At 28.3% G+C, this 72089-nt stretch overlaps 1 protein-coding gene across 1 annotated transcript; it reads left to right on the forward strand.

Annotated features, from left to right (window-relative positions):
* The first annotated feature begins 3060 nt into the window (after window positions 1-3060).
* TwdlE (TweedleE) lies at window positions 3061-41400 on the forward strand. The gene is made up of 3 exons (XM_075354568.1): window positions 3061-3200; window positions 30327-30812; window positions 40832-41400. Exons 1-3 carry the CDS (start codon window positions 3186-3188, stop codon window positions 40991-40993), a joined length of 663 nt encoding a protein of 220 aa, XP_075210683.1. The 5' UTR covers window positions 3061-3185; the 3' UTR covers window positions 40994-41400.
* The last annotated feature ends 30689 nt before the right edge of the window (window positions 41401-72089 follow it).

The raw sequence follows: 72089 nt of genomic DNA on the forward strand, positions 1-72089 counted from the left end.
ACTGAAATGAAACGAATAGCACTAGATAGGGAATCTTGGAGAGCTGCATCAAACCAGTCAAATGACTGAAGACAAAAAAAAAAGAAAAGATTTTCCATAATATGTATTTCTAATTTGGGAACCTAATTTTTATCATAACACTAGAGTAAAACATATATACTGTACGTTATAAGAACATAAGATAAAAAAATTACACACAATATTTTGTAATATATGTACGTTATTCCTTACAGTACTTTATATGTTATTGTAATCTACAAGACACAATGCAGTATACATTACATTTAAAAATAAATATTCAAGATAGCTAAATATTTAATTTAAATAAACTTTAAGAAACTGCCTCAATTATTTTATGTATAGCACTAAAATGTATTGAAATTGCAATCTCTAATATTTATAAATGTGTTATATCAATGGAAATAAACCAGAGCAATGACAACTATACGAAAAAGATCAAGTGATACTCTAAACCGTTTTATCATTCAATGAATCTCACCTTAGTATAGTTGAAATATTCTCAACTAGGAGATTAAAAAGCAGTAGTTGTTTTTCATGTTCTAGTAGAATATGAAATATGAATATGTTACTTCTTTAATTAGTCATTATTTCTATTATTTGCAAAATGTGTTTTACGTTACAAGAACTCTTTCTGATCCCTTCTTTTCTAATTACCGTAATTAAATGAAAGTATTTTTTCCTTTTATAATGAAAATACAGTAACAATTTTATTATTAGTAAGATGTATTTTTTTCACGTTGTAATTTAATTGAATAGGAGAAAAGTAAATGTCGAGTCAAAAGGTTTAATTTTTTCTGAAATAATTATCATGATTTTAATATTTAATAACACAATTAAGCGATTAAGTTTCTCAAATATACTTATTCATATTAAATCGTAATAAAATTTGTCTATTTCTGCGATAATTGTTTGTTTATGTTTAGGGCTTCAAAACTATTATCATAAACCTTCCTCATTGATAACCCAACTCTCAAAAAACAAAATGTTAGCTTTAATTTATTGATATACAACTAGTATATTTTATTATTAAATCCTTGAGGTGATAAAATAAGAATTTCTTTATTTAATATTATTCATCCAGATAGTGGAACAATTTTATTCATACCACTTTTAAAAATTTAAATATTTTTTGAAAATTATTTTATTTATTGTTTTTTTAGGGAGTAGAATATTGACGTAAAATGATTAATACGAGAATTGCCTGACTGTTCTGTGTAACTATTCAAGCTCTTAAAATTTTATTTTTGAAATCGTAGCGGACTAAATGTAAAACTAATTTTCTTTTTGCTGAAGAATAAAGATTTAGAATCGGTTTTTCCAGTCGAAAAAATAGGTAAGTAATATGACAAAGTATCATATGAGAGATGGCCATCCAACGATGACTTCCCACAAAAACAAAGCGTAGAATATTATAATAAGAGAAACGTCATGTTATTAAACATTTTTATAGTAACAACTAAGATTCAATAAACACTCATTCAAGACCGCCACTCAGCCATGATAAGACACCCCAGTCGGTTTTTTGTTGTGCAAAATAGAGAAGTTTATCTTAAGTATAATTATTGCATTGTACTAAAAGTAAGAATTATAGAAGATTGGTATACATATAGTCGAACAAGTAACATCTGCGACGATCTACATATTACTCCAGACAATCTACGAGTCTACCCGACGATCTACGAGTAACATTTAGATAATTGCAGATGCTACATTTTCTTCTATCCGTATTTCAATAATAATGATTGTTACTACATAAAATGGTTCCACTGGAACTGAAATGGCTATATAGTTTTATTAAAATAAAGCACTAATTTAAGGAAAATTTAAAAAGGTGTTTTTATTTTTTCTAATAATTGGCAAATCAAACAGTTTAACAACTAAAAATGTTTGAACAGTAATATTTTGGAGTCATGATAACTCAAAAGTACAGTGTTGTTAATCTGATGAATGGTAGATGACGTATACTTACGAGTCCTATTAAATAACTGCCTATTAATAATAACTAGAAATCGAGTGTAATAAACATATTACATTTACTGATAAGGAAGATTTAAGATGATTACACTTGTTCATGATTTTTTTTGATTTTTTAAAATTTTGTTTTAAAGAACGAACAACCAGAAAAATAATAATACTTCCCCCCAAAAAAAAATCATCTTAAGTTTAAGAAAACTTGAAATTTATTTTGTTATTAACTATGAAAAATAATTAAGTTAAAAGAAAAAAAAATGTTTGTAAACACTTTCCGGTATATAAATAAACAGTGAGCCATGAGAAAAAATGGACGGACCTCCCTGCTAGAAAAAAACAAAAAAAAAAAATGGGGATAAACACGCAAATGTATAACTTTTTGGATGACTGATAGACTCCACAAAAATACAAGGAGTATTTAACTTTCTGTTGTACTTTTTTATTGTAAAGGTATAAAGATTTACAATCTTATACACAACCTTACTATATTATTGTAATCTTTGGAAAATTTTAATTATTTCATAAGATTATAATTGGTAACGTTTTGTGTAATGAAAGATATTGTTTATTTGTTACGCAGTTCAGTGACAGTATACATCCATTGCCCTATCATGCCCCTTATTTGTTTATAGTTAAGAGTGAAAGGAATCTAATTTTACAATTTATGCGTGCCGACATGTGCTCATAAACGTTCACTGAGTCAGTATACGTATGAAGAAAAACAGCACAAAATATTGTAATATATAAGTTAGACTCATTTGTTACACCCAAGAAATAATAATTTTATTATAGTGATGAATAGCGGAGAGGATTTATTTCATAATAATAAATAAAGATGTTCGGAAATAATTTAGGCCTATAAGGAATCTTGGTTACATCACAAGTCGGTCAGTGTTTATGATAAGGAGAGGGTTGGGGGGTTGCAGCGCTAGGTTTGGAATATAGGAGAGGGGTTTACTCTCACTTGCCCCCACGGGGAATAATGCGTGTCTATGAGTTGTGTGTGTCTCTGTCCACGAAAAATTGTTCTAGAGTAAGGTATAAAAGCATGTGAAAGTGTTGAGAGGACTGGCAGTAGCGATCTGGAAACGTGAACGAACAAAGTGATATCGTAACGTGCTTCTAACTCTTTTAGTGTCGCACCTGAATTCTGTGGAGAAACAAAACAATTTAGTACAACATCTTCGATAAAAATGCGATTTGTTATTGTAAGTACAAGCATCATACAAATTAAATTTACAAATTCGTTTTTGAAAAGTTTTTAAAATATTTCGTTCTGTTTTCCTTACTTAAAATAATTTTAATTTCATTAAAAACGGAAATTTTATGTTTTTAAAAAATAAAAAAATATAATTGCAGGTATAAAATAAATCATTTGAATGAATTTTCATAATAAAATAAAAAACTCTCCTACCAACAAAAGGACGAAAATCAATGTAATCATAGGAGGGTACTGCATCCTTTGAAAATCTCGAGTTCCCTTTCTATAATATTTATTTAAAAATGCTAAATGACTTATGTGAATATGCCTGATCCTTAAAATTTATATCTCTTATGTTTTCATTGGTAGATATAATTTAAAAATAGAATTATTAAATCTTTTCTAAAAGAGGTTTTTTTGGTGACATACATTAATTGTTGAGATAATAACTTATAATCTTTACAAGTTACTGAAAACTGTTGTAGCTAATTAATTATTACGTGTAATTTCCTTTTCTTTTTAAAGTACCTATTTGGTTAATATTGACCATAAAGTAATACATTTCAAAAGAAATGTAGTGTTTTCACACATTCTTTTTAACTGTAGTCTATTATGTGTTACATTTGTACTAAAAAAAATCAATTACAACAGTACACGATTGAAATTGATAAATAAGTAAAATTATTTAATTGTAAAATTTGTTTTCCTATGATTTAAAAAAAAAAAGAATGAGTAACAAACTTATTTGTAATTTATAGAAAGACAATTTTTTTACGGTTGACTAGTTTTTAAGTTTTTTTAAAAGCAAACAAGTTTTATAAGTGGTTTCACCAATTTCGTTACTTGTCCACTATTTTATAATTTATAATACGCAGAACACATAAGTTTAAAACAGATAATTAAACATAATCAAAATAAAAAAATAAAAAAATTGAAAACTTATTATTGTACTACCGCCTATTAATTACATTAATATACGTTCATGAAGTAAATTCAAAACTTCTGCATTAAATTAGTTAAACATTTAATAGTCTACTCTATTTGATCCTTATTAATTAAATCTATAAAAAAAAACTACTATAAAAAAATTGTAAAATGCAACTTTATAAGTTGTTTTTTTTGAGATAACTAGTTATTTTTCTTGAATGTATTTACAACTTAAATATTAACAAGTAAAGCTCAAATTAATCTCTGAAATTAACCAATAACTAAAATCTGATTCATGTTTTGATTGTTAAATAGTAATCACTAAAAGATAAGGAATTAAAAATAAATTTAAATATAAAAAAGAAATCATAAAGAAAACAAATAATGCAAAAAATAAAATCAAAGACAAGAAACTGAATAAACGAAGTAAAAATAATCTAAAAATTGGCGAGTCCAGGTAGAGAATTTAAGTTCAATGTAAGTTGGTGTAAATATATTTTTTTTTAGATTGTCTACGCCTAAGTTCTGTTTTTTTATAGTTTTCACTTTTTTTATACAGATGAATTTTACTTTTATTTGTTTTGTGTTAGATTTTACTTTATTAATTTACATTTAACTTATCTGTTCTGCTTTTGAAAAAAATTATCTGTTGATGGTTATTAAACTATCATTAAATTCACTTATAATTAAAATTGCTTATACAAATTTTATATAAATAAATTAAATTGTAAAAGTGTATATAAAAAACCATATTAGTAGTTGATTTTTGCTAGGACACCGGCCTCTGTAGGACTATGTTAATAATTTCACTTACTGGAATATCTTTTCTTTTTTTCTCTCAGTACTTTATCATTATGGATAAATTTTCTTCTCAACTTTGCTGTGTCCAATCAAGTTCTTTTCTTCTGAAATCCCTCACATGTTTTAAGTTTTTATCTGAAATTTCTTGTGTTTCTATCTTAACTTCTTTGTCTTTTACTTGTTTGATCACTTGATAGTTATCTTTCTGTTGTTTTCTTGGTCAAAGATTTCCTTGGTTAATCTGTTATCGTTCATTCTCATCAAGTATCGTTACAAGGCAAGTCTGAGTTTACTAATCTCGTCTGATAGTTTACCTATCTTCTGGTAAAGTTCATCGGTTTTTCGTAGTTTGCAATCATCTTCTGCTTTTCTACGTCCAGGTATTTTCCTCAGTTTATCTCTTTTTATGTTTTCAAGTTTGTTAATTTCTTCCTGGTTTAAGTTTGCGCATTCTGAATGTAAAATACCTCGGGTCTTAATACTGATGTGTAATGCTTCAGTTCCCCCTTCTTGATTCGTTTCTTGTTTTATTATAGATTTATGCATATATCGATATATCATTTTTCGTTCTATAGAATTTTCTGATCCTAGTTTTATTAGATTTTTAATTGGATGCTAGCCTGCTGGGCTGTATTATTTCTTCTAGGTACTTGAAGATGTCATTAAATAATTAAAAATATGAAATAAATTTTGTGTTAATAAAAATGATTATAAATATCTAAACATTCTTCATTTATTAATTATAAATAATAATTTTATCCAATAATAGAAGAATTCAAGAAATGTTTAAATGTAATAGAGTTTTTATGAATAACAAGTGTATAAAAATATGAAGATTATTACCTAAAAAAAGAAGGATATTAATAATATCCATCCATGTGTAAGTAAGGATCAAATGTAAAAGATTATGAAGGATTAATTCAACAACTTATTAGGAAACTGCTAAGAATTTTTTTTTTTATAAATTAAGCTATTAATTTTATTTAGTTATGAATGATTCCTATGTTTAAAAGTAGGGCCACTATAATAAAAACATCTAAAATACTCCGAATAATTGACTGATTCCATTTATTAAAATCTAAAAATTAATTCAAAATATGAACAAGGTGTTGAAGTTAATAATATCGTCTTGCAGTAAAGATTCTAACAAATATAACACTTATTTTCTCAATTATTTTTGTGGATACTCTGTTTATTTTTATAGAGTAGAAATTGAACCGTCTTTTAATTTTTACAAAAATCTTTTTGAAATGCCAATCTTATAAAAATTTCTAAAAAATATTTAAAACACTTTGCTTATAAGTACACTCACTTATACATACGTACGTAAGTACAATAAACCATCGATTTTACGCACATTATAGAATTTCCGAAAAGATTCAGTTACATAAATGAACAAATTTTTGCTACATATTTAGTCATTCTAAAAGTTATATTAAACATTACTAGTGTTATCTTTTCTATAAAAACTTTATTCAAAAAATTATTTCCCGTGTACAAAAGATAGAATAAGCGGTGAATTTTCCTTCAGTATTTATTTAATCCGTTAATCCATTAACCAGAAAAACTCCTATATTTATCTATTTAATCTTAGTAAGATCAATAAAGCAAATGCTTTTAAATCATGGTGATATTATATGGATGGTAAAATAGTATGCCCGTTTGTTAATCCGATCAAGAACCAATTCATGCAAATCAAGCATGTTGAATATTATATCAATTAATCATTAAAATTTGTAGTGCAAATGAATACTCTTTTATTTTATGAAAAATCAATCGTATTCATTTAATTTTTTTGACGCGAAATAATCCTACAAATTTAAAAAAAATAGTCATTTCTCGTGACGAATACTTTAATATTTCTGCTGTAGAATAGAGATTGAAATATTAAGCTCTATTAACAAAACATATCTGTAGGAAAAAAACGGAGAAAGTAATAATTTAAACTTAGGTGTTTAAAGAATTACTGTTGATAGTTGAGCATCGAAAGCTTGCTTTCATTAGGGCCGAAATTTTTCTAAAAAAAAATAGTACTATTAGTAAATAAAAAATATATTTTTTTTTTAGGTTTTTCATGAATATAAACATGAAAAACCTTTCTGATGAAGAAAAAATATTAAAATAAATTGAAAAAATTAAAAGAAATAGGTCTCTTAAAAAAAAAAAAAAACACTAGAATTTTAAGTGTACAGATATAACTGTTTAGTTAGACATTGAATAATACTTTAATCTGCTTGGATAATCGGAGAAAATTTCCTTTTTATAATCGGCAATGAAATCATGATTACAATTTTTTTCTTCGAAAACAATTATTTTAAATACACTTTCTCTCAAATTTGGTGACTATAAGTGAAGGAAAAATTATCGAAAATTAAATTGAATTTTGTAATATTTGTTTGATACTTCTCAATAGAAGATAAATATTTTTTTTTGTACAGCCCACAACTGGACTACAAAATTGTGGGCTGTACATATAAAAATTTAAGTTGGCCCCCACTTTTGAATTTTTGAAGGTGACATTTTCAAAATTTCTTATTTTGTAGAACAAGACACTAGTTTAAGATTTGCCAACAAATTTAATTAAAGTAGGTTTACCCATTTTTGAGAAATATATTTTTTTTGAAAGTCACAAAATAGGATGTATGTCGATATGAACATTTTATCTCATATTTTGGTGTCTTGAATCCGTTCCTGAAGTTCGGCTATTACATACCGAAACACTCTGTGTGTTCGATATTGTCTTGTTGCGATATTGTCTTAACAGGTAACGCAATAAAATATGCGATATATTTTAACTCTGATATTTATCAGTAATTCAGAAATATTTTTTCTACTAAACTTATTTCGAATTGAATTTATTTTCATTTACTCTGTCATCAAAAAGAATATTCTTATTTCATTTAATAGAGTAACTTTCATTATTTATACAGAAACAAAGGCAATTCAAAGAGTAAAGTGAATGTATGGAAAACTGCTGATGTTATCGTACAGGCTGAAGAAATGCAGATCTATGGAAGAATACAATAGCTGAAACGAGAAAGTTAACTTTAAACACTAGCCTTTTTGAGAAGAATAAAACGTATAATTGCTGTTGTGTATATTTTATACTTTTAACAGGAAGTATATAACATGAGATTGATCACTAAGTATCAAGAGAACTGATGAATTAATTTTTTATTGAAGATTTTTTAGAAATACTCCATTAACTCCAAAAAAGTATAAAAATTGTTTAAATAATAAAGAATTTTACGTAAAATATAACCATTTGATAATTTACTGATAATTTTTCTTAATTTACTATTATTATTTATTAATAATCATTTTTAATACGTTTAGTGGAGGAAATAAAACCAGGCAAAAAATATCCGCTTGCATTACGGTGCGCAAAAGTTTTGCCGGTTAATTGTCTGCAATAATTCGATTGTTTGTCTACCGATTTTTGCAAATGATGTGTCATTTTGTTCAAAACAAAATTTTTAGTAACTTTTGTAAGTAAATATTTGATCAAACAAATAATCACAAAGATATTGAAGAATATAAATTTAAGATGGCCGCAATTTTTGAAGGTGATGTCTTCAAACTTTCAAATTTTGTAGAACAAGACACTAGTTTAAGATTTGTCAAATTTAATTAAAGTAAATTTACCCATTTCTAAGAAATATTTTTTTTTGGTTGAAAGTCACAAAATAGTATTTATGTCGATATGAACATTTTATCGCATTTTATCTCTTTGGTGTCTTGAATCAGTTCCTGAATTTCGGCTAATACGTACCGGAACACTCTGTGTGTATACATGTATATATAATAATAATACAGTGAAATATATGTAACACAGTGTAATTGTTTTAGCCCACCGGGTTGGTCTAATGGTGAACGCGCCTTTCCAAATCAGCTGATCTGGAAGTCGAGAGTTCCAGCGTTCAAGTCCTAGTAAAGCCAGTTATTTTTACACAGATTTGAATACTAGATCGTGGATACCGGTGTTCTTTGGTGGTTGGGTTTCAATTAACCACACATCTCAGGAATGGTCGAACTGAGAATGTACATGACTACACTTCATTTACACTCATACATATCATCCTTATTCATCCTCTGAAGAATTATCTAAACGGTAGTTACCGGAGGCTAAACAGGAAAAAGAAAGAAAGAAAGTGTAATTGTTTAATGCAGCAGATAAACTTACTAGCGTTCTTTTAAATATCCTTTAAAATAAAAATATATAATAAATCATAGATGGCAATCATATTTCATTAGCATTGTCTGTGTAACTATGGCGTATGGTAAAGAATGTCATGAATTTATGGAGTAAATATATTACTTATTAAATTTATTTTTAAAATAAAATAAAAATATTGACAGTAAACTCTCAAAAAAATAAAACAATCTAAAATTTGTAATTCCGGGCCCGGGAAACTAATTTAAAACAAGACCTTCCGGAATTTTCCAGACATACGCGTACAAAGTCGCACATTTATTTTATTTCATTTTTTTTTTATCTCCGGGACCACCGTTAGTTAGGTATTGCTTCAGAGGATGAGATGAATGATTTGTAGCGTGTATGAAAATGCCATTCCTGACCGGGATTCGAACCCGGGACCTTCGGATGACAGGCCGAGACGCTACTACTCGCGCCAAGGAGGCTGGTCGGAGTCACACATTTGCGTAAAAAAAAATATGTAACTGAAATTTAACTACCCCGGATGTTATTTATTCTGTTACAGATTACTTTTATTAATGTAAATTATTTTTTATTTCTTTTTTTATTGAATTTTGATTGTAAATATTTTAAGAATTAATTCTTTTAGGTTAATAACATACTTTAAAGATTAAGAATTTACAAAAGAAGTCCTCTAAATTAGTTACCATGGATATCATTTCAAATTATTTTACATGCAAAATATTTTAATACTGATTTAAATACTTTGAAATTTTTGGATCCTTACCAGTTAATTCTATTTCCGTTTCAATAATTAAATCTTGATTTTAATTTTTCTGTTTCATTTTAATATGTTTTTGGATGCCTACTTGCTTCTGAAACAAATCTAAATTAATTAACAACTTAATAAATTTTCACAAAACTTAAAAGAAAAAAGTTCAATTATCATTTTTTTACAAATCTTCCGGTCTCACAATTTTACATCATAATTAAAAGTTCAGTAAAATTTCAACTGCTTTGTGCCCCTAATTAAACCGGAGATATTGAAAGTTCTATGCTGTTTGACTTTTCTGGTAATTTAATTCAAATCCCGAGATTAATGTACTAGGAATGATTGATGTAGAGAGTAAGGCTATAGTGAAAGAAAATCATTTCATTGTTTTCTTTGGTGTAAAAAAAGAATGAAAATGTATTCTTTATTTTTTAATGGTGTTAACTACATTATAGAATTATATATATATATAAACGATTAAGCCGTATTATAACAGTTTTTATGCCTTCAGTGTGGGAATTCCGTGTTTTGCATAGCATTTACTTTAACTTGGCATTCAATCGAATCAAATTACTGACCGGTTCAGTTTCACCGGAAGTGTTCAACACGCAAACTATCTGTCAGTCTAGGTGGTGTCTATTTAAATGGCCTTTTCATTTCATCACGGTCAAGGTCCTGTTATTTAAAATCTAATTATCACATAAAATTATCAACGAATTGAGACAATAACAATTGAATAATAGCTAATTAAATTTAGTCGTAAGGAGGTTTATAAGTTACTTTCGATCTTTATTTAAAGAAGTTTTCTTAAATATTTTGCTAATATTATTTGTAGTTTTTAATAAAAACCCCAGATATCTGGAAGTATTATTTGAGTTAATTTAAAATAATGTAAATCAGAATGTAAAATTTTGAATTAAAATACTCATTTATTAAATTTTACAAACTGTCTGTATCTAATGCCTTTCCATTTAACACATCTGTTTATTCATTTGTAATCGGAATTAGGGTAGGATTTACTCTATATTATCCAATAACGTGATTCCAAATTCTCGCGTAATTAAACAAAATCATTTTTTTCTTAATTTAAGAATATAAAATGTTCATAAAAAAATTATTTTAAGAAAGTGTCCGGGTTTATTTTTTTAAATTTGAAATCGGAGTTAAGATTTTGATAGTTTATACCACTTTGAATGTGATCTATTTTATGTTAAAAATTCCAGATACTGTCTTAATTCTAAAAAAAAATTATTTTAAAATCCTAGCTTAATTTAAAAAGGAGATACTTAAATCCTATATCAACAAGAAATTAACTAACTGGAGATCAGTTGATACGTGGATTAATCTTTTCTTTTTTTTCGAATTGTGTAGTACATGTAATTATATATATAATTTTTGTAGTAAATATAATTACGGTAAATATTTAAGGAAAATAAATTTTACCTTGTTGAAAATTATTGAACAAAAGGAAAATACATTATAAACACAATACATATATAAATACATTATATTATAAACTGTACAAAACATTATAAATTACACATTATTAACAAAACCTTAATATCTTTTTCTGATATCCATGAAAAAAAAAATTAACAATTCGTGTTGTAGTATATTTTCACTTCTGCCACAATTCACGCACGTGGACTCATTTTCGCGGCCACAATGAATTCATCGTTTTATAAAATCAGATAACGAAACAGTCATACGTGACTAAATTTGTTATATAAAAAGCAAAAATATATTCTAGAATTGCTTTTTTGTAAGTTTGTATTATATAATATCATTTTTATTATCTGAATAATTCAATGTTTCTTATTTTAGAATTTGATCTCATGTTGGTTTCTTATTCACGTAGGTTATAAAAGTGATTCTACTTCGTAATATGTTAGAATAAGATAGACTCTTATACTACTTATTAAATTTTTACACTATTTTTTATTTATTAGAGTCAGTGTCTTTCAGGAAAGGTTTTGACATGTTTCAAAACATTTTATTTCTGGCCGTTACCTGTCTGTCATTAAATTTCTTTTTATGAGTCTTATTATTCTAGACATACTTAAACAATTATTACCATATAGGTATCTAAAAATTATACTTGCATACTTTTTTTTTTTAATTCTTGTCAGAAAATTATATGTTTTTGATTTTTAGCAGATGATATTACTCAGGCATATAATAGTTTGGCATTTCCTCATGAAGTAATGAGAAAACATTATAATAACAGTTTGGATTCGCTAGGTTATCAGAAACAGAGTATGGTATGTTATTTACCTGTCTAAAGGAGTTAAAGTATTGGAAAACGATTATAAAATGTTAAATAAAGTAGTAGTAGCTGTTTAAAATTAAATTTAGAATTGATTTTGTAAAAAAAAAATCAATGTATTTATTTTTCGTGTAAAAATGTGAAGGTGAATGTTATGTATTGTGAGAACTGTCTATTTTAGCTGCTGGAAAATTTATTTATATATATATATATATATATATATATATGTAAATAATTTTTTTGATTCTAGAACTTCCCATTTATTTTTTTTTTTTACATAAATATACTTATAAAACCAAGTTTACTGAAGTTTTAAATTTTTAAACACAAAATTTAATGCATGCAGATTTATTACACTTTCGTAAAAATTAACATTTTTGCAAATTTATTTGTTTTTCACAAAACAATACTTAAATAAATGTATAAAAAGACTGAATTTTTTCAGGTACATTTTCAGGACCATCATATATTAAAAAATTCATAAATTTCGACAGTGTTAAAACAAGAATAATTTTACGTATAAATTTATTTCTGATTGATAAATATGTTTACTATTTGAACTAGATGGAAACGTGTTATCCCACTAATCAAGATTCATCATAAATTAGTTTTTTTCTATTTCTAAAATTGTTTCTTCCAATCTTACAACATAATAAACTAAATTTCACAAACTAACATTCTCAGGGTAGTAAAAAATAACAAAAGTTTTAATGACTTAATGAAAATAATTATTTATATTGTTTTAGTTTCTTTTTCCACTTATTTTGGCATTATAAAAATTAACATAATATTCTAAGTTTCACGATTAAAATTATTAATTTAAATTTTATTTTAGAAAAAAGGTTAAGTATTTTTAATTTGAAATTATTTATTTTTAATAAAAGATTTTTACTTCTTAAAAATAAATGTAATAAAGCAGTAAAAATGTTTAAATTAATCACTTATGAAAGTTACAATTATTTTCACAAGTTTAGCAACGTATTACAAAATACCATTAGTATATTTTACTAAGAATAAATTTTGGTTTTACAATCCCTAAGGTTTTTTTTTTACTACGTTACAAATGAACTGAGCAGCAATTTATTGCCACTTGTAGATTTTATTGTATTGCAATTAGCTTGCTTTTTAGATTGCATAACAATTCATTTGATTTAGTCACATCCTGTTTTAAAGAATAGACAAAATTTTTTTTATGAAAAAAACGTTTTTTTTCAGAGCTAACAAAAACATTATATATTTAAAAAATACCTACTGCATTAATATCGTTTACTCACAGTATGTTTATGCGATTAATATAAACTCGTTTGTTTAATTGGGTCAAAAATGAAAAAAACAAGAACATCTTAATAAAAATGTAACTTTATTTTCAAAAATAATTCTGACGAAATAATTTTTAAAAAAAATGTTAAGAACCCTACTTATTTTATTTTTTAATAAAATAACACAAGTTTTATGTTGAGTTTACGAAACCTAAGACGATAATACTAATAAAACTAAGACGTTAGTTTACACTTTTACAATGTCTACGGTTATTATTTTACTTCATTGTAAATTTTTGATAGATTCATGACATACACCTTCTTTTGCCTGTTTACACCACTTTCTACAATAGTTTTCTATATATAACTTAAAAGTTCTTTACTTAACTAATTTTATAAGAAAACCAATTTAATACTTAGCTAATTAAAAAAGTTAATTAGTTTTCTTCATCTTTTTATTATTATTATATTTTTGTAAAATATAGAAGTGTAATTTTATTATTCATAACCAATTATTCAGAATATTTGTTAATTAATTCCTTTACCTCGTTTATAAATGCCACATATAAAAAGACCCACCTGTGCTGATAATATACAATGTGTACTGTATATGTATTTACTCAGAAAGAAGTGCATTATTTTTTTATTTATACTAGTATTTTCTGTTCTATTATGGAAACATTTAGAATCTCTTTCTTTGAGAATAATGTTGATTTAATGCAATCAGTTCTTATGATAAAATAACATATCAGTATCTTTTAAATGGACCACCATTCAGCCATCTTAGATGTTAAATAACACCTGATCTTTGGCTCAAAATGTTTACAAAACATTGATCTTTGGCCCTGTTTTACAAAACAATTTGTTAGGCTAAATGATGAAGAAGGAGTGCGAAAAAATTCAAGCTTTATTTTTGACAATAATCTTAGCTTGATATCTTATATTTTTTAGAGTAAGTACAGCCGATTTAGAGATAACTAGCGTCTGATGTAAGAAAGTCACCTATAATCTCTTTCTTAAAGGATATAACAGAAATTAAAAAATGTAATATGTGATAAAAATTCGGTTTTCCAGCAATATTTGCCTTTAGGAGGCATTGAGTCCAAAATAAATAAATCAATGAATTCTGCCGAAAATGAAATGAGATAAACTATATATATATATATATATATATATATATATATATATAGTTATATATATATATATATATATATATATATATATATATATGTATAAACATTCGTAATTTATGTAAATAATGATCTTGGATAATACCACAGAAATGACACGTTAATGAACTCCCTTCAATACATGATGATTGTTATGACACGATCTAGAAAGTGTTGGTAAGCGTTTACTTCTCCAGCAAGTATCACAATAGCTGCCTTAGCGCCCAGGATCAGCTTTTGTGTTCTCTTTCCGATAAATGAAAATTCCATTTATTTATTTGTAACGCTACTGACATATTGATATTGTACGTCATCTACCATTCTGTAATTACGTTGTTATTAATGTTACATCCTGCTCTAGGTGAATCAGGGATGTAAGTATTTCAAGTAAATTTTCTACCTAAAGAAGGGATACAGTTGCCTACAAGTATGTATTCAATATGATAGCACATATAATATCCTGATAATTAAATAAATACAATTCGAAAAAGTCATACTAATCAATACAGATTTTATATAGTGTAAATATCCGTCAAAAATTTGATTCAATATAAAGTTTAAAATTAAAGAATTCAAATATTAATATCTTCATTTTAAGATTTATTTCTACATCTTTAATTTTGAAAACGGTAGATCTTTTATTAAAAAAAAATACAATGAAATTGTAAACCGTCGTTGTAAAAGTCTCTCAGATACCCTTTCTTTCGCTCAAAAAAAAAAAATTCTCTAATATAAATAAAATTGTTTTTAACAAGTTACAAAATCTTAGTTACAAAACCCTTACCCACCCGAATTAATTTATATGAAATACATATCACATTTACAAAAATAATACAATTCTTTTGATTATTCGTTGTTTAATAAATGAAATCGGGGCGGTAAGAGTTTTGTAACAAATTTGTCTATTTTTTGCTTGTTATATGGAACGCTTAAACATTGTTTATTGTCTATTATTGTAAATCTATTGTCTATTACATATATTTATCATGAATTTTTTAAAAAAAAATTCTAAATTAATAACAGATTTTTATAATAGAAATGTAGTGTCTTACATTTTTTTTATATCAGTAGCATTCTGTTAAAAACTTTATATTACAAAAGGTTTTGTTTTTTGAGCGCGAGAAGTGATATCTGCGAGACTCTTATCGTACAGTTTACAATTTCATTGAAATATGTTTGGATATCACTGCGTTTTATTATTCTTCTATCTTTTTTATCAATTACTTATTTGTATCTTATGAATTTATTATTAAATTTATTCCCTTTCTTGAACAAACAATATACATTTTTTTGAATTTCTCAGCCAGTTTTTTATTTTGTTAAATTTTTTTTTGTCATATCAGTCATATAGTCATTTCATTCCATATTTTTCCTTTTTTAATAAAAGTATCATAATGAACTTCATGAATCGAAGATCCGTTCATGAAGTAACATTGCACTTACTACTTTGTAAGTGTAACCCTTGATCTTTATAGTATCCGTGAACACACTTTTTATATTATTATTAAATGAAGTATTTTTATTTCTATATAAATTTATTTGAATAGTTCGCAATGTAGAATAATAATTTTACCAATCGAATTTATTTCTGTTTTATGTAGCAAATCTTTGTTGCCACATTTGTAACACTTTACTACTGTTCGTGTTTTTTGTGTTTTATTAGCAGCTATAATCTCTTGTAAAGTAATACGTTTTTTTAATGTAGTGATGGGAATTAAAAATATTGTTTCATCTTTATTACTTTCATTAATATAAGAGGATTTACTATTAAAAGAAGCTGTAGTATACTGTCTTTTAAATTTTATTATTCAATTACATTATCAATTTTTTTACGAGGTCATTCGTAAACTCTTAGGCGTCGTTAAGTACTGCTAGTTAGCGGCGCAATTCGTAAACCCACCTTTTGAGGAAAAAGTGACATATTCGAGTCCCGCGGTTCATCAAATGGAAGAAAAATACGTTGTTTAAGGAAATTTGAGGTATTTCTTGAAAGTTTTCTTTACTACAATTGAACTAATTGAAATGAAATATAATGTTTTCATACTTAATTTTTTTCCTCTATTTCATTTTACTATTAGGTTTGGTCATGTTTACAGCTGTAAACGTAGTTCGTTGATTTTGTCGTGCGGTCCAGTTCTGCGGACTCTTACCGGCGAAGTTCTAACAAACTTCTTGAAACTTTTCTTAATTTAGTATTTGCATTTTTTTTTTTCACGGGGCTATCATGTTTAACAAGTTTTTGTATATTTTTGTTGGAAATACATGAAAAGATATTAGTAGAGTTTGAAATATATAATTTTGAAACATATTACATAAATCTTGTAATTTAAGAAATTATTAATAAGTATGCTAAATAAATACGATATAGCTGCAGTTATGTAATACAAAGTTAATGTAAGCTTTATTGGTATAAACCTTTCCAATTAAATTAGTAAGGATATGTACGTGGAATCTTTTTTGATATTTTTTCCTTATACAAAAGGAAAATATTTTGAAAAAATAAAATTATATTTTAAACTTGATTCTTCAAAATTAATACACTATAATAAGCTTTAATATTCTTAATGACATGACATAATTCGCAATAAAATATATTTTTTTATAACTTATGCTTATGCTTAATATTTTCTCATGATGCATTTAATTGACCCTGGTGCATGTAATTGAGTAATATAATTTGGAAAATAGCTGCCAGAGAACATAAAAGAAACACACAAAGAGAGAAAGAGAGAGTGAAAGAATGTAAAATATGAATGACTTAGAATTAATAAATGAAAAAATTCGTAATTAATTTAATTTAGTCTCAAAAAATGCTTAGATAAATATTGCACTCAGACAATTAAACCTAAATTTGAATTGAGTAACAGTATGTTATGCTCTGATAATTTACAAGTTATTTCGATACAACAAATATTTACGAATTAATTAAGGATATAAAAATAAAATGAATGCATTTTAAAATGAATGGGATTAATAATATATATTCATTAATTATACGGATGTTTATATAATTAATTACTAGAATGAAAATATTTTTCATTCCATAGGAGACTGTTGCTTGGCGTGGTTTCCGCGTACAGCACAGTCTCCTATGAGGCGTTATGCGTTTTATCAGGAGTACCTCCGATCGACCTTATGGCTCATTTCAGAGTCGAAAGAGTTCAAGGTGTTGAAGTACATGAAGCGAGGCATAGGCTAATAGAGAGATGGACGGAGAGGTGGAGCACAGTAGGCCCTGGAGACAGGACCAGAAGGCTAATCCCCAATCTAAGGAACTGGATATATAGAAAACACGGTGAAATAAACTTTTACACGTCACAGTATTTTACAGGACACGGTAGTTTAATTACTATCTGCATAGAGTCGGTAGAAGGGAAACTGCAGCCTGTATGTACTGTGACTGTGATGATGATGTCGAACATACTTTCACTGTATGTCATAAATGGAGGGAAGAGACAGACGGTATTGACCTGTCATCTGATGGAACTGGGAGACTAATCAATAACATGTTAAACAGTGAAGAAACTTGGAAAAAAGTTGAGTTGGTCATCAAAAGAATACTTACGCAGAAAAACAATGATGAGAGGAGACTAGGTTTTTTAAACTTTAGCATAGGGCAGGGTGGACAGCCTCAGTGGTGAGGGCTGACATGCCGAGGTGTGTCGGTTCCGATGATCCACTGGGGACTCCTAAGGGTTTTTTCGTTGGGTTAATATCAAGATCTGAGAAGTCCCAATCGCCACGTCGCGACAATGCATGGTATTGTCGTGACGTGGCGATATACGGATGGGGCAAAAGAACTCAAAATAACTGACCGGTGGGCCGACCTGCCATGCCGGACTTATAGCCGGTAGGTGAGAAGGCCCATTAGAGTAGAACAGGCACTTCCCTGGGTGGCGCAATACCAACCAGTCGGACCGGCCCAGGGGAGTAGAGTTCACAAAAAAAAAAAGATGAAAATAAGCCACGGAAATAAGACAACTCAACGTATTAGTAATAAATAAATTTATATACGTTTACACTAATGTTAAATCACCTTATAATGTTAATGATTTCTAGTTTATCAATAAAAACTAGCATTCCATATAACATATAATTAAATAAAACGTTTTGTGTATGTGTGTTTTTTTTTAGAGATGTATTTTTATTAATTCAAGTAGAAGAAAATCTAATCTAATTTTTTTACTTATCAAACATCAATTAAAATAAAGAAGTTTTCACATAAAAAACGTTTTCAATTTAATCATTTTCAGGTTTAATTCAAATTCACTTATGTGTAATAACGTAGATAAGATATACGTATTTAAACAAATCTTTGTTTTTTTTTTTAATATATAATTCGTTTCTTATATTATTAAATTGATGCTATAGTCACGATTTGTCTACCCGTTAGAAAGAATAAAGAATGTGAAAAAAAACAAAATTCATGGAAAATTAATTCATGAACTCTATACATGATAAAACTTAAATATCGATGCAACCGAGAGTGAAATGACTCTTATTCGAGGTAACCAACATTATAAAAAAATATATGTAGAATTTTAAATTAAAAGCAACAGGACTGAAAATTAAATTACTATATTTATTATTTAGCATATGGCACCAAGACATAACACCAATTTTAGTATTGTTATTACAATAAATTACAATAGTTAATACAATACAATAATAGAATATAATATTCCCCTTTAACATTTTTTTAACAGCCTTTAATATTTTTTTATTTTAACGTAACCTTTCATAGTATAAAAATAAAAAAAAAATAAAAAAATAAAAACAATTTTTTACTGTGAATTTCTTTTTCAAGGTCATGTAGAAAATTATTCATGTTCATAAATAACGATATAAGAATGTTTAAAGACGAGTTGGAGAAGAAAATAGCATGATGCAGAATCTTGAAACGAGAAATAGTTTGTTCATATGTTAAAAATTTTAACAGTTTGTTATTGTTGTTTGGAAATAATAGAGCTATATAGCAAAGCATTATCAAAAGATAATATAGAAAGATATATTGTATTGCCAAGATAAACACCATTTCCTAACCGAATTCATTCCCGGGGGGAGTTACTGATATTTTCGTACTTCGGCAAGGTTTTTTTTACAATTAGTATAATAAGATCTTGGATTTTTGTTTCCACCTATGTTTAATATACTTTTTTTTTTGTGTGATAGTATAATAATAAAATTAGTGTATATATATATGTATATATATATATATACATATTTATATGCGTTATTATTAATAATAATAAAATAATAATAATAATTACATGGTGCTTAAACAAACTATAAATGAGACTTCGTAGAAGAAAGAAAGAAAGATATGGTATTGTATTGATAAGTTTAATTTTAATTTTAATTTCATGGTCTTTTGAGAACCTATCTCAAATTTTAATATTGGGGCCCTTTACACCCCGTAAGTGTTTGTGATTGTCCTTGTCTTTTATGTTTTAATGTTTATTGTGAAGTTTGTGTTTTTAAATAAAATGTAAGGGCCCTTTACACCCTTACATATGACGATCCTGATGGAGATAATAATTTCTTTTAAAGAATGTGACGAGGGCTAATGACCTTAGCAGTCGATGCCCGTAAAAATTCAGTTAAAAATAAAAAAAATAATTACATCAATATTATTTTTATTATATAAATTTGTATATACAAGTTACCATAAATCGAATTTACTTCTTTATTATATTTATAAGTAATTTTATTTTAATTCAGTGGTATAATATATATGTTTAGGATTTACTAAGTTGATTATACCAGTTAAAAAGAAAGTTCGATATTACAAAAATAACAATGATCTACAACATGAACACAGAAAAACATGTTAACAAAATTTAAAACGTTGATGTAAGTTATATGACTGGAAACAAAATTAATTTGTAACTATAAAAAAAAAAACATAAAAAATTTGACTCGTGGAAAGAAGAGGAGAGAGAAAGTGAGAGAGAACAGAAGAAAAATTACAAAGAATAACAAATTATATATCCGTATTTCTTTTTTTATCTTTTGTTTTGTATGCTTATTATTATTATTATTATCTTAATATGTTATTAAATTGCTTAAATATTTAATTTATAACAAGCGTTATAATAATTAGTTAATGACCCTTACATATTTTCAACTAAATAAAACAAAGTTAATGTACGTAACATAAAAGAGGAAACTGGATTGACAAGAATTTATACTAGTTACAAAGAATGATAAAAAACAAAAACATTATTAACAATAAATATTGCAAGAAAAACCATTTACAAAATGAGAAAGTCCAAGTTCTTCCGTATAATCAAAGATTTAAACGAGTTATTTTAATGGAGTTATTGATATTGAAATTTATAATAATTATGATGTAATATTCATTTGAATCTACATATATATTATTACGTGAAAATATGTTGTCTATATCAATAAAAGATTATACCTTTTGCAAAAAATTAATAAACTGATAAAAAAGAACCATTTATAAACTGGTTAGTAATAGACTTCACATATTTCCTGTTTTTTAGGATATGAATAATATAGTATTATATATTATTTTCATATTATTTTTATATCTAGTATATAATCGTTTTAGTATATCTGGTATTCAAAAAGAAATTAGTCTTCACCAAAGATTTCATTTTAAAAAAATCTACTTTCATAAATAATTATGTAGGAATATAATTATTATAATTTAATAAAGTAATTCCAGTATTTTATACTAATATAAAGTGTAATTTATTACACATGATAAACACACGCTGTTATTATATATGTACCCTAATGTCTTTTGGAGAGAAATTAATGTCCTCTTCCTTTAGAAATTAAACTATTATAATCGGGAAAGCGTAAAAAGAATATAAAATTAAGAGTCTCTTTACTAAATAGAAAATAATGATAATTAGTAAACAAATATTTTAATAATTATTTATGTAACCTTTAATTAATTTAATTGCACTGAATTCCAAAGATAGCAACAATGATAAAGTAATAACAGTTATTTTTTAATTTATAAAAATAAATATCTTTAAGAAAAACATTTCTATTCAAATTTTTCTTTCTTTTATGCTAACAGATTATAAATCATAATTATGGAGTAAAAGTCAGCATTTGGATTTTACAATGGATTCTGTGTTTAATACCTGAGTTGAAATAAGAATTTTCACCTAAAAAACTGCTCAGAATACACTTGACTTTTCTTTATTACTTATTATTAATTATCAAAACATTATTAGTTTTGATCAGGTTAAATTTTCGTCATTATTGTATGACTCAAAATCGTTAATTTTGAATAAGTAAAATAAATAATATTTATTAATGATTCTTGGTTCACAGAATTTGAAATTATGTATAAATGAATATTAAGGCATTGAAAAAAAGTTAGATTGTTTTAAAAACTATTAGGGTATGAGGTGTTTTCATTATTTTTAGGTAATAAGATTTCTCTAACTATTTTCAAACTAAGTATCCCAAATATATATATATAAATAGAAATATTTATTGATTTAAAATTAGAAAAATATTTTTCTGTATAAAAGTTGTTGTGCCGATGACACAAATTAATTAAGGTGCAACAGACAATAGATTTGTATACTTCCAGAAAAACAACTACTATTATCTTTTTTGGAGTGTCGCTTTATATGGAAGTGAAACTTGGACAATCGAGTATCTGAGAAGAAAAGATTAGAAGCTTTTGAAATGCGGTGCTATAGGAGAATGTTAAAAATCAGATGGGTGGATAAAGTGACAGATGAAGAGGTATTGCGGCAAATAGATGAAGAAAGAAGCGTTTGGAAAAATATAGTTAAAAGAAGAGACAGACTTATAGGCCACATACTAAGGCATCCTGGAATAGTCGCCTTAATATTGGAAGGACAGGTAGAAGGAAAAAATTGTGTAGGCAGGCCACGTTTGGAATATGTAAAACAAATTGTTAGGGATGTAGGATGTAGAGGGTATACTGAAATGAAACGACTAGCACTAGATAGGGAATCTTGGAGAGCTGCATCAAACCAGTCAAATGACTGAAGGCCAAAAAAAAAAAATTATCTTCTTGGTCGCAAAAATAAAATTCTTTTGCTTTTCATTTTTTGACAAAATTTATATCATTTTAAAAAGTGATTTGTTTCTCAGGTGTGATTGATAATTGTAATAAATATTCAATTTTTTATTGTTCAATAATTTTCTTTAAATTTTAAATTACAGCTACGTAATTCATTATACGAAGTTAAGTTCTCAAAAATAAGTAGATAGCATTCTACAGAATGATAAAAAAATTAAAATTTATTAAATACTCATACTTTTGTAAAACTTAGCTTCATAATTTTTGTAAAAATTATGTTTACCTGCACGCCAAATAAACAGTTTTATAATCAACCTTGTTTTGAAATAATCGTATATTAAAAATTATATTTCAAAAAGTGTTTATAGAAATGTAAAATTATAACTAAATTTACAATTTTTAAGTACGTTCTAATAATTAAATTGGTTTAAAAATATATTGCAAACAAAATATAAGAAAAATAAATTATTTTACTTCCTTGTACGAAGTAAAGGAAGTATTGTGATCGCGATTTCAATGAAAATATCTATTCTGACCATCCCTGATTCCATTTTGACTAGTTTCGAAGCAACTTCTGAACGTACGTATATGCGTATGTATCTCGCATAACTCAATAACGATTGGCCGCAGGATGTTTTGAATTCAGGACTGTTGTCACATCTAGTTATGCACCTCCCATTTTGACTGCAATTGGCTGGACCAAAAGTGTCCAGAAAAGCCCAAAATCGAAAAAAAATTAATTTTGTAATTTTTCTTAACTGCAGTAGTAAGATCTCATTGAGAGCTCTGCAACGATGTTTCATAAGTGGTACTTATTTCCATTTGTCCCAGAGTTATTGGCAAATAAAATTTTAATTAATGAAATATTTATATCTTACAAGGAGAAGGCAGGTCTATTCAATCCAACTTCATCTCCTTTTTTCAAGTTTTTATTTTTTTAATTTAAATATATTGATTTATTAATAATTGTTAACCTCTGATTATAGAAAAAGTTTTAAAATAAATAATAATTCAATAATCATAAGAAAAAAAAAAATCAGAAGTTATTAATGAAATAAACTTTTATGTACTTTTAATTTTAAAAAAAAAGTGTATATGTAAATTAATAGGCGTACAATGAAGTCATGTGGTGTCCACATCAGAATTTTTTTTATTTGAAAATAAATAAATAAAAATATGCAAAAGAAAGATTTATTTGTGCGCTTAAGAGGGTGTTGATTCAATGTAGGCGCCAGAGGGACATTTAAATGTACAATTCCTGGTTGTTTATTTATGATGTACAAGAACGCGATGATACATTATGTGACGAGTACGGCACAGTTGGGAATTCTCAATGAATACTTTCGGATTCTCCTAATCCATCCGTCTCGACATTTATTGCACTACAACATCCTATTACTGTTTTCCTTTTGGATTGAATCCAAATCCGTTGAAACTGTGTGGGTGTGTTTGTGTTCATATAAGAGCTGAATGATGCACCATCGCAAATAAATAAAATGAATGTTCATATATAAAAGGATTAATTTTATATTACCCATTTATTTATCATTACATGCAGTCATATTTTACAGAATAAAAAAAAAACAAAAAAAAAAGTTTCACTCTTTTTCCTCTGCATTTTTAACTGTTTATCACTCTAATTATAATTTTGTATTTTAAATAAGAAACCAAATTTAAGATTTCTAAAAAATTATATATTATAGTGATTTCTAGAAATTCTTTAAGTCCTCTAAGAAAATTTCTTAGATCACTTATTTCATTTACGCAGTTTACCCAGTAATTAATACAACATTAAAAATATAAATCCCAATAGATTTTGGAAATTCAGAAATAAAGAATATTAAATTGCATTTTTGGTCATTTCACAATACCGTTTGGTTAGAAGTAATCTGATATGAAGACATCATCAGTTCTATTGAGAATGGTACAAGTCATTACAAGTAATAACAGACATAGCATTCAAGGCTTACTAGAAAAAATGGAGATTTTTGCGTGTCTCATTTCTAAAACAAGATAAACAAAAGTAAACTAAGTACTGCTACGAACATGAGGTTAACACTATAAATATATATATTTTTTTACATCAATATTCTATCAAACTACATAATATACTCAATTTTTAATAATTTATTACAACTTAAATTTTTATTCAACTTTGTTTCTATTTTTAAAGAATTTCGAATGATTAAATTTAAATAAATATAATGAAAATAGTCTACATAAAAATATTTCATCTTTCTAAATATTTTTTGATCTTTTAAAGTAATGTTTTATGTTCTTTAATGAGTTTCAAATAATTATAATTTCTGAGTTGAAACAAAAGTGACTTAAAGCAGGGTTACTTGTGTGGTTACTACAAATTTTAATAATAATAATAATTTATTTTTATTATTTTGCTTTACAATGCGTTATTTACGATTTATAATTAACAGCATATAATAAGTTCATATCCTACAACTTTTCTAAAAATCGCCAGAAGTTGGAATAATAAATAATATAAAATAATAGTATCAGTGAAACGAGAACACTACACTTAGTTAAACTAAACACGTAATTGTCTTAGAAAAGTAATAAATATTATGGTAAAGTAATACTAATACAAAATACCGGTTATAAACTTATTAATGCTAGCATTAGCAGTAATACTGCTCAAAAAAACTTCATAGGAAGAATAGATTTCCTTTAGTGCAAATAAGATCAAATTAATTATAAATACTGCAATACAACTTAAAAAATAACAAAGAGATTAGAATAATTTTATAAAGCAGCATATATGCTGTTTTAACTTCTTCTTCTTTTAACTATATTTTTCCAAATGCTTCTTTCTTCATCTATTTGCCGCAATACCTCTTCATTTGTCACTTTATCCACCCATCTGATTTTTAAATATAATATAATATATTATAAATAATATATATATAATAACATATATAAATATGTTATAATACCTCTAATAATTAGAGGTATTATAAAATATTTTGTTATAGTAAAAATATTCTTCTTCAAAGATACGATGTGCAGTGCAAATATGCTTTATAAAAAATGTTGAAACTTCTCTTGTTTATCATGCCTGAGCAGCCTGGCAGAAAACAGCTAGCTTTACAGCTTGTCTTAATTAGCGCTTTTTCAGCTGCCAGATTTATATTTTTATTTTGTTACGCGCTATATCATCCTTCTTTTAATCCTAGTTAAGAATTTCGCCTTTTTTTTAATACATATCTACATTCATTGTCAGTATTAAAATTATACTTAAATATTTATACTTATTAACGATTCTATTTTTCTAAGCCTAAAAACCCACTTTTCATTCTTCTCCATCTTCCCTCTTTTCGGAAAATCATTACTTTTACTTTTCTACGTTGACATTTCATTGGTTAAAATAATTCACAAAGTTTTTAATCATATACTAAAGCTCTACTGGGGTATCCGATTCAATAAATTTAATCAGTCTCCAGCAAATATACAAATTTACCCCACTATCTTATATTTGCTACTTTCGAATACGTTGCATATTTATCTTAAATTGAAAAAAAAAAATAACTAAAACGGATAATTATTATAATAACATTAGGTTTAGACTTTATAAAAGTAATATGGTTAAAAATGTAAAAAAAATATAAATCACATATTTAGCACACGAATAGTTTAAATATATTACTTATACGTTAAATATTACATTACTTTTCAATTAATTATTACAATTATTTTGACAGGCAAAAAAATTAAATGAAAAAAAACAAAAACGTTATTTGGTAGAAATATTAGTATTAATAGATTTTTTAAATTTTATTTCTAAAAAATATCATTCTTGCTTTGTAGGTAAAATAACATTTACCGCTCTAAACAAAGGAAATAAAATGAGTTTATTAGGCCGGCGGTAATAAAATATATCCGATTTAAAATCCCAATTTTCAAACGTATATAATAAAATAATATATTTATTTGTAATGGTAATTCAATAGTAAAAGAGAAAAGTATCTTTTTTTTTGTGATTTCTCTGCGATTCAGCCGGGAAAATCACGAGTAAATTATACAGTAGTTCGTCCTGCTTGTCAACAAATTGCGGGTGTATCATTTCCTCTCTTTCTTGTACTGTTCTAAGCTGCTCCGTTAGCGAGAAAGTGTCTAATGGAGGCTTAGTATACGGAACCATACACTATATTAAAAAAAATTTATATTCACTCTAGCACTTAAATTCTTGCAGTGTGTTGTGTAGACAAGTGTTTGTTGTACATAAAGGAAATAATACATCATAAATTGCAGAATTTATAACACTAAAACTAGAAATATGGCTTCCATAGCGAAATGAGTGTGTACGATAGTTTTTATATCCATATGTTTTATATTAATACAATCTGTATCACTAATCCCGACCCTTATTACGTTATAAGAAACAACGTTTTCACTTTCTGCAAACAATTATGCTTTCTTTTGTCCCTGTTTTATTTTAACAAACAATAATGTTACTTAATCCTGGTTTCAAAAAGAATAATTTTATTCTTAATTAACTACCTACAGAAGTATACGAATGAATTTTTTGTTTTGTTTATATGAATTTATATATAAAGTTTTAGTTCGATGTATATCAAAAGAAATGTTTTATTATCATCGATATATATCGAATATTATTCTTATATACAGCAGCATTTAATATGATATATTTGGGTATACATTTTTTATCTTTGTATCTTCGAAGAAGAATATTTTTTTCTATAACAAAATATGTTATACGTTAAATATTACTTTAAGGAATTTTAGGCCTCAGATTAATAGTAGAAAGAAGATTAAAGAAAAACAAACCAACATACTTGGCGTTTATAGATCTAGAAAAGGCATTCGATAACGTAGACTGGAATAAAATGTTCAGCATTTTAAAAAAGTTAGGGTTCAAATACAGAGATAGAAGAACAATTGGTAACATGTACAGGAACCAAACAGCAACAGTAATAATCGAAGAACAAAAGAAAGAAGCCGTAATAAGAAAGGGAGTCCGACAAGGATGTTCCCTGTCTCCGTTACTTTTTACTCTTTACATGGAACTAGCAGTTAATGATGTTAAAGAACAATTTAGAGTCGGAGTAACAGTACAAGGTGAAAAGATAAAGATGCTACGATTTGCTGATGATATAGTAATTCTAGTCGAGAGTAAAAAGGATTTAGAAGAAACAATGAACGGTATGGATGAAGACCTACGCAAGAACTCCCTCATGAAAATAAACAAGAACAAAATGAAAGTAATGAAATGTAGTAGAAATAACAAAGATGGACCACTGAATGTGAAAATCGGAGGAGAAAAGATTATGGAGGTAGAAGAATTTTGTTATTTTGAAAGTAGAATTACTAAAGATGGACGAAGCAGGAGCGATATAAAATGCCGAATAGCACAAGCGAAACGAGCCTTCAGTAAGAAATATAATTTGTTTACATCAAAAATTAATTTAAATGCCAGGAAAAGATTTTTGAAAGTGTATGTTTGGAGTGTCGCTTTATATGGAAGTGAAACTTGGACGATCGGAGTATCCGAGAAGAAAAGATTAGAAGCTTTTGAAATGTGGTGCTATAGGAGAATGTTAAAAATCAGATGGGTGGATAAAGTGACAAATGAAGAGGTATTGCGGCAAATAGATGAAGAAAGAAGGATTTGGAAAAATATAGTTAAAAGAAGAGACAGACTTATAGGCCACATACTAAGGCATCCTGGAATAGTCGCTTTAATATTGGGAGGACAGGTAGAAGGGAAAAATTGTGTAGGCAGGCCACGTTTGGAATATGTAAAACAAATTGTTAGGGATGTATGATGTAGAGGGTATACTGAAATGAAACGACTAGCACTAGATAGGGAATCTTGGAGAGCTGCAACAAACCAGTCAAAAGACTGAAGACAAAAAAAAAAAAATATGTAACATAATTATCAAATGAATTATTTTAATTAAAGATTAACAAAAAATAAAAAATTCTTAAAAATTCTCGGAAACATTTAAACATTTTTTTTTATATTTGGGAAAACTATACATACAGATTTACGAGTAGCCTACATGAAAATTTATTTTGTACGTCAAAATAATTAAGTTTTATAACCAGAAGATAATTTTATGATTATTAGTTTGCTATAATAATATTTAATTCTTTAAGAAGAAATAATATTATTTTTTCATTAATTCAATCTTATTGTTATTATTTTACAATAATGAATTAGAATCTGGTATTTAATTTCTGTATCTTTTAATAGATTTTATATGTAGATCATTGTAAATTTTATTTTTTTATAAATTAAGCATTACATGATAAAAAGAAACAAAAAATAAATTTATTAACCTTGTCTTGGCTCTTTGAAATTATTAATAAAATTTATTACGTTATTTACACCCTTATTATTACGATAAAACAGATTGAAATTATTCCTTTTACGTTAACAGGTAGAAAAACGAGTGAGTCTGTTTTTTAAAGAACTGTTATTCCTAAATTCTTTACTCAGTAACACAGAAACTTTGCTTACATCCTTAAATATTATTCATTAATACCTCCTTAGAGGGATAATTATTTATGATGAAAATTGCATGTATTTCATGATCTCAACAATGTTTATTTCGAAAATGATTAACTACTTTAAATATTGAATTTCTAATAATTTTGGAATACTTCTTCTTTATCGAATACTTTATTTTTTAAAATGTTGCTTATTAAAAACACCTACATCATAAAACTAAGTTCAGAAAACATTAAGCTTTTCAGCACGAGTATTATATAAATTTTTTTATGAATTTTCAAAAATGAAAAAAGTTATTTGAAACATAAGCATCTTTCTTAATGTATATAGACTAATTTTTTCCTTTCCATTTAATAAAGATACAAGACAATAATCGATAAAAATAAGTGGAATAATAATGCATTTACTTTAGGTAATACTTACTGTAATAATATTTAATGTAATAATATTATTTCTTTCAAATATTGTGTGATGAGAGGTAGATATTTTACACCAATGTAAAAGTTTCATAACTGAACAATACAATTACAAGAGTAAATTTATTTTATATTAAATCATTTTAGAGATAATCCAAAAATAAAGATTTTATTGAAACAACGATAACAATAATAGTATTTCATTTTACTTTATCAACTTAGAATTGTTTATAAATCATTCTTTACTTCATCAAATAAACTGTTCTTCTAATTATATTTACATATTTTAACAAAATAAAGAAAAACATGAATGTATTACATTCTTTTATTTTAAATTAAAATTAAAAAATTGTGATGAAAAAAAACAAAAATTCGATTATTATAATACGTTCAAAAAATCTGACATTCAGATTCACAAAAAAATGAAAAATAAAACGTAATTCGTTTTAAAATTTTAAACTCGATTCATAAAGTACATTGGAAAGAATATAAAGTATTCCGAGTACTCAAGATCCCCTCAACTACATTTATTCTTAATAGCAGATCCTATATGTTAAAAAATTCAGAACTTACTAATATGTTATTTCATACAAATTAGCTAAAGAATCGAAATCGTCTTTACAAGTACGTGTAAATGAACGCACCGCTATTTGTTTGTAGATGATAATCTAAAACGACTTTAAAAGTTTATTAGTTAATTTACCAAATTATATGGGATTAAAGATGACCGTAAATTATTCTATTTAATTTCATTCTTAGCTTAAGATAAATTTTAAATAATTTAAGGGTAATTAAATTAAAAAAATTAATCGTAATTTTTCCTTTGTGTTTTACAGTTTTTCACATCTCTTGGTGTGGTCCTAGCGCGACCAGATAGCCTCGGTGGACGAGGAGGTTTTGGTGGAGGTGGCATCACATTAGACAGTTATGCAGCACCGATCAGCAGCGGGGGTGGTAGTGGTGGCGGTGGTTACAGCAGCGGACCGGCACCTCAATACGGTCCACCATCTCAAGCACCAGTTGTACACAAACACGTATACGTACACGTGCCGCCACCAGAACCAACATACTACGCACCAAAAAGGCCTATTGCTCCTCCTCCACCACCACAAAAACATTATAAAATAGTTTTCATTAAAGCACCAACACCACCACCACCAACTGTTCCTGATATTCCTGCTATTGCACCACCTGCTGAACAAAAAACATTGATTTACGTTTTGGTAAAGAAACCAGAAGAAGCTCCAGAGATCACAATACCCACTCCAGCTCCAACTCAACCATCAAAACCAGAAGTATACTTTATCCGTTACAAGACGCAGGTAAGAGAAACAAACCTTTATTCATAAAAAAAAAACTTTATTCATAAAGCGATACAGTACAGTGGTCTAATGTTGAAGAGGACCGACTTTTCTAAACCATGTTTATTTTCATTATGAAAAAAAATACCGAAATATATACTAATTTGAAGAAATCTTTTGGTAAATGGTCAAAGCCAACCAATTAAATAAGGAGTAGGTTACACTAACGATGAAATACTTCGTTGTAATAGAATATCTAAGTTCAATTCTGGACACTTTTTAATGAAACTGAGTGTTTATATCTATTCAAATGTTTAAGGAATTATTTGCATGACACTGAAAGACTAGTTACTAGTGCAACTAAGGTTACATACACCTTTACCCCTATTTTTATATTAAAAAATAAAATTGTGAATTTGGCAAATATTTTCACACAAAACGTGCTTAAAAATTAAAGTAACACAGCGATACCCTAAATCAGATGACTGAAGATTTTACGATTTTTATATAATATGATTTATATATTATATAATTTTAATTCAGTTACATTTAAAACAAATAAGTCCAGACGACATGATATCTAATAATCATTCATAGTATATTTTTATCGATGTTTAAAAGAATATTATTATTATTATTATTATCAAAATTGTAGTTAGATATGCGATGTTGATCTTGCTGGTCAGCTGGCTTTTATAGTTAATAAATAATTTGATATCCAAAAGATGACTTGTCTTTTATCTTAAATATAAATATTCTGTTATATGAATTTGCAAATTAAACTATTAAAACTAACCGCTGAAAAATAGTATCATTTCAACATCTTCTCTGAATATTACATAAAAGATAAGATTGATGAGAGGTCAGACCATTAACTGAACAGGATTAATACAGCGTTAAACAAATTTTGGTAGGAATTTAGTCGTTTAAAATAAATCATCTCAGTGTGTTCCGTGTACCATCTCAGTGGGTTTGAAATAATATGGTGATTTATATACTAACTAGAATTTTATATTAAAAAATAAAAATTTAAAAAAGTTTTACACTAATTCATATTTTATGCATACTTCAATAATATTAAAAATGTATAGCTATAAAATTTAATTGTACATTTTTTCTTTATTATAATGCAAAGAAAGTTTAATTGTTATTCATCTTTTCTATCGCTAAAATAGTATTAATATCTGGTGGTATAAAACTTAAGAAGAGAAAATTTTAAGAACGTAAAATTTATTACAAGGATATAAAGATCTTTGATAATTGAATCATTAATTCAACTAATAATTAGTTGTCTTTTTAAATAAAAAGAAAAATCTCGCACTTTTTATTATAATAAAAAAAAGGTCCTCATTCAGGAACTCTTGTTATCTGACAACATTATAAGTACTTTCTAATGACAATATAAGAGCATTGTAAATATTATAAACCTCAATGGGTTCATTCTAATGCAACGAAGCATTGCAGCGAAACGTACGATAACTGCATGCGTTGCTAGTAAACACTTATACTCTTTATGATACAGTAATTCGTCCTCATTTATTTATAAACACTCTTATCTCTTGTATACTATAAAGTTAAATAACAACGAACAATGAACAGAATTTATCACGATTTATAGATGTGACGTTTGAATTGCTTTTTATTCGAATAAAACGTTTCAGGAACAGGAAGAACTATAATAATATTTGAAATAAAATGTAAACCTAAGAAAGAAGATAATTTTATAATGTAAATTATAATTTTTATACTAATATTATTTGCATCTAAATTTTATTTTTTTAACGAAAATCTTGTCAGAAAAATAATTTTAATATTAGAGTAAATAAATTCCATTTATATATTAATTTAATTGTTGATACAAGGAAGAAAAGTAATTATCTCACCGTCATTCAAGTGCATTGCACTATTTTATAAAATCTTTTACTTAGTTTTCTAATATTGCCCTCTAATAATCCTTTATTTTTAAAATTTGAAATCTCCACGTTGTATATAGCATTTAAAAGTATTTTACAAAACGCCCTTAATGAAAAGTGTATTAAAATTATTTATTGAAGAACAAATTTAAAAAAAATTGACTAATATTTTTTTTTTTTTAAATTACTTGAATGATTTAAAACTATTTACTCTAAGAAAGCTTGTCCTGAGGTTATTCTGAATTACAAAGTTTGTTATTGAAACGAAATTGACGCGAAAACAAAACATGCATCATTTTGTTTTGTTTTCAGACAGAAACAAATTTTCGAAGTAAATTTTACTTTGATAGATGACTGAACATTAATAAAATAATTAATAAATAAATTAATTACCACTTTGTAACTTTATTTTATCAGTACCGAAATCAGATTTATCTGTTTTGATACAAGATTTTAATTTAAATAACCTGTTTTAATAACTTTTTGAAATTTTAAATCAGGCTATTACGTTCTAATATTTAATATGTTATTGTTAAAATACGGTCTGTCTGACTCTAAAATAGATTATTAAAAAGTGGCAAATTACTAGACCAGGTTAAGAAGTTCCCCCAAAAAAGGTAGGGTTTTAGAATATGTTACTTAATTCTATATTTTATAAAAAAAAAAAAAAAAAAAAAAAAAAAAAAATTAAGGAATCTTTTTTTTTGGTTTTGGTGAGTCGGAGGAACCCCAATTATGGGCGAAGTGTCGAGCTCGCTAACTGATTCCGCCAGATGTTGTTAAAGTGCGTATGTGTACCTGCGCCCTACCGATTAACCTCTATCTCATTAACTCCCCTCCAGGGGCCGGACCCGCATTTAAGCATAACAGCTTCAGGAGATGCCTTCGAGCTCAGGGGATCAAGAGTGTTCGTGCATCATCACCGTCGTCCATCCACGCAAGCACGGACGAGCGACGGCTCCGCAGGCTGCTGTCCGTCACCCCTTTGCTCTCTATTCGATTTCTTCTCCTTAGCCTTGCAGGTCTTATTCCAGGCATTTATATATATATAATAATCATTGTGAGTAACAATTCTATTATTCGGTTCTGATACCCGGAGAAAGTTTATTCTAGACTCCACTGCCGCCGTCCAAATGAATTCATGAGCAGCCGAGCACTTGTTTGCATTCACGTATAAGCACCTCATTTGTTGCGCTCATACTCCCGGCTACCCACCTGTGACCAGCTTTCTCACACTGAACACACCTTGGTTTCTCCTTACAGTCTGCCTTATGGTGGTCAGGTCCAACACAGTTATAGCAGGCACGGCTCCTTTCTATTCCCTTACATGTGGACTTTTTGTATCCAACATCCCAGCATCTGAAGCAGTTTACCTCCTGATCTCAGCTCGGCACGACTGACAAAACACGAATATTCTCCCACCGGCCGTCAGTCGCCGTGCTTCACCCGGCGACAGACCCATCGTGGCGTTTGGAGTGCAACCAAACGCCGGCCTAAACAACGTAACCTTGGCAGAATTAAAGAATTTGATAAAAAAAATTCCAAAATTCCAAATGATGAACTTCATAAAACTTGTTAGTAACATTAAAAAAAAATGTAATATTAAAAAAATACTATAACAATTATATAACAAATTTTGAGCACCTACAGACTATTCTCACCCAAACTTATTTAAGAAAAAAAATATCTTCCGTCACTTAATAAAAAATTGCAATGAGATGTTACTGAAATAAGATAAAAAAAAAAAAAATAATGGTGTAAACAATTGACCAGTGTATTCGTAAAAAGCAGCTGGTTAATTCGTACAAACTGTCGACAGAGTGTCTAAAGAAGGTTTCCGATGGTAGAAATATACTTTATGTTTTAAAATGACCCAAATTTAATTAACTCAATTGTATTATTTTAAGTTAAGTAATGACCATGTTAATCTAAAAATCATACTTGAGTCTTGCTTATCGAAAAGATTTAATTTTTATCACAGTTCATGCAGAACATAAAAAGAATTTTTTAAGAATTAGAAATTGATAAAATTTTTATCAGTTGTAATGTAATTAGACTTTAATACTAATTTTAATGAAATATTTTCTACACAAAATTACAAGTAATATGATAAAATTTTTTTAAACAGTAAACTAATCGTCAGCCTTCTTGACTTAAATTATTTCTACAATAACAATAACTGATATTACCATTTAAAAAGATAAAAATAATAATAATAAGAAGAAAAGATAATTATTTACAATAAAGTTATGTTTAATATTAAATTTAATTATTTAATTTCTTTAAGTAATTTTAAATAATCTGTTTAATTTTTAACACAAGAAGACGTGAATTAAATATTTACTAAAGTAACCTCTGTACTCGCTCACTCTTTTTCAGTGTTTTTGCTCTGTTTTTATTTCTTACAGTGTCCTGTCTTTTGTTAATACAAATAGCTTTCCGACTGTTAATGAACTTCCTACTATTTTAACGAATTACTAAAACATTTCCGTCATTAATGTAAAATGACTATTTTTCTTAAAATAAACAGTTAATTTACATTTCTATTTAAAATTTTAATAAAAAGATGCTCTGAAATTTAAATTAAAATAATTGTACTGAATGTAATAATTAAAAAACGCAATGAATTGCTTGTCATTTATTTCATATAACGTATCATTATAGTACTGCAGTTGATAAAAATAATTGTCGTTTGAAACGTCATTTGAAATACTTCCTTAGTTAAATACTGGAGTAGCAATTTTATTTTATATTAATTTGTCAGCACCAAACATCATTCACCGGTGCTTTATTGTGTACAGACACAAGATAGAAAGCACAACAGTTCTTTAAAGAAATGAAACGTTTAGTTTTGAAAGTTTTTTCGTGACCATGCCGCTGAATTTTAAGCTTCGTGACTACATACATAAGCCTACATCTATCTATCTTTAGATTTACTGCACGTCCTCAGGTGATATTTTGTTTTCACTCATCACACACACATTCAATCACATACAACAGTGAATTATATAAATGATTTCTTTCATTTGTAAGCATAGAATTTGAGACTGAACTCGCTTTAATTTAACAACCAATAATGTTATTTAATGAATGAAATATCCTTTTAGAACACATAAACACACTTATACGCTAGAGTTCATTCACAAAGATTCAATGTTGTTAGTGCGATGATGATTTCGCATATAACTTTTCTTAATACAAGGACATCATCTTTCGGTAAAATTGTTAATATAATTGCATAATTGCAGTTATGACAGGTGTTTGGATGTTAGAAACGAAATTTAAAATGGATTTATAAACATCTACTAACGAAGAACTTAAATATTACTTAAAGCTTAAAATAATGAAATTGGTTTGTTTATATCTGTTGCTATACCAATGTTATGCAGAACTTAAACTTATGCAGTTTAGCTTAAACTACGGTACAACGTAATCACAAAATAAAGAAATAATATAAATATATAAACAAAGGTAAAAATAAAAAAATAAATAAATAATAATAATAAAAACAAAAGTAATGAAACGTAGTAGAAATAACAAAGATGGACCACTGAATGTGAAAATAGGAGGAGAAAAGATTATGGAGGTAGAAGAATTTCGTTATTTGGGAAGTAGAATTACTAAAGATGGACGAAGCAGGAGCGATATAAAATACCGAATAGCACAAGCTAAACGAGCCTTCAGTAAGAAATATAATTTGTTTACATCAAAAATTAAAAATTAAAAATTCCCCTTTTTCATAAATATTACACACCAGTTTGTATAATCTAACCATTTCATATACTATGTTTAAAAATATGTTTTGTTTATTATTATTTTTTTAATCTCATAAATAAATAAGAATGTTTGTTTAATTTCAGTTATTAATTATAAAAAAAAAAAAATAATGATGAAAGAAACAATAGCTTATATTTATTAAATAGGCATATTATTTACAAATTTATTACCATACACAATACTAAAAATTAACTATGAAAATTTAACAGTAGCTACAGTCCTTTTTTATATATAAAAAAAATTGAATGTAATCAACATAAATATCAGTTATAGTGTTTAAGAATTAGTAATTCCACTTTTTTTAAAATAATTGTAAGTAGTAATATTGTGGATATATTCCAAGGTATCCTGAAGTGTTTTATTTTCTTCTGTATCCTACTTGGGAATTAAATCTTTATTAAAACTGAAAATTTCTATTGATAAATACTTTTTTCTTCTTTGTTTGTTCCTAATGTCTATTAAACAGTGATAAATTATGAACACTTAATAATAGAAAGATATAAAAAAGAGATAAAAGAATTCAATTACAATAATTTTTTAAAAGAAAAAATTATAAGCATTCTATAAATAATTTTAAAAAAATAAATAAATTTGCATAATAATTACTATACTTAAGTTAAATTGTGACTTTTTATAAAGAGTGATGGTTCAAATAAAACTTTAATTAATGAAACATAATGCTAGAAATAATGTAGCATATAATAACAAAAACAATCACTTTATTTACTTTACTTAAAAGTACTACGAAATATTTTTATAAAAAAACAATGGTGAAAATTGAATAAAAATTATATATTATACGTTCAATAAGGAAAGTTTTTAATTATCTATTTACACGTTGTAATACTATTTTTTTTTTTGTGATAAAAAAGAGGTATTAGGAAAAAAAGCAACTCATGCAATCACACAATACAGGCAATTTGCAAGGTTTACTTTTCTAAACACAAAGTATATCCTTAAAATTTCTACATTTTATTAAATAAGAGACCTGTTTCTTCTATATTTAGAAGAAAATTGAAAAAAAAAACTGAAAAAAACAAAAATAAAATAATATTTATGAATGAAGCGAAGAGAATGTTTAAGTGTTAAAAGAATAATTACCTGTAAGTTGTAGGTAAATATTTTTTTGGGGAAATTTCTTTTTAAGATACTTAATTTAAATTATTACTGAATTGTTGGCTGTTGTTATCTAAGAATTTAAATTACACTGTATTTAATTTATTTTCAGGGATGTTAAACTAAAAAAGAAGATGTAATAACTCTTACATTTAAAAGTTGATTAATACAATTGTATTCGTATTTCAAGAAAGATTCATCGTATGAGTTGGAATTCTATAAAAATTGGTTTATAAAATGATTTTTGAGTATAAAAAATGTTCGATTTTATCCTTACAATCTATTTACATTATCAGTCACTTTTTCATTTTAAACTCATCAGTACTCCACTCTCTTCTGCCTCCTACTTTTAACGTATTTTTACATCATAAATATATATGATAATTTTATATATTCTCTGATATATATCTAGACAAATCTCAACTATTTCTTTGTAAGAGTGCAAAGTTTTAAATAAAAACATATATTACATTTAAGGTAGCCAGATTTTAACTCAAACTATTAAAAAGTATCCTTGAATATTTTACATAATTCAGGGTATATTTATACTGTGCTTTTAAAGATATTACAAAATAACTCATGTTTTATGTAAAAAATTTATGGATATTTTCAATTTAAAATTACAGTCAGTTTTTTTTCAAATATTAGACATAAAATCAAGAGAGTAACATTCATTAAAATCTATTTAATTTTTTTTAAATATTATTTCAATGGATTCGAAAATTAATTCCTGTTAGAGAATATGTCATCCTGTTACGTCAGCTAAACAAGATGACTCCTTCGTAGAAACCCAATTGCTATGAATATCTAGTTTCACAAATACTAAAATATCTAGAATAGATGAAAAAAATAACATTTTTAGATAGGCAATATAAAATTATTATAGTATATCTTTTCCGATCGATACACGTAAAAATATTGATATTATAAATTTAAGGTGAATTTATTAGATCGTAAAAATATTTATTATTAGGGTAAAGTAATGATTCAAGTTTTAAGAAGTCCTATGTAGTATTCAAGTGTTTTAAGAAGTTAATAGGTAAAAATGGATGATAAATATTACTCTAAATTAGCAAATTTAAATTTATAATTTGTACTGAAATGATGACGCTCATAAGATGCAGAATAATTTTCTTCTTGTAATAAAAAGAGAATGATTTATTCACTGAATAAAAAAAAAAACAAAAGCATATTATGTCTCTCTCTTTTTCTCTATATGTGTGTATATGCGCGCGCGCGCGTGTTTATTCATATATATGTAAAGGCGGAATTAATTTTACACTTCATAGGTATTCTCACACTTCATTTTTAAGCGGATGGGTTGTTTATTTATAATAATAAAAATAAAAGTAATAACAATAAACTATAATAGCGATAAAGAAGAGACAACCATGGCAATGTTGGCCTAATTCTCACCGGTTTCTCTGTTCATAGAGTAATTTTATTCTCAGTATTCATTTTTACTGAACTGTATCATAATATTTTAATAATATTTCGAAAGTTACTTCTCGTATTATTATTTATAACAGAAAAAACTGGAAGAAAGTAAATACGTATAAACTACGACGTCTCATCAAAAAAAATATGACATTGCATAAGAAATGAAAAGAGGCTTTTAAGTTTAATTAACACTTGTAGTGTTATTAATTATATTTCTATTTTTATAAAAATTATTCGAATGAAATTTAAACAAATTATATTATACTACCAAAGCAAACGTTGTTGATTTAAATCGATTATATGGTTAACAGATAAATCATTAAAACCCATAATTTTTTAACCATTCTAATTATATTTTCTTGGTATCATTTAATTATTTTTATTTAATGAGCTAATAAAAATAATTTAGGAATCTGTCAATAAGGACAAATTGAATGTGTCGTGTACATAAAGAATTATGTAATAAGATCGGTAAATTCTACAAAGTTTAGTTTAATGAAAAAGCTGAAAACATATTTCAATAATTTTAACTATGATTTACACTTATTTAGAGTTCGTCTAAATAAGTGTAACTGTTTAATCAAAAGTGCATAAGTGAATATATATATATATATATATATATATATATATATATATATATATATATTATAATATATTATATTATTTCAAATTAAATAATTGATTTTAAACGGAACTGATAATAGTATACGTCATTACGCAATGACAATCAGTTTCTAATTATGTTAGTTGTAATTTTATTTGAAGAAAAACATCAATGAAAAATTTAGTTATGAGCATCGAATTCAATCTTCAATCATCATTTAATATATATATATATATATATATATTAAATCCCTTTTTCAATCATTTTTATTTTCACAGCTCTTTTTCGATGAGTGTCAAAAAAATTTCGGCTATTCACTGATGAACTATTTTTAATAATATGTCTTGTCAAAGGATTAATGTTTATTTTATTTATCCTATTGTTTTATAATTTTTTTTTCTACACATAATGTAACTTACACGAATGAATTTTTTGTACTTATTTCATAAGTATTTGGATAGATCTTCTACTGGTTACAACACAAAGAACGTACGCGATATAACTTGTAGTAGGCTAACATATTTACCCTCTTCCGCAGACAAGTACAAACACATCCTTATTGCTTTGTCTTGATGCAGCTTTATGGAGTCATGGATGGATGTTCTAACGAATAATTTTAGTCATAAATTAAAAGTGGAATTTTTTCCGTTTGTTAATCTGTTTCTATTACCAAATACATTTAGGAGCGTACTATATGATATATAACAACATAATTTGACCTTTATGAACCTTGCTAAAAGAGGATAGTATGGGCTTGTTTAAAGGTTAGTCTACGGTTTATTCTCATAAAGAATTTTTACGAGTAAAATCTGATAGCGATTCATCTCTTGTTTTAATAAATACAGATAAAGCCAGGACATAATTGAGGTGAAATTTAAATTTTATGATAGATCCTATTAGGTAAGATCACAGTAAGATGACTTATAAATCTTATTAGTGTTAAGATTCTATTTCCAGAATTGAAGCGGACTCTTTTTTTTATTAATCTATTCATAAGCTTTATTACCGTATAACGTAAATTATTATTAGATTGTTTTATGTAATTAAGAATATGAAAGATAAAGATTTTATTAAACTTCCATTTTACGATTTGGTTTATTAAAGAGTTAAATGTTTTTAATGTTAACTGTATTTTCAACATAAATAATATAAATGATTATTAAACTGAAACAATTCGTTTTATTTTTCAGAAACAAGAAGGTTATCCGGATTCAGGAGTACCAGCCTCACAATACGGTGCTCCAGCTTCAGGTCCTGCACCGGGAGACAACTACGGAGCGCCTGCAGCACCATCAGGACCATCAGGATCTTATGGTGCCCCGAGCGGAGGCGGTTCTTCAGGACCTTATTAACGCCCATGTTTTGTTTAATCCACTTCCTATTGTTTTTATTTCTTCTCTGTGGTCGATGGGTGAAATCCAAAGATCATTTAAAACATTCTCTGATTTCATTTAGCAACCTAATAATTTTAATATTAGGTACTAAAATTTTCAAAATGCCATTAGTATACTCGTATGTCTACATGTAGAAGACGTAAATTTATATACTTCGTAGGAAGTATAATAAATATTTTTACTACACAGGTTCTACGAAACAATAATTTAATTCTTATTAAAATTAAATCATTAAGTAAAGAATTATGTTTAGTATGATTATCAAAAATAGCTCACTAAAAACAAACCATAACTATAATAATTTATTTGTAAATAATTATTATATATAAATAAAAATAAATCTTCTTTTCTTTATAAAAATGTACTAGTCCGAATTCAAAAGTGTGATTTCATATAATGCTCTTTGACAACAAAGATAGAATATCACCTAGTAAATAAAATTTTCTCAAAGTACCTTGAACATTGTTAAACTATTCTGTAATATTACTCTTGACGGTAGAAATTATACAATTTGGTAAAAATTCGTTGTAATAAATTGTATCACGATTTTTTAAATATTTCATGATGAAAAATAATAAAAACAGAAATATAATAATATAAAATACTCGTATATTTAACTTAGAGGTTTAATCAATTCTATATTAAAAAAATGTAAAATATAATGTATTAAACTATTATCAAAATTACTAATCCGATACATAATTTATATTTTTAAATGTTTGCCATACATGTAGACTTGACTTAAAAATTAAAAACAATACCTTCGATTAATGAAGGTAGTATTAGTGTAGTTAGTATTATTTTTTATATGAAAAGTAAGTATAAACAACAAAAATGAGATAATGTATTTAATAAGTTTACGGACTGAATTTTTGTGTTAGTTGTAATAATTATACATATCTGTTAAATCTTTTTGTAAATATTACTAGCCTTTAAAACGGCTTGTTGTTGTTAATTACTTTTATTCATATTATTATTAAGTAATTTAATTGTTGTTATTTTTTTTATCTTAATAATAAATTCTGGTAATATACATTACTTCAAAAATAATATGAAGAAGACAATGACTGGTTGATTTTTAGGTATGCATTGTTTAAAGTACAGTATATTGTATTGTTCAATTCACGAAATTTTTTCGTAAATATATTCAGCACATCTTTCCCTGTAATTCGGAATTAATATTTGACATTATTACTTGTAAAATTAAATAAAAACAAAACGTGGTCTCTTTATCATATGACAATAGAGTTCAAACATTCAACAAATTCATGACCTTCCAATAAATAAATACATTTTTTTTTATAGATACTTACCTGAAAATATGTGAATTGTTGACTTATATTAAAACTAAAACAATCTACAATACAAAATTTAGGCAGAATTGAGAGGAATAAGAGGTTAAAAGTTATGTTTCTTTACTTCGTCCAAATCAATTAAAAATAATCTTTATAAAATGTATAATGTTTTATTTATTTAACGAAACGGAGATAATACTGATGTTACTAACGTAACTGAATTTTTATATATATATACTACAAAATGAAAAAAAAAATTAGTTATAAAATCTTTAAATTTATATAATTAACGGTCATTTTTCCTCTAAGATTGTTTTATGGCATAAAATATCACTTAATAAATAATTAAAATGTAGTTACCAGAATTTATTTAATGCCAAATTAAATATAATTAAAAAGGCAACAAATTGAACAGGTTAAATAAATAAATAAAAAAAAAAAATTAACGAGTTATCGCTTATAGTTAAATTATCGCTATAAAAAATGCAAATTTTCCTTTTAAATTCCATGAAAAGAAAACAACATTACGGTAATTTTCATTTATGATTACAATGGACCATTTTATTATTTTTTTACACTGTTTATCAGGTAGAATTCCTTGTTTTGTTCTCATGAAATTTACCGTCGTTTGTTGAAATTCCAGTGAAAGTATCTGTTATAACAATTGTTACATTTATCTTTCTTTTAAAAGTGCTAATGTTTGTTTATTGTTAGATTACATACAGCCTAACTGTACGTTAAGTAAACTGTAATGTCGTTTTAAGCTTATTCGTAACTGTTTAGGCACGATTTCAATATCAAAACATATAAAATATTTGCAAAAGTAATAATAAAAGCACACGCAAGAGTAAGTATAATTTAACTATTATGTTGCCTTTTTAATTATAAAATCCTTCATTAAAATAGTTTAATTACGTTTACATTTCATATAAACTATTTGTATTTATATATTGTACAAATATTATTATTTTTTTGTAATTTTATTTTATCTATCAAATTTTGTAATAAATTGTAAAGCATATTATATTCTCTTTTTTACCTGACTCCGGCTATCTTAAAATTTACTTTAATTTTTCACATAAATTAACGATGTTTAAATTAATAATTTACATTTAATAATCATACGAAGTACCACAAATTAAAAAAAAAAAAATACGAAAGTTAAAGTATTTTAGCACTTTGAAACTTTATTAAGTGTATTGCGGTCAGCATTCAAGGTAAAAAATCAAGCTTAATATTAAATACTCTTAAAAGTAATCAAAATTAAAAGAAAGAAATAATGAAACAAAATTATTAAAATTTAAGACGTTATATAACAATAAGAAGAAAAATAACAGGAATTTCTATACACTTATATATAAAACAGACATCAGAATTTAATTTCATTTCATTTTTTCTGACTTCAATAGTGAAGGCGTAGGTAGCGTATCAAATTTTAAGTCATAAATTTCCGCTTCGAATCCCCATCAGGCTTGAAATTTTTCAAGCTTTATAAAATTTTCAAAGAACATACTTTGAACTTAGGTATTAAATTAATCGACATAAGAAATGCAATATTTATTAATATTAAATATTCAACACAATCAAACCTGGTTAACGAAGTATGTAATAGTGTTTCTTATTGGGTAATCTATTATGAAACTTAGTGTTCGATAAGTTCATAATTACCCGGCTCCTAGAGAAAGTCACTTTTTATGTTTTCACGAATGATTGTTTTAGTGCATGTAAATTTGGGTTCATAGTTATAAAACGAAAGGTAGATGACGACTTCTTTGGAGGTTTAGATGAACCAAAATTTAAATTTATCCGTACCTAAGACTAAGTGTATGTTTTTGAAAGACAAAAAACAAGTTTCAGTTAGAACCTAAAAAAGTAAATATAGATTCGTAATTATAGTTCATAAACACCTGAGTATACTGCTCGACGATAGATTTTTTATTTATTTTCAATCATGTCTGTAGGGTAATAGCGAAGAAACGTGATAATACACAAATTAAATAAAACAATCTGATGTGGATACTACATGACTTCCTTGTACACCTATTAAATTACATACACATTTTTTTTTTAAATGAAAAGTATATAATATTTTATTTCATTAATAACTTCTGATATTTTTTTTATTGTTAATATTGAATGATCATTTATTGTAAAATTGTTTTACAATCACAGGTTTACAATTATTAATATATTGATATATTTGTATTTAAAAAAGGAGATGAAGTCGGATTTTAACCGATGTGCCTTCTTCTTGTAAAATCCAAATATTTTAATAATTAATATTTTATTTGGCTATAACTCTGGAACCAAAATAAGTAAGTACCACTTATGATACATTGTTGAAAAGCCCTCAAAGAGGGTTTTTTATCGCAGTTGAGAAAAATATCCAATTTCTTTTTGTTTTATTTTAGGATTTTTGTTCAGTCGATTGCAATCAAAATGGGAGGTGCACAAGTAGATGTTACAAAAGTCCTAAATCCAAAATTTCAACATCCTACGGCTTATCGTTATTGGGTTACGCGAGATACATTCGTATATACGTACGTAGTACGTACAGACGTCACTTCGAAACTAGTCAAAATGGATTCAGGGATAGTCAAAATATATATTTCCGTTGAAATCTGCAAACTGAAACTTTTCACGATCACAATACTTCTTTATTTCGTACAAGGAAGTAAAAAACAACAATTTGACATAAGTACGGTTTCATTTATAGTAATCTAAAGTTAGTGAATAAAACCGACTGCAAAATTGTTGTATGTTTTAAGGCCATAGCCTGAGCTTCCAGACTGGATCAAAACAGAACCTTTATTTGAAATTAGCTGTGACCCGAAGCGAAATTCTTGATGTTTGAATTAATTTTTCACAACCACAAATAAAATGGTTCAAATCCTTGCTTTGGTAACATACAGAATAGTGGGAAACTACACAAGAAAATGTCTGTGAATAAATTCATACAACCTCGGAGGTCTGTTTGCCTCTTAAGTGTATACAAGGAGAACATCAGGATTTGCCTGAGTATAGACAACGAAGTATTTAAATAGGTTTTCCATAACAACTGATAAGACTAGAATATGTGAAGGAATAGTCGTTGAATAAGCATCTCTTGTTTCCTTGTTCTGGTTTTAGGATTGAGGGCTAGAAGCAGTACCACATTTGAATTTCAAGCACGATGAAAATAAGCTTTTTATTAACGGTGGATCTTCATAGTGTACGCCATACGGTAGTAGTTCCTTGATGAAGTTACTTCGCTTATTTCCCGTTAATAATACTGGGAGTTCTCGGCTCTTTTCCGATGATAAATTCAGGCACCAACTAACTTTATTTAGTCAACCGTGATGATGTATACTCTAATTAGCACAATTATGATTCAAGGGGCTGAAATATAACTCGTAATTGCGAAGCTGCCAAGCAATCATAAGAGAGAAGCTTAACTTGAGCTAAAGTTAAAATTTAATTAAATTTATTTAATTTAATAACTATAACGTAAATTTCAATAATAAAATAATTTTTCGTCGTGAAAGTAGGTAGCTCAATCACACTTGACTAGGGTCTAGCAGGTCGTATTTATCTTATAATTTATTTAGACTGTAACGTAGAGTATAATATAAATTTAAATTTATCTAATTTTAGCATTAATTTTAATTAAAAATGATAGATAATTAATATCATATTAATAGCAGTTGCTAAGAGAAGACTCCCCAGGTCTGTATCATTGCGGGACTAAAGTGGGATGTGTCAGGTGACAACCAGTAAATCAGTAATGAATACGCAAAAACTTCACGCACAAGCTTGGCATTCATGAGTGATTTAATTCCCATTAAACAAAATAATACAATTGTTACCAATAAAAAATATTCAGGGAAGTAAATTCCGGTTAATGGAATAAGTCATACTTTGTTTCAATTACATTGATTAAAAAATGATATTTATTGTTTGAATATTTAAATTATGCATTTATTTCACGAAATTTTCAACATTAATCGCTCTTTTATATAAGTATATACAACGATTGTTTCCTGACATACTCGTACACATCGACGCACAGTTCAAAAGGCTTTACTTAGATAAGTAAATTTTGAAGGGTGCATTACTTTTATAATGGTAAGCATCCATTAAGTAAGGATTTCTGAATATTTTATCTCTAAAGGTGAAGAGAGAGTAAATTTTTAAATAAAAATTCTATAACTCAGGAACGAAGGTTTAGAATGTTTAGAAGGTGTTCTCACTTGTGAAAATTAATGTTTAGATTCTTCATTGAAACAAATTGATACATATCTCAATGAAGTTATGAATCTCAAATACATCAAATTATGAATTTATTTTTAAAAATTTCAATTTGGTGAGTGTCAAGAGGGGTAAATTTTTTCATTAAACTGTATGTAGTCAAAGGCAAATAGTAAATTGTGCAAATTATTATCCAGATCTTTCTTTGAAAATAAAATGTCGTCTATCTGTTTAACATTTCTATAAAATTTAATTTAGGAGGCAAATGGATCTGATCAGTTTTGTATGAAAATTCTAAATCTCAACAATGTGTGAACGCGAATTTGTTTATTGTTTATTAGTGTTTGTTCGCGGTTTTTCTGTTTGGCAATGTTTTAAATATCTGTATAATTCTAAGGTGCGGTTCAAATAATAAATGTTTACGGAACCATTTGAAAAAAAATTACATTCCATATTTTATTCTGGTGTGCAATCTATGGACGAGTTCAAAAAGCTATACAGTAGTACGATAATTTGTTGTAAATTAAACTTTGTATGTATGATTAAAATGTTTGTTTATGTAATCGATAATAAAATCAAATGAATCGATTAAATTAATACATTTAACTTAATCTAATAAAGAAATTAGTATTATTCAAGATTGAGATTAATCTCTCGTGTAAAAGTAACTAATTCGAAAAGATGGTTTACATAAATATGTCGAACTATTTTAAGTTTCCTAAAAAATTTTTGTGCTGTTTTCTACTTATCTAATGGAACACGTTGTTGGCAAACGCTAAAAATTGCCTACAAAGACTCCATTCCCAGAATTCAGCATTTTCCCAGAAAAACCACTATAAATAATTACACGAGAGTAAAATTCTAGCAAAAGTAAATAAAACAAGTCTAACAATATCTAATAAAAAAAAAACATGTATTCTAGATAAAGATTCAAAATTCACCCGGGAGAAGCTGTGGGAAACATTTACTTCTTGATAATTAAATTTTTTATAAAACATAAACATTAAAATTTAATAGAATCCAAATTTTGAAAAATTAATAAAAATATAATAAAATTAACATATAAATTTAATTTAAATGACTATTATATTTATATTTTTTACTATATTATTATTTTTCTTTTTAATATAAAGAGTTCTTTATTCACAAAAAACCCTGATAATTACTGGTACAATAAAATAAAGTAATAAAAACTTAGTAAATTGATATATTACCTGACATTCTGCTTGATTACTAATTGATGCGAATAAAAATTAATATTTTATGTAGCAAACATCACAACATTGTACTGAAATATTGAAAGGAGATTTGTATTAATAAACAACTGGTGAAAATTAAAAAAAAAACACATTAATATAATAAATTATTTCTTCAGTCATCAAGTGCGTGGTTGGTGGGTAACATCTTTATATCTGTTTTGTTTTTTTGCTAATCTTTTCAGCATCACTAAAATTAGAAGTAACAAATGAAACACACACAGGCCCCATATATCACCTAACTTCTTTCTTTCCTGTTTAGCCTCCGGTAACTACCGTTCAGATAATACTTCAGAGGATGAATGAGGATGATATGTATGAGTATAAATGAAGTGTAGTCTTGTACATTCTCAGTTCGACCATTCCTGAAATGTGTGGTTAATTGAAACCCAACCACCAAAGAACACCGGTATCCACGATCTAGTATTCAAATCCGTGTAAAAATAGCTGGCTTTACTTAACTAACATATCACCTAACTGAAAATAACCTACCTAACAAAGACATAGACATAGTACAAATTAAAAAATAGAAATCAAAAAAGATTGGAAAAACTACACATTTTCCAACCCTAGAAAATAACTGCTGTTATAAACCAAAGGATGTAACAGTAAACAACGTATTAATAACGAGTGTAGCAGGAATGTAAGTAATATGAATGGATATAGACAGTAACGCAAACTTTTTAACAGAAATTAAAAAAAAAAAATCAACCAAAATATGTTTCAGTTCAATATTCAGAAATAGAAGAACATATTCGGGACTAGCATGATTCATTTCAGCATCATGTAAAATTAGTTTAGCTAAAATTATTAAACAAAATTGCAGTTATTTATTTGGAACTGATAAAATATCTTTATAAATAATTTTTTCGAGTAGTTGATCAACTTTTTTTGATAGAACTTTTTACCATTCAAAATTAATCTTTTTCTGTCATTTTTATCAATGGATAGTTTTCTTTTATAATGAATTTTTACATTAAAACTAAGAGTTTCTAACTATAAAAACGGGAGGAACCAGTGATTCTAATTCATTTACCATTTATGTATTCGGTTTGGATTGCAATGATCATCGAGATTTAAGTTTTATTATAAATTTTACTTAATAAGAATGAACTTACAATAAACTTTGCGAAAATATACATATATTTACTTATATAATAAATATGTATTGATTATAAAATTGGCTCATCGTGCATATTTTTTATAGGTTGTGAAAATATTAAAATTTCACTTTTGTTTATTTTCAATAACCTTAAAAGAACTACTCAACTGTAAAAAGTAGTAGTTTTACTACTTAAACTATATACATATTTATTTAAAATTTTGTACAGAATTCGTAATCAACGATCTTACAAAACCGAATTAACTTATTATCAAACAGATTTATATGGAAAAATAATTATAAGCAAATATTTCAAAAGCATCTGGAATAAATTATAATCGAAATATCATAATTTATTATGCATCTTCTGAATAATATAGTACTTGTCCAAAAAATTTCTAAACATTTGGTGAGAAGATTTTGCTTTCAAATAATTTTGCACAAAGCTAGCCTAAGGAGGGCCAACTTTGAACCCGGGCTCGGCCCAAATATTATTCAAATTGCTCTATAAATAGGCTGCTACACCTATAGAATACTATTTTTAGTATTTTTTATATTTATGTATTCAACTTTTTTTGAATTCTTAGAAGAAGTAATTGTGTTATTTCCTCTAAGCACTGACATTTATTTAAGTGATTAAGGCATTTAAAATTATATTATTATATTAACAATAATACTCGTACAGTAAGTTAAAAATTATTATTTTTTTCTCAAATTTTATAATTTTAATTTATATGAATGTAAATAAATCATATGGTATTAAATCATATGATTAAATAGGTCATATTAAATTAGGTCAAAGTAGGTTATATTAAATCATATGACCTACTATATTTTTTGTTGTCATAATACTTTTAAGAACTTGTTATCAGTTGTGTACAATGAAATAAAGTAAATAAACTTTGTGAAACATGCAAGCTAGAAAAAAGAAATAGACATAATTTAACAAAAATAAAAGTCTTGAAAAGAGTAATCAAGAATAGTTTTTGTTTAGTTACGATAAGAGATTTTAAATTCTAACAATATCAGAACAGAAGTGAAAATAAACTTAAATAATAGTATTTCAAAGGATGAGCAACGATCAATTCCACAGTTTCATTAGCTGAAAGTAATTTCCACACATTTAACTGAATTAAAAGGAAAAAATAAAAATGAAACAAACAAAGTAGTTAATATATAAGAGCTGAAAGAGATAAAAGGTTTACTACCTAATAACGAATGTTAAAAAAATAAATGGAATTTTATTATTATTATTATTATTATTTAAATAGAAGTATTCTTCATTTTATTATTTTAAATTATTGGGTATTATTGTTCACAATTATTGATTTGAGTGGGATGAAAGTATTTCTCATATAAGGAAAACTGCAATAAATCCGATCTGATTTATTTCATGATTTTGATTCCATTATTGTCAGATAAATATCAATATTGCATTCATAAATACACAGTAAATGTGGTTTACTGACTTATTTTTTAATGTCAAAAATGTAAAACTATTTTACAACATCAAAAAAAGCAAAAGATTTAAATTCAGTTTCTTTTCGTATTAATAAATCAAATTTATTAAATACATTTTTTGTAACGTGCAAACGTTTTTACTTTCATAATTACTTAATGCAGTGGGAAGTAAACCAAGATCTAGAAAAACTAAATAAAAATTGGAAAAAATAATAACAGATAGAATAGAGTTTCGAAAAACAGTTCAAACTAGCTGAAAAGGAAAAACTAAAGTACGGCTACAGAAAATTTACGTAAGAGCAGAAACAAACACTATCGGAAAGAGAAAAGATATTTGAAACAACAAAAAGAAGATGAAAAGCAAGAAGGAAATTTAACAAGATCTAAAAAGATCTAATTGAAAGAAGAAGAAATCAATTTAAATACATTAGTAACTGTATTTAGTTAGATTCAGTGGTCTTCAAAGAAATTTATTCAGATCCATTCCGTGGTAGCAAAATATTTAAAAAATGTACTGTCATCAAAGTCAAAGTTCTTAAAATTATTCTGTGTGTTTATTATTTTAAGTCTATGCACAGGAATAGAAAAAAGGCAACGGGAAACAAAAATTATATAGTCATTTAACACAAAAGTACCAACCTGCCGATTTCCATGGTGGAGTAGTTGCGTCTCAGCCTTTCATCCGGAGCTCCTGGATTCGAATCCTGGTCAGGTATGACATTTTTCACACGCTACAAATTTATACATAAACATAGGACAAAATGACCGATGTAGTCGATGGCCATCTAAAATCAAGCATCATTAAAATTTAGACTTACTTTGAAGAGAATAAAAGACAAATTACTGCGTCTCTTAATTACTGTACTTTTTTATTAGTTATAGATTCGTCACAAATTATAATTAATATAATATGTTTGCATACTAAGAGCGTGATTTTTATGCTTGCATACGAATTCATTCCTTTTGTAGAGGTTGAAAACAAGAAGTGCCTGAAAATATAATTTAGGCAAAATGGATAACACATATTATACGTATATAGCAATGCAGATTGAAATGATTTTTATTGTAATCGTCTGTGCATTATAATTCATTACAATATTAATTAAATGAACTACGATCTTATAACAAAAATGCATCCTTTTTTTTACGTTAGTTCAGAATTCTTTAATTATGTTTATTTTCATTCTACGTTAGCTAATTTTTTGTTCTGCTACGAGAATGAGCAAGATTTTAGGAAGCTAGTTTATTTTGTATTACAATAATTTTTAATTTTACTCTAATATTCTGCAGCAGTTTTACTCCTTATAAAACATGTTTAAGTATTATAAATTAAACAGTAATTTTTTCAATAAAAGTTTTAATAAAACATTCGATATATCCAAATTTCAGGAAATTTGACATTTCAAATGGGCTGCAACTCAACCATCATATATTTGTACCTATTAAACCACTTGTAGGTTTCTTTATTTTACTTCAGTTCAAAAATATACGTTTTAAAGATATTTTATGTCAGCTGAAGTGCATTGCGGACGTGTTTTTCTTCTGGCTCTTAATAAATTTTCATTTTTGGTTTTCGTGTTCTTGTTTTGTTTTGTACTCCTTCCGTGTTTTGTGTTCTTTTTAGTTTATTTTTTAGTTTCTTAAATGTTTAATTTAGACTAAATTTATTTATTTCACTAACACGTTGCTATAGACCAGCTCCAAGCTGTTACCCATAACAATGGCGGTTCATCGCCGTAACAAACATTCATAAGTAACAACATGTCACCTCACGTGAACCCTACCCTATCAAGTAACGAAATACGACGGCTAAAATATTCAAACAGGGACCCTAGAAAGCCGGCACGGCGTAAGTTGAGCAGAGATGGGATTGTCGACAACATGGGTGACGTGTCAGGAATGGACAGTGAAAGTAAAATTAGAGACCTTAGTGAGGCGAACCCTCCCTGCCACGCAATACACTACATGCAAAACCGAATGGATCAGTTGGCAGGATGATGAAATTCCGCTGGCGAAAAAATGCTAACGAATTCATAACCTATTACTGGCGTTCCATCAGCCGGCCAATCTAATTTTACAGTTCCTTCATCTAACAAATTTAGTTTTCTTGAAAACATTTTGGAAAATGGAGGTTTTCATGAGAAAACATTGATACCAGGGCTGGTTTTTTTGTGACAGGCGTTAAATCAATAACGGAATTGAATAATATTTTAGCGCGCTTATTTGCTACTCCTACTGTGACGAAATATACATTGACGACAATGAGATTAGGCTACACGGTGCCGGTAGATACTGAGACATATAAAGTCATCAGGTCGAAAGTACTTAAAAGCAATGTCAGCCATTATACATACCAGCTTAAACGTGAGAGGGCATATAGAGAGGTCATACGGGGAATGCATCACTCGGAAGAAAAACGGTAATCATTAATGAGTTGGCTAATTTAGGCTACAAGGGTAGAAATGTCACTAACCTTCTCCATCGCCAGACGAAGGAACCGCTGCCGCTTTATTTCGTGGCTTTAGAGTCGAAATCTAATAATAACGAAATCTAACGTGAAATCTCTGAATTATACAATTGTAAGCTTTGAGGCTCCGTTTGTCAAAAAAGAGGTGGTCCAATGCAAACGTTGTCAAAGCATTTGGCATACCAAGAATCGCCCACACCGCTGTGTAAAATGTGGTACAGATCATGCTACTATGAACTAAGGCATCACAGGTCCCGTTTTCCTGCGTTAACTGTAGTAAAAGTGACCAGCATTCGGCGAGTTGCAAAGGGTGTAAAGTTTATCAACAATACAGGACTAAGTTCTTTCCATCCCACCAAGCCATGACTTCCGGAGTTACAACTACTGGCAGTTCTAATGGCAATACTGCAGTCAATAACAACACTACGCGTGCCAAAGGTGGAGGTATATGGGTGTCTGGCTCGGGTGTTCAATGATTCTAATGTTTGTGATTGTCGTAATTTTGATGATAGAAATAATGATGGCTTTAATCATGAGCTGAATATTTCTGGTCCTACCTTTCTTTCTTTTTCCTGTTTAGCCTCCGGTAACTACCGTTTAGATAATACTTCAGAGGATGATATGTATGAGTGTGAATGAAGTGTAGTCTTGTAAATTCTCAGTTCGACCATACCTGAGATGTGTGGTTAATTGAAACCCAACCACCAAAGAACACCGGTATCCACGATCTAGTATTCAAGTCCTTGTAAAAAATAGCTGGATTTACTAGGACTTGAACGCTGGAACTCTCGACTTCCAAATCAGCTGATTTGGGAAGACGCATTCACCACTAGACCAACCCGGTGGCTTAGATTGTGATTGTCGTAATTTTGATGATAGCAATAATGATGGCTTTAATCATGGGCTGAATATTTCTGGTCCTACTTACCCTGAGAAAGTTACAATGTGTGGACCCACTGGTAGCAATGATAATGGATATAAAATAGGGTTGAACACTTCCGTTCCTATCTACGCTGAACTAGTTAAAGTGGGTGGTTCCTATGGTCAGCGAGTTACTAATAACCAGAATTTTCAAGGGCTCATGCATATCGTAGACCATTTGTTTCAAAGAGTTGAGCGAATGATGGGAATTATGATGGACAGGATGTTCGGATTACTCCTGAGTCGTCTTGAGAGAAAATGAATAACTTTCCCAGACTAGCAATCTGAATGCTAAGGCTTGTCTGACAAGAAACTGGATTTGGAAGCGTTTCTAAATATTAATAAAACTGACGTAAGGTTTGTGTCTGAAACACGTTTCACCGGTAGACATTTTGCCAAGTTTCATGGCTATACAATGTATTGCACCAACAACTCATCAGGGAATCGCACGGCGGTACTGAGATTATAGCGAGAAGTACGTTTTCTCACTATGTATCATTTGAACACAAACAGGATTTTTTGCAGGCTATCATCGTGGTTGTTCACGGTGGACGATCTTAGTTTTCTGTCTCCTCCGTTTATTGCCCCATACTGTGCAGCCAGATCAGTTTACGATATTCTTTAGATCTTTGGGTCTAAGATTCATCTGTGGTGGAGGAAATACCAACCTCCACCACACAATTTCAAGCACCTACAATATGGTTCGGGACTGACATCAGCAAAAGGCAAGCAACCTTTCCTGTCAGTGGCTGAAAATAATTGTGTTTGTTATCATGGCGACCAAACTACTGGCCTACGGATCTAATAAAAATTCCGACCTCCTGAATGTTTTCGTTTTCAACGGTATTTCTATGTAGTACTCTCATGTTGAACCATATTTTGTCTTACCAGATCATAAACCGGTTGTGGTTACAATGTCTATTTCGCTAACTGTTAGGTCTCCCACTTTGTTTAATAAGTTTACCAACAAACAACGTTTTCAAGACATTTTGGAAGAAAATATGCGATTGGACGTGCCTTTGAAGTCACCGGGCGATGTGGACAATGCAGTACACTGATTGAGCAAATTGATTCAATCAGCATCATGCGCCTCCACGCCCAATTTGGATTTTTCTCTCCCAGCTCAATATACTTATTCGGTCTTCATCAGAGAGAAAATAAAAGAACGCCAGAGATAACGACGCGTATGGCAGAGAACTCGTTACCTTGCTGATAAGGGAAGATTTAAAAAGGCTTCTCAAGAACTAGAAAGGTTAATTCGAACATTAAATAACACTTTGTTTCAATCCTACAATGAGATTATTTCTGATGGGCAGGCTGCTGAGTACACTTTATGGAATGCTACAAAGACATTGAAGAGACGCCAGAAGTCTATTCCTCCTCACCGTAACACTGACAGAACATGGACAAGAAGTTTACAGGAGGAGGCAACCTTATTTACAACAACAACAATTTTCCGACGTATTCCAGCCCAATGATGTCGAGATAGATTCGGAGACGATCAGAGAAATCTCCGATTATTTGGCTTCTTCTTTACAAATGTCCTTGCCGATTACCCAATTTACAGTACACGAAGTCTATTCAGTCATTAACGCTGAAATACATCCGGCGAAGGTGACGGGGTATTACTTGATCCCAAGTCGGGTTCTCCAGGCACTACCTCGGCATGCGATACGTTGGTTACTTTGATTTTAAATTCTATTATCAGAATTGATCATATTCGTGGTCCGTGGAAAATTTCAAAGTTAATTGTTATAGAAAAACCGGGTAAAGATCTCACAAGTGCAACATCTTATAGGTTTATCAGCCTGCTTTCTGTGCTCTCTATGGTATTTGAAAAGCTCTTTTTGAAAAGACTAAAGCGGTTCGTGGACGATCACATTCCGGCTCACCAATTTGGGTTTAGGGAGCAACATGCTCCTGTGGAACAGGGAAACAAAATTGTAAACGTTTTAAATCATGCTCTAGACGAGAAGCAATACTATTCAGCAGTTTCAGCAGCTACTTTCAGCAGTTTTATCCTCGATAACAGTCAGGCTTTTGACAAGGTTTGGCATGTAGAGTTGCTCTATAAACTGAAAAAGGTTTTACCGCATGTTTTCTATGTGGTACTAAAATCTTACCAAGAATACAAGTGCTTTCAAATTAAACTTAAAGAGGTTTTGATAGATTTGTTCCTTATACAATCAGGGGTGCCTCAAGGAAGCATTCTCTGATCCATATTGTATGTTCTGTTTACGGCAGACTTGCCAATTACGGCAGATACCACAGTTGCAAGTTTTCTGATGATACTGCAATTCTTGATGTCCAAGAAAATCCGACTGCTGAATCGTTTCATTCAAGATTTACTCACACTTTTCGAATCGTGGCTTACATGTTGGAAAATTAAAATAATCGAAATCAATGCACGTCACGTTCACCCTTCACAAGGAACATAGTCCTCCCGATTCTATCTTCAATGTTCCGATTCCGAGATCTCAAATGTTAACATTTGGGGTTTCATCTTGATCGACGACTTACTTGGGTGAAACATGTCACTTCTAACAGCGAATAGTTGGATCTCAAGTTTAAACGCATGTACTGGCTGATAGGACATAGATCTCGGGTTTCAGCAGAAAGTAAATTATTGATTTATAAATCCATCTTGAAGCCTGTAGAACTTAGGGGTTGAGATGTGGGGTACAGCGTGAAACTCCAGTATTGTCATACTTGAACGCTTCCAAACAAAAACACTGCGGAAAATGCTCAACATAACTTCGTACATATGTAATAGCATTATATATAATGACCTTAAGTTGCGAACCGTTCGGCAGGAAATCTCTCTTGTCAGCCTATGGTATCAAAGTCGTTTGGATCAGCACCCGAGTTATTTGGCGGTCAATTTATTAGATATAAGATCAGTGTTTTTTCATAATTGTTGAGGAACAATATTCTTGGTTTGCCATATCGCTTCAATTCGGTTACTTTTTGGTCTGGCCGTATGGAGTGCTCTGCTCTTCTATTCCATTATTAAGTCACAAGCCGCTGGGTCTGTAGCAACTTAATGTTAATTCAATTACATCTTATTTACTCATTGTTCTATGAACAGATTGTAAAGTTGCTGTGTCGTTACAATAAAAAAAAAGATATTTTAAGTTCTGATAATCTACAATTATCAAAACATTGGATAGACATTTACAAGTTATATAATTTTAAAAATAAAAACTATGTAATTAAAATGTAACATTGTTAATATATATATATATATTTTAATTTAGAAGTTTTAAAATTTTACTTTTAACTATATTAAAGATTTAATAGAGAGATTTTAGCAAACCAAATTTTAATGCAAACTGAGTTAAAGAAGATGACTACTAAACAAACACCTTCAGTTTTATTCTAATATATTATACTGTTCTGATAACTGTTCATTTTTATTCATATATACCGGATATATTTTAAGGAACTAAGATACATTTCACCCCTAAACACTTAAAGGTTTGAAAACATATGCATAATTATAATAAAAATGTCTATATTTGCAGTTTTAAAAAAACATTAGCGGTAAAATTATTTTTTGACTTGTGGGATGTGTGTCTCATTGTATTGTTACATTTTTTCTGCAAAGAAGTAGGTTATTTACTTGTCTTAATAATTTCGGCTAAAAAAAAAAAAAATTTAGATCTGACAGATAGTTTTGAAATGCAATAAATTTAGCTTCAGTAAACCTAATATATAAAAGGTGAATTTTTTGATAAAATGGAAATTTTTCAGTCAAAAGTCATAGAATATGTCCGCTTGCTTGTTGTCTTAGTTTTAAACATTGTAGTGACATTTCATATTTTACTTTAAAGATAGTCATTTTATTGGTACTGAGATACAGGTATTTCTGCATTGTAACTTTCATATAATGGTGTGATAACCAGCTAATAATCGACCTAATTTCACCATCTCTAACAACTTACCTTCTAAGAAAACTAAACGACATTGGAATAAAGACATTAGGTAAATTTAACTACAAACGTCAAAATTCCAGTTGATATATTATGAGTTGATAGTGATCACCTCAATGCTTTTTAAAGACATGTAAATCATTTATCACCATTTTTATCTTTACAGTGTAGAGTAAACTCTAAATGAATATTTTGCGTTTTTGCTCAAGTTTAACAAGTTTGTACTAATCTTGTTATAAATTGTTTGGTCTATATATACAACCAAACAGTATTTAGCATCAAATACGAGTATAGTTTTAAACCCTCGCAGTGGAAAGAAATAACATGTGAAGCAAAATCTTAATTTTTTAAAAATAAAAAGAAAATTATGTAATCAAACGTATGCTTAGCTGTGTGAGAGTTGTAAATCTGAAATTTTTTTGAGTATTAATTACATACTAATATAAAACCGCTTTAATCATTTAATGAGTGATCCATAAGTAAATAGGATCTTCATTTAAAGGCAGATGCAACAGTAAAATATATAACAAAAAAAAAAAAAAAACTAGAAAAAATGATCAGGTAATTAAAAAAGGAATACAATAATTTTATAAGAAACTGAGTAACATTAAACTTATAAATTAGAGAAACAAGTAAAGTAAGTTTCGTTTTAAAATTAGTCGTTAACTTATACGAATTTAAATTAATTTTACCTTGATTTTTCTTTTTATAAAAACCGTTACAAGTAATTCTGATGTTGAAGTTGCAGTTCCATAAATGTTTTGGAACGGTGTTTGACCTGGAAGTGTTACGTGAGAATGAAAAGGAGACAACTGAACGCGAAGTATAGGGAACTGCATTGGCTGCTGCGGAGAGAGTCACGCCCCACTTTGTCCAATATAGTTCTGATTTACAAAGTTATCTTACAACAAATCTGGACTTGTGGCGTAGAGTTGTGAGGAGCAGCAAGTAATAGTAACATAGATATCATACAATGGTTCCAAACCAAATTAACTAGAGCAACTGCAGAGGCAATAAGGTTTGCACGAAATGATGAAATTCATGAATATCAGGATCTTACGACGCTTCCTGAGGTTGTGAGAGAGCGCAGTGTTAAATACCAGCAACCACTTAAAAATCACGTCAACCACTTAGCAATCAATCTGTTTGATAACAGTAAGGACGTCCGAAGGTTGAAACGTCTCCATATACTTGACTTAGGGGCTACTGAATGACAGTTTAATAAATGACAACGCCAAATCTAATGATATTACTTTTGTTTACTTTATTTTTTTATTTTACTTTTTTTCTTGGTTTGATTATTTATTTGTTTGTTGATGTTTTTTTATTTACTAATATTTTGTTTTTATAGACTCTAAAGTGTTGGCAGAAATATCTTTCTAATGAACTTTAAGATTACTGCTTACTGTTAACTATTATTATAAATTACTTATTATGGGAGTTTCTTAAGAACCCCTTACAATGTGCTTATTATCAAACAATTTACTTATTGTTCCAATTATGGAGCCGATTGTTCACTGGTTGTAGAACAAACAAAAAAAGATGAAAAAAGTATGTGCATTAAATTATAAAACTATTATCTGAAAATATAATTTATGCCCCGATGCAACTAGAACCTTTTCCTATTGAAAACATGAAATCACTGTTAACTATAAACACATACTTCTTTAAGTTTAAACAGATATACTTAAGTTATTTTATAATTTAAAATGAACAAACACTAACATTTTTATAATGGTCCCACTAGGGACACTCCTACTTCTGCACTACATACATCTGTTCATTCTTCTTTATTATAGATCCTAGGAGCAAACATTGAGTATACTGAAGTTTAAGGCATTCAGCAGGCATTAGTTTATAATCTGTTGGAAGACGGCGGAATTAGTAACCAAGGTAAGTACAGCGCATCTGTAAATATAAATTGTTAAACTAAATATAATTAAGATTGTTGGTATTGTAAAATTCTTATTATAGGTCAAGGAACAACACTGAAAATGGATTAGGCCTACAGAGCTTATGTTAATTTTAAATTAACATATAACCTAAAATTATTCATTATAGAAATACTAATATATCAAATACTAATATATCAATACTAATATACCAAATTTAATTTAGAAACACTTTCAAAATGCTTGAGCAGTTACTGATCGAATAGGATTGGTTTAATTTTTTTTTTAATTTTGTATGAAATGAGAGTACATAAAACAGTAAACTATGTCTCGTATTTAAGTAAAACTTCTTTTTTATAAAACTAGATTAAGTATTTGATAAAAATTAATCATATACCAGCACGAGTCGGGATCATTCATGGGAATCAAAAAATTCCCTTGTAGCAAGTGAGTGCTTAAAAAATACATATATCAGAAAAAAATTAGTGGTTGTATATTGCCTGAGACCCAGATCCATGTATTTTATAGTGTAGTTTACGCAATGGCAATATTATTATCATATATTAAATTAGACACTCGTATTTTATTAATAATCGTAACGGAAAAAATCATTTTTTAACCATGGCAGTAATTTTGTAAGTGCAAACATAAATATAAAGTTTAATATTTAGGTTGTATTAATAAATAAATCATACAGAACGTTTATCTGAATGCTTACAATAAGCGGATATTAGTCACCTCACGTTTTCTTAGTTGAAAATGCCGTCGATACATATTATGATGGTGGAGGAGATAATCGTCCTACCCATCCGAGAAATTCAGAGCTGGGTCTTATGTCTAAATTGTACTCCAACGGGTGTTATACGTACAGCATAGAGATACTTTTAAAACAGTATAAGTAGTTCAATAGTGAAAGCTATGAGATAATTAGTTAAGCATTTGAATTTCTTAGTGTGATCATAAGTTAAACACCTTCTTTCAAGATAAAGTAATGATGAAATTGGAGTAAGGATAACCTTTTTCTATAGGAAAGGTTAAGGACCAACCAGATTCCACAAAAGTAAGATACTAAGAAAGTATTATCTGTGATTATTTTAACATAATAAAGCATTATGAAAGAAATTCAGAAACTATTATTATTATGCATTTCTGTTTTTAACTGACGTTATTAGGTAAAAATGGTTTTATGTTTATTTTTTGTGTTTCGTTGTGAAATCGAGTAGTAAAAAATATATAATTTTAAAACGCATATAAGTTGTGCGTAATATTCTAAAAAATATTCTGCGTGAATTTAAGTAACGGAGGAGAAATTTAAATAATTTACATGAAAAATAAATTATACGGAATAAATTTAACTTTTATGGCTTATTAACTTATAAATGAAGTAGAAAGCCTTCGTCTAGCAAAATGGTATTCTACCGCGGTTGGAAAAGATATTACTGAAAATGACAACAGATTCTGATGGTCTGGCTGCCGCCTGACAAGGAGAAGAGTTTTAAGTTAATTCACTTTCCATCTCACATCATATACAATAAAAATAATAAAAAATATTGCTGACGAAAGCTATTCAATTCATCACAGTGCAAGAAATAAATTGGAGTAATTGCTTCAAACTTAACAATTACTTCAGCTTACCTTGTCAACATTTCAATGTCAAATAGTTTCATTAAAGTAACTTAATTTATTTTCACTTAAACAAGTATTTATTTTTTTCGATGACTGAATTTAATTTTTTGCTACTCGAAAAAAATAAAAAAAGTAATTGTAAAAAGATAGCATGTTAAATAAAAACGTTAATCGTTATTTCATATAAACAGTATTGTGGGCTTACAGTGATAAAAATAAATATATAATTATTAATCCGGATAGAAATAATAATCACGTATATGTATATAAATAGTTTTATATTACTACATATAACAATAGTAGGAAAACGAACGATAAATCTATTGGAAACCTAAGTTAGTTACTTTCAAGAAAGAAACAATTTATCAGTCTTGAAGAAACGTTGTCACTGAAATATCAGGTGTGAAATTTATCTATTTAATATTTGTGTATCCAGGTTTATACTTATCGTACTTTACAATTTAAACCCATAAGAATTTGGCGTACGAATAAAGTTAGTTAGTTATATTGAATTAATCTCTTAAAGTATATGCATGAAACACAGCTTAGTGCAGAACTATCTCGCGATAAATTTTTTTTTTTATATGGGGAAGTTCATTAACATTGTCTTCCAGCCATCGTTTTTTATAATTTTTATTAGGTGATATTTCATGCGCATATTGTTCAGATTCATGTGTTTTCTTCATCTGTTGATAATTGTAAACATTCTGTCATTTTCTTATTTCTTATTTTTTAATAATGAAACAGCTGAGATTAAGTATTGTTAAGCACTTAATAACTCATGACTTCAGTTTCTTTTAAACTGTGAACTAAACACTTTACTAATTTAATATCTGTTCTAACTATAACATATATTTTGTATTAAATACAGTATGAAGCTATGATGATTTAAAATATTAATTAATTCAATGTAATTTTAAAGTAAATAAAGGAAGTGTTAATTATCCATAGTTTATTTATCCGGCAATTACTTAGTGTATGCTGTTATCACAACCAACGTATTACATCGCGGCTTGAATGACTGTACACATACAATGGAGGAGAAAGAGTATTGTCCATAAAAATCTATCTGAGTTTATTACGCTTCTTAAGGTAATTACTTACTAAGAATTTTAAGTGACTAGAATCCACTGGAAACAGATACGAGTTCATAATTCATATAGGAAACAACAAGTTGTAATTTAGGTATTTTAGGTTGTATTTATAATTAGTTTAGAAAAAAGTGTAATATAAGAAAAGATTTTCATTTAAAGATTAATATATTATTATTATCATTTTCGTTGTTCAGTTATTAGTTGTATTTCGCTGTTCAGATATTTTACTTTATTGTTTTTATTCGTCAATTGTTATTAGAGTTTATTTGGTTAATACCTACGGCTGTTATGGCGTATTTATCCGTTGCTAAGGCTTGGTTTATAATTTGACTGTGTTGTTATTTGCTCAGATAAACTGATATTACAAACTGATTAACTTGAGTGACTCTCACTCTATTAAGTGTGTTTGGATCAATATTTATGGTCCTTTTACATGTACTGTGGAATTAACTGATTTTGTTCCGATAGCCTACGGTTGCAAAGGCTTAATTGCTTTGGTAACCTAGTGCCCTACCGTACATTTTTACTTTTTATGTTGTTTGTCTTAGGGTCTTTTGGTTAATGGCCGACCCAAGAGAACCAATCAATGGGTACGCCCCTACCGTCAGGCGAGGGGTTTTCCGCACCGACCAAGATCGGGATCCACGTAGGAAGTGGTCGACTCAAGCACCTCGGGAGGAGGTTTGCGAGGGGAGCGAGAGTGATTGGTCCGCGGTTATGGATGCGGAGGCACGGAGGAGGTTGGAAGCCTTCAACTTGGAGGCGAAGCGGAAGGAAGAAAAGTTTTTATCCACGTTGACCAGACGACGATTGTCGGCAGCCACATCTGCTGCGACTAGATAGCGGGGACGCTGACGAATATGAGGTACATTTTGCACTACTGTTATCCAGTGAACACACAAGTAGGGGCCGTCAGGCGACGAAACCGTTGGAGAACCGGCGTCTTCAGCTCTCTTTTCCCCCGTGGAAGGGGACGGGAAGAAGTTGCGGACCGACAATGAGAAATCGCTGACGTCTGCAGGAGTAGTAATATAGATGGAAGAGGAGGATGAGGACGAGATTGCAGAAGCAGACCTAGGGATTTAACATTAGTGAGGAGTCTTTGAACTGGAAGGATTACTGAGTTATATAGGTGAATTGGCGCCGCTTCTTTCTTCCAATGTGACAAAGAAGACTAAAATTAAGGATAATTCCAGTATAATGGTTGGTTGTGCGTATCAACGGGCTTCGCGTTCCCTGGCAGGACTTTCCTAAACGGGAGAATAAGGCCACACAGACACATGTGGTGGAGAGCTGGGATGGTCACCGGCCCTCTGGTGGCAAGATGGAGGTGCAGCGGGAAGACGTAGCAACAGCGCCTATGGGCCCTGGCTCTGCCAGGGTGGTCTGTGGACGATCGGGCGTGGTGGTCTCCAACGAGCGTTTGAAGATGAGATATCCGAAGAGGACTTGGCGCAGTTGGTTTGCCAGAGTTGGCCAAAGGATGTATTCTGGTGTACAAAGCTGCTGACTGACATCGATGGGTATGATGAGGTTCCTCAGACGTGGGTGTTTGACTTTGTGGTAGATGTTGGTCACCCTTGCCATTCACGCGTCCTGAGTTGGGTGACTTCGGTCGAGCACGCGGCACGTGATGGCAAACTTCAAGCAGGACAGGTGCTTGTCGTAAAATCGAGCTTGTTACAGAGAGGATGGAGTGATCCGCAACCTTATGATCATCCCTGAAGTCGTTGCGGTGGACCGTATCGTTGGGTATTTATATCGCTTAGTATCACTGTCAGGAGGTGTACTGGATAGCTACTGATATACCTCAGTGACGGTACGTCGGCAGATCAACTGAGGATGGGTGCACCGGAGGATAGTCCGGCGGGACCACCCACGGCCACGGTCGTGGCCGTGGGCCACGAAGGGGAAGGTTCTATGCGAGCCTCCTCCGGCAGGTCAAGAGCAGTGTGTCGACGGGAGAGACTAGTGTTTTCTCAGTTCGTTGGGGCCCGGTTCCATATCCGGGTGCTGGCCGAAGGGGACGCCGCCAAAAAACTTAAGACGAGAAATTTCGGTTGAGGGCGACACAATGGCGCTTACTGGGAAGTCTGGTCGGCGAGTTCATATCCTGGTAAAGGATGTGGATATATTTCCTTCTCAAGAGTAACACAATGTTGTGACGGTAGCTGTGCCACCCATCCTCGCCGACAAGTTGTTGGCAGATGGTCGGTGCGTATAGGATGGGTGGTCTGTAGAGTAGTGCGGCGATCTCTGGAGGACCGCTGCTTCCGCTGCTTCCGCTGCTGGTGTCGCAGGCACAGGTCAAAAGCGTCTAGTTGTACGGACCCTAACGGCCACTGTTTTAATTGTGGGCAGGCTGGCCACGTCAGGAAGGACTGTCGCCGGGAGGCCAGATGTTCTTCCTGTAATACGCATGGAAACGCCGCTAGAGGCCGGGGTTACAAAATTACCCATCCGGCATGAGAATTGGCTGCTGCTGCACCTGGATACCACGTGATTCCGGTCTGGGATAGCTCCGTCTTTAAGGGGGGATGCCCCGGTGTCTCACTTTGGATTGTCGGGCGGGGACTCCTTAAAGCGCCGCTGTGGAAAAAATTAAGACCGTTGTTCTGGTGGGGGATTCCTTTGGGAGTTTCCTATTTGAGGCGAGGCAACGTGAAGACCGGAATCCCGGTGGCATACCCTCTCGGTGGTCTCCTTATTTGAGGCATGGCAAGAACAACAGAGTCCCGGCTGCCTGGGCGGGGCCTTGGAAACGGCATAGCCGGACCCAGGGTTATTGCCCAAGTGGTTTGAGGCAATGGCACCCCCCCCCCCCCCAGTACTGAGATTTTGTTTGAGTGCGTGTCCGGCTTTGGAGGGCGGAGCATATAAAGAGGGAAAAAAATACAAGAAAAGAATTTAGATATTAGAATCCTCGATTGAGTGCAACTAGAACAAAAGCAAACCTGTTGAAATAAGGAAAGACAATGTTGGAATAAGTAACAATAATAATAAAAATGTTGACGAAACTATTCGATTCATTTCAGTGCAAGAAATAAAATGAAAGTAGCCGCTTCAAATTTAACAATTACTTCAGCTTACCTTCACATTAATTCAAAAGATTGTTCGTCAGGCAGAGTACAGAAAATCCACTGTGGCGGAGGACATTTTCAGCAGTATATTTAATTGATTGTAAGTTGCTCTATTGCTTGTGTTTGTATTTCTTTTTATTCTAAAATATTTTAGAATATTTTGTTTTGTATAATTGAAAATTTATTTTTTTTTAATGTGTAGTTAAAACCTGGCACAATCTCATATCTTCTGGTTTTAATAAACATTGAAATTCTTACTTTAAAATTAGCGTCTGTGGATATTATTCATATCATTTTACTTGAAATCAAATTCCCTATAACTTTTGTTTAAAACTTTGTGTTTAATAATAATTTAACAATGGTATTTTAGCCCAAACATAAAGTAGTAGTAGGTTTTCGATACCAGTTCTTTGTATTTTGCCGCAAAGTTTTCAAAAACTACTAAAAGTACATACTAAAAATATATAGGTTCTGGGACCTATGTTTTTTTTTTTATAATTCAGGTCTAATTTCATAGAAAACTACTAAATTCACCCTTAATTTGGAACCCAAGAATTACAGTCTAGTTTAGTTTTACCGAAGGCGCAGAAATCAAGGCTAAGTGATGTGCCAGTATTTTGTCAGTCAAATCGTATCGCCAATGAAAGGTTTCCTGACCTATGATTATATAAACTTCCTTTTTTTATTTTTACCAGTAGAAAGATTTCCTGAAGGTTTTTTACGTTCTGTGTGAATCACTCTATATGTATTCTCAAATTTAATTTATACTATAAAATAGTAAATAAATGAAAATTCGTAAGGCGTTACGAATATGATGTGAACACACATTTATCAAAGTTGAAAATTCAGGTTTTTAAAACATTTTTATTAATTAAATTTTCATCATTAAAGTAAAAATGTCCCTTAAAAAAAAATCTTTTAATTATAATTTAAATAATTTCGTGGGAAGATTTTTCAAATGGATCAGTAATTTATTGAATCGGAAGCATAAAATTCCGTTCTCGTAAGCCGATGTTTATAAAATCTGATGACTGTTGAGACATATAGTATAAACTAGTAGATGAATTGTATGAAACTAACTATCTATTAAGATTTTTTTTAAAAATTAAATACTATAATACAACTAAATTGATTCAGTTTTTTATGCAATAATTTTCTAGGTTTTATTTTCAAATTGTTACATTTTTAATTGAAAATCAACAATATTTAGTTCAAGGTTTTTATTGCTGACGTTAATTTTAAACATTAAAAGTACACAAAACTATTACATTAGTGCAAGTATTTTACTAATAGACTTAATATTAATTAATAATAAGTTCTTAAATAAAAGATAATTAATGACAATATAAACTCGTAGAGAAAAATTTATAAACTAATTAGATTTTTATAAAAACGATTTTTAAAGTTACTTTTCTGACGTAAATTAAACGTACATTTGTTGGTTATAGAGGTATACATATAAATATATCAATTCTATTATAGATCTGTGTAATCTAACATAATTTTAAACATGAACTTATATTGAAATCATTATGTATATGCAAAATTATCTTAATTGAATTTTTATATAATAAAGAATTCAGTTTTTATAATCTCTCAATTAGGCTGTTTTAATAAATAATAAATCGTTTGCTTATCTTCCCATTTTTATATTAACGTAAAAGAGAACCGGTAATTTTTTTTAATAACATTTTTTGTACCAAGGTATCAATAATTTTTTTCTACAAAAATATTATTTAAATTTCGACAGTAATTGATTTTAAGCGTTTATAAATTTAATTTTATCAACACCCTTCTATTAATTTGTAGACTTGACAAGTTACGATACCGTATACAATATTAAATAATTCACAGGCGTAGATTTTAAAATCCCTTGAATTTTTATTCGAGGGACTACAAAAAAAATTGAAGTTTTCAGTTGGGTCTGTTGTACTACTAATATCTACTAATATTACATGATAACATAGATATTCTAAACGAATATCAGATGAGTTAATATGCAGATATTTACTCTGAATAATTCATTAAGTATTTTTTTTCGAAACGAATATTATTTTTTAATAATCTCTTACGTGAACCTTACCGCGTTTTGTATTTTATTATTCCACATCAATTGTATGATCTCTCTCTAGGAAGAGAGACCCTTTAAATATTATTCTTTCTCCAGAATCATATTTGATACGTAAGTTACTTATTGTCCAACAAATTGCTGACTCAAGCTTAGATGTCAAAAATTTACGGTTGAAATTAATTCGATTTAAACACTAGTGAATATTTTTACATGTTTTTAATTTAATCATGTAAGAATACATGTTCAATTTCAGTTAATTTAGATATGGTTTTAATTTTAATTAAATTTTATATATAAAAATTGGTATACAACTATACGATATCTAATAGTGAATTAAAATTATGACATGATTCAAATAAAACAGCCTGTGAAAGAAGAAGATTTTCTTAAATAACGGTTACTTTGCTATGTATTAATTATTTTTTAAATAAATATGTTAATCTAAAACAGTCGTGGTTATTTTTTTTGATGAGTATTATAATTTTGATCTGATGTGTCAAGTGACTGGTAAAAGTTTTAGTAATGTACTTGCAAGAGTAATTTTTACATTTCCAGATTTTGAATCGTTTAACAAGCGTAAAGTATTGTTATAGGTGAAAAAGAAAAATTCTCTCAGACTTTAGCATTAGTCGAATTTTTAATTCGTTGAATCAAAAGTTAGTAAAATTTAAGTTAAAAAATGTATTTAAGCATCTGGGCAAGTCTGTTTTTATATGCACCAGTTCACTGTTATTTCTATGTGTAAATAAATTTATTCTAAAATTATGAAAGATTGATGTAAATGTTTTAAGAGAGTATTGATTGAGGATCGAGGAGTTATTGATTGTATTATATTTTTGAAACGGTTGTTAGAATAAGAATAGAAGTGCTTTATCGGGAAGTGGGGTAGATTTTATAAAACTTTTAGTAATACATAACTTCAAGCTGAATAAAAAGATAATATCACCGGAAAAACCGGAGGAAAACAACTGGAAATTTATTTGAAATACCAATAACTAGAATTTTTAAACTTGAAGTATGAAAACTTTCTGGCAGTTTTTAAAGCGCATTCCCAATTAAAATTTGAGTTTTAACACTTTTCTAACTTCTATATTTTCAAGTTAATTTTTTTTAAATTTTCTTGTTGTTAATGAAGCGACAGCGTAGATAGGAATATATTCATATAATAACAGAAGAATTGGATGAATCTATATTTCTAAAATAATATTTTTATAAATATTGTTTTGGTGTTTTAAAAGTGTACATCTTTATAAAAAAATAAAAAATAAAATAAATCTTATAAAAAAATAACAAATTTTACGATGTTGTAATCTGGGTAGAAAATAAATTTTTAATCTGTGAAAAATGTATTTTCCACAGGAAAATTACTTATCGCTCCGTAGGAGAGCCGATTGTAATTATAATTCTTATTGAGAAAAAAACCATAAAAGTCTGAAGTGTTGTCATTAATGTATTATGTATGATACCATAGAATTCTGTACATAAAGGTATCATGAGTTCTATAACTCTATATAACCATTAGTGACCGAATGAATCCAGGTGAGTTTGTATTATTTTTTATTATATACGATTATAAAAAATAGACAATGTAAATAAATAATAGTAAGGAAATAAAAATAAAAATAATATTAAACATTATATTCGTTGAGAAATTGTATTTAAGATGAAGTCCTACAAAAACCTCCTTTTCTTTTTTATATATACAAAACTATTAAAAAATGGAGACATCAATTTTATTTTAACTTTATTTAAAATTGCTTGAAAATTATCATCATGTTACTGTCATTTCATAATATATATATATATATATATATATATATATACTGGCGGACCTGAGAGACGTAAGTAACTTAATTAAAGTTAAAATTAGCAGGAATGTGATCTAAATTTCATTAAAATGACTATTAGTATGATATTATCAGTTTGTGATTGTTGTATTATTGTAGTGGGTTTATTGATTGATTATGTGTAGTATGGTTAATATTTATTTTCACTAAATATTGAGCTGTCCCATGAAAATTTAATTAAAAATCGAACGTCGTAAAATTAATAATTAGTGTAATTAATAAATTTTCATCCACGTTACTATTAATTTTCACGTAACATCATTATGCACATCAATATGTACCTCCTACATATTTTTGTTATTTAATAATTTTCATGTTTCATAACCATGTTTAATTAATCAATTAATAAAAAAATTAAAGAACTATAAAAATGCAACGTAGTTAAAATTTTAGTAGAAATTTTTATCATTTTTCTCATTCTTTATTTTAACATCTATTTTACCAAATTTTAAATAATTGTAAATTAAAAATAATTTTAGAAAACTTTTTATAAAATTAATCAAACATTGTAAATTCAATTTTTTAAATATACTTTAAACTATATTATAAGTAACTTATATTTTTAAATTTTAAATGTTATAATTTATTTTACAAACTTAAATTTTTATTTTCAAAGAGCCGTTCAATACTTCATAAGTTGCATAGAATCAAATGAGAACTGACAATTTAAATTTGTAGGTTAAGTTGATTGTTATTGAATGCACGTGTATACATCATTAAAATTCATAAAAAATCATGTAAAATACTCACTTCATACTGGACTTAACAAATTTACACAATGTACATTTTTTAATTAAACTTTAAAACGTTATTTCAATAAATAATAATATAATATTCTCAATAAGTGCGCAATTCTAGCAGACTCGGCAATGCTTCGCTATTGCTAGATCTGAGTATACATACAGATTAAATGACAACAATTGAAAGTTTCATAAAACCTTAAAAAACTGAACATTAGCAATTAAACAAAATTTAACCTTTCCCTTTATAAAAGTCAAAATGTAAATAAATCCAAATGGCAAAACAACAGCACTACCTATCGCATTTAATTCAAACCACTCTCTAATCACAGTATTCTGTGGAAAATATTTTTTTAACGAAAAGTGTTGTGGCTGCAAAATCATTACAATTAATACTGAACATTAAGACACTTACAAAACGTTACGGAACCTTATAAAATTTCACTTTTAACTTCATAAAATTCAGAATGTAAATAAATCCAAATGTCAAAACAGCACTACCTATCGGATTTAATTCAAACTATTCTCTAAATACGAATTTTAATGTAAGAACAACACTAAGATACGACGCAAGTAACTGACATGCGAAAAAGCAACAAAATAAAAAAAAATCCTAGAATCCGATCGCAGCACCAACTATCGGGTTTGACTGATAAACCAAAAATTAAAAAAAAAAACTTCTAAATCGCGATCGCAGCTCTGCCTACCGGACCCAATTGTGAACCTTAACCATCCCAAGATCAACGAAACATAAATAAATTAAAAAAACATTTTCACTTCAATACTGTACCTTACAAATTTGCACAATGTATATGTTTTAATTACACTTTAAAACGTTATTTCAATAAATAATAATATAATATTTCTCAATACGCGCACAATTCTAAACGCGATCGTAGTCCTGCCTACTTGTTACTTTATCAGTTGTGATTTTGTTTACATTGGCAACGGCCATACGGGCCCTTTGTGAATGGTCGTTGTTTGACAGTGGCCATCTTGCATTGATCTGATTGGTTTACCTTTGTTTACATTTCCATCTGATTTATTAGCCTCTTATTTATTAAAAAACTGTTTTCTCGCGATATTTTGTAACACAATAATAACACAAAATTACGAAATATTTTTCTCAATTTGATCGCAGCACCAACTGTCGGGACAAACTAAAATTAAAATATAATATTAAGGAATATTCGATACTGCGATGGTAGCGCAGTCTGCCGGATCTAATGTAAAACATTCCAAAATCGACAACTACATATAAATAAAAACTCAATTAAAAAAACATTTTCCAATGGACCAAATTGTGAATCTAAATCATTCTCGAATCCCCTTGAACACGCACATAATTTCATCAAAATCAGTCCAGTCAACTTTCATACACACGCACACAAGAAATATATAGATTTATATTTATATATATCTTGATGGAGAAGATTTCCAAAGAGAGAATTGGGATTCCTTAAAAACCCAAGAATTGAAGGGAACATACACCGTAGTTTTAGCTATCTGAAATAATCACTTTTTTGGTCGGTAAACAAAAAAAGTGTTTAGATTAGGCGATCAGAATTTAATTTTAATTGTATCTTTTTTCTCGTCTCATTAAGGTCTTTAAAATCGTCAATGAGATATACAAAAACCATTGGTCTCATTAAAAATGTTAATTTTACGCCCCATCCCCCGTCGCACAAAGTTCATTTACGTAACCCCTCGGTGGAAAGAAGAATGCTGAAAAATACATCCAGTAATCTCAAATATAAAAGAACGTTAGATATTTATATAAAAGTTAGTTTTTTATGTATATATATATAAATATATACATATAAATTATATATATATGTATATAAAAACTACAAGTTGTTGCAGTATGCTAATTCAAGGAAAAAATGAAAGAATTGAAATTATTAGGTTGAGTTAGTAAATCCGGCAAACAAAAATAAATCTTAAATTTTATACTTAAATTTCTTTTTTAGTCGATTTTTATTTACATAAAAAGCCTATTTGTGTTAAATTTAAATTAACTATTCTTTTAAAGTGAAAAGTTCT

Source organism: Lycorma delicatula, chromosome 1, assembly GCF_047948215.1.
Source record: "Lycorma delicatula isolate Av1 chromosome 1, ASM4794821v1, whole genome shotgun sequence".
Lineage (NCBI taxonomy): Eukaryota > Metazoa > Arthropoda > Insecta > Hemiptera > Fulgoridae > Lycorma > Lycorma delicatula.

What these genes read in the sequence shown, in the direction of transcription:
- TwdlE (XM_075354568.1), top strand. An exon ending in TTATCCGTTACAAGACGCAG is followed by an intron (nt 30,813 to 40,831) that starts GTAAGAGAAACA and finishes TTTATTTTTCAG; the next exon opens with AAACAAGAAGGTTATCCGGA.